The 72,089-nt window shown below is 37.1% G+C and overlaps 2 protein-coding genes and 1 long non-coding RNA gene across 3 annotated transcripts; 1 reads left to right on the forward strand and 2 right to left on the reverse strand.

The window, feature by feature from the left end:
• Positions 1-5,032: 5,032 nt before the first annotated feature.
• On the reverse strand, positions 5,033-8,091 carry LOC126764014 (uncharacterized). The gene is made up of 2 exons (XR_007667774.1): positions 7,640-8,091; positions 5,033-5,522 (listed from the first exon to the last, which is right to left on the reverse strand). It is a non-coding gene; the product is annotated as an uncharacterized LOC126764014 (long non-coding RNA).
• A 1,926-nt stretch (positions 8,092-10,017) lies between these two features.
• On the reverse strand, positions 10,018-11,783 carry LOC126763899 (39S ribosomal protein L37, mitochondrial). The gene is made up of 6 exons (XM_050481664.1): positions 11,601-11,783; positions 11,360-11,545; positions 10,979-11,302; positions 10,647-10,927; positions 10,418-10,584; positions 10,018-10,340 (listed from the first exon to the last, which is right to left on the reverse strand). Exons 2-6 carry the CDS (start codon positions 11,539-11,541, stop codon positions 10,086-10,088), a joined length of 1,209 nt encoding a protein of 402 aa, XP_050337621.1. The 5' UTR covers positions 11,542-11,545; positions 11,601-11,783; the 3' UTR covers positions 10,018-10,085.
• A 1,120-nt stretch (positions 11,784-12,903) lies between these two features.
• On the forward strand, positions 12,904-29,286 carry LOC126764419 (uncharacterized). The gene is made up of 4 exons (XM_050482105.1): positions 12,904-13,001; positions 13,148-13,607; positions 28,798-28,813; positions 29,276-29,286. Exons 1-4 carry the CDS (start codon positions 12,904-12,906, stop codon positions 29,284-29,286), a joined length of 585 nt encoding a protein of 194 aa, XP_050338062.1.
• The last annotated feature ends 42,803 nt before the right edge of the window (positions 29,287-72,089 follow it).

Consider the following 72,089-nt stretch of genomic DNA (forward strand, 5'->3'; position numbering starts at 1 on the left):
CTCTTATAATATAAGCCTTGAATTCTATAATCAAACCTATTATTATTTTATTAAAGACTGCGTTGTAATAAACACTTTAATATTGATATAATTACTGTTAACTTATTTTTGACGCCCAAAGTATATATAAAAACAATTACTAAAAATTTGTAAAAATTGTAAGGGAAATTCAATTTGTAATGTATATATACTAAAAGGTAATATTTAGAAGCTAAACCTAAACAAATTCTGAAAATGTTTAACAATAGAAAGGAAAAATATAACTGTTATGATATAAATGTAAACTTAGAAAAATTTAAATTAATAGATAAAATAAAAATTTAAATTTTTTTATTTATAAGGAAATTGATGATTTTTACGATAGGCAGTGATAATCTTTGATTAACCAAACAAATAAACCGTAGCAGGTGGCGGGATGACCATTGCACCATTTATCTGTGACCAATGAATCATCAAGCGACCGGTTTTCGTTAACCCGCAGATGACCATAATAAAACGAAACAAATTATTTTCAATAAGAGATGGCTAACCAAATAAATAAAGTAAAGGTATGTAGTTGCAACTAGAGCAAGAAAATATACATATGTAGCATTTGCGCAAAATCAATGAGAGAGAGCGAGTAAGCTAATCACACCGAAGTGTAGGGAATGAGGAGAAATAGTTACTTTTTCCCGAGGATAAAACAAAAGTAGCCTGTCGGATAACGAATGCACTAATTACTGATAACCAGCTAACTAACGTTTACCCGTCTTGTAGAATTCGTTCTTTTATTTTTTTTAATTTGAGAATGTGATGGAATGCAGACTGTCCGACTGAAATTTAATTATATTATTCAGGGGTGTTGTGGAATCCAAGACAGAATTGCTTAGCTGTCAGAATTGCAAACCAATTCTGATTTTCAATGGTGTCACAGAATCTGATTGGATTTTCGTCTTTTCGAACATACTCAAAACCAATATTCGAATCAGCTGTTTACTAATGTGACAAAACTTGCAAATGAATACATTTGGAAGCAATCCTATTAAAGATTTTAATGAGTTCTGAATTAAAGAAAGATTTTAAGACATAACATTTATCGAATGAATAAATTCACATTTGGGGTTAAATTACGTTTATTACGTTTTGTAAACCTTCTTTAAAAGCTTCAAAAAATATTTTTTTTTGCTTAAATCTCTTTAAAAATTATCTCAGAATATTTCGGCAAAATTATAGATGGGAATTCGAAATATTGTCGAAGCTGGAAGGGCAATAGTGACCGAGCGTCTAGCAGATATACTTATGAGCGCTTGGGCAGAAAGCGAAAACTTTAACGCGCGATTTTTCGGTTCTTCAGTCGTAGTTGGCACGATAGAAAAAAACTAAACGTCATATGGGATTGGGTCAAAGTTTATTATCTTTGGCATTAAATTATCTTCTATTTAAACTAAAAAAAAACTAAGAAAAGTAAAGTATGAACATATGTTTAAAGTAAAAATATTTTAATCAAAAACCACTTTTAGTAATTTCAAAAAATTTTAGAATTTTACACTTTTTTTTAATTTTCCTTAATTAGCTTGAACATAATACTATCTTCGGACCGACAATGAAAACATGTTTTCGTCCATGTAAAATCTGTCAAACGAAAATACATTAGGGGTATTCTCTTGCTCTTGCAAAACCCTTGCACGGTGCACGAATTGCAGATTTTTCCACCTAATGCAACAGCACAACAACAAACACACGCAGAAAAATATTTGCAAGGGCTGTTAGACCAAAACCCATGTTTATTTTCGTGCAATGACACGTAAAAATATAATTGCGACCCTGTTTTAGTTGTCATTTTACATAAAGGTATATTTCGTCGTTAAATTGTTGAGAAAGGTAAGTTTTAAATAGATTTTATAACTTCTATTTAAATTATAACGATTTGTTACAGTTTTTTGTTAAGAATGCGTGCAGAAGGTGCACTAATTCATAATAGTCATTCTCACTAAATTGACCGAATCAGCCTTGCACATTTCAGTATATGTAGGATTTTTGCATTTTGTGTCATCCTGCAATCTTGCAAGAGCAAGAGAATCGCCCTATTGATATTGAAAAATGGAAAAACAGAAATACAAACAAATAAATTTCTGAGTTGTCAGTGAAAACTCATCCAAAACACACATTGTTGGTCCGACTTAGATTCCACAACCCACAAAGGTGTTTTCAAGAATTTTTTCAATGTCGGTCCGAACATAGTTATTAAAAAATATTAATCTCTTTGAATTTGTTGTTTCCGATGGAAATTGCGACCTGTATCCTTCCCGCCGTAGCATATGCATATGCGAGAAGCTTCTGGCAATTGCTTCCCAAAGGCAAAATGTAAAAGATTTCGTATCAAAAAAACTTGCGGATGATGTTTAAATATATAACTACAAACTCTAGAAATTTCGCCTTAATTAATTATTTCTTTCCCTCCCAAAAAAAAAACCTAAAAAAAAAATAAATAAATTTCCGCATTTTTTTTCAAAAACTTAATAATTGAGACATTTTGTCATTTATACTTACGTTTTCCCCTATAGAAATAGAGATAAATTAATTCGAAATAATAAAATAATTTGATTTCTTATACTATGTTCGGACCGACATTGAAAACATGTTTTCGTGGGAAAAACTGGTTTTCGCATAGACCAATAACAATAACCTTATTTGACAATTTTCAACTCAAACATAAAGCAAAGAAAATCTTAATGAACCGTTTGTTAATTGATATGTCCAAGTTCAAAGTAGGCGACAGTTTAGATGAATTCAACAACTCAATCGAACAAACATTACAAAAAAACACAATAAATATCAGCAACAATAACAAATATATTCCAAAACGTTGGTGGACAAATGAATCATAAAGATTATTTAGATTAAGAAACGCAGCAAGAAAGAAATACAATCAATACAAAACACTGGTTAATTGCGAATGACTGTCAATAGCTGAAAAAAATCTTACAGACCATATATTAGAACAGAAAAAGATTAATTTTCAAAAAACTATAGATGAAATATCAATAACAATAGTAAAGAAATGTGGGCTAAAATTAAAAATTTAAAGAAATATCAATGTGAAAAACAAATTAACAACTCCTGGAATAATCAAGACAAAATAAAATATTTAGAATTCATTGCTAGGAAAACTACACGAAATCCCACAATCAATTATATCAACAACAGAGAAGAATCAATAGAAGAAATGAATATAGACAACTTTTTACAATTTTTACATACTAGAAATATGAAATCAGCCAAAGGACCAGACAACACCTCATACAATATGATATTTGATTTATCCTATGAAGAAAAAGTAAAATTATTTAACCTATTAAAAAACATTTGGTTAAGAGGAAAAATACCAGAACACTGGAGAGAGATTAAAATCATCCCCGATTCCCAAAAAAGGATATGATACAACAAACATTTACAATTATAGACCAATATGTTTACTTTCAGTACTAGCAAAAATTATTGAAGGCATCTTAAAAATACATGTAGAAAACAAAATAAATCACAATAATTTATTACCCGCAAGATCTTATGGTTTCCGAAAACACCACTCTACTGCACAATGTATTAATGATCTGATCAACACAACTGCTTTACTTAGAAAACAAAAATACCAAGTAATGGCTACATGTATCGACGTGGAAAAGCATATGATTCTGTGGATGTGGACATCTTAAAAGATATACTATCTACAACTCAAATTAATGCTAAAGTAACAGAGTGGGCACAATTCCGATTTCTTTGGCGCCGCGATTTGAAGGTACCGTTGGAAAGAGGAAGTCCTCCTGATTAAAAAATATATAGGGTTATAGGTACCGCAAACGCTTAGTTTACGAGATATTCGACCTTAAAGTTCAAAAATTCCCAAAATTCGAGCATTTCAACAAGCTATTTTACCGCATTAAACACACTTTACTCACATTTTTCACTTCAAATTAATTAATTTAAACTATAAACTTTTTAATAAATCCACATTTTACACTTTTAACAGTTTTTTTACCGAAGAAATCTTTATTTTAAAAATTACATTTTACACTCGTAGTGAACATCATGTGTGTGCTAAAATTACGACGAAATGGAGCGCTGCCATGTGATAATAAGGAAATTCGCTGAAATGCCTTTTTTCCCAAAAATTCCTCTATCCATTCATATGGATATGTTCTTTATTTAATTTAATAAACAAATATGTAATATTATATACTAATATTATATAATAATATTATATGATAATATTTAACCATTTTATAATGAAAACTTAAACTTTGTTTGAATATTAGTGCAAGATAACCAAAAAATATAACCACTTTATAAGGAAACTCAATATATTTTTTTTATTTTAACGCAGATTTTAACGCAGAAAGTGACCCCGGGTATTCGCTCGACCAGGGTTATTTTTTTTAAAGCGAAAGTACTTCGCGAAAGTATTTCAGTCACCCCGGGTATTTGCTCGACCAGGGTTATTTTTTTAAAGCGCGGCCGAAGGCCGCCAACGCAGAAAGGAGTACTACGCGAAAGTATTTCAGTCACCCCGGGTATTTGCTCGACCAGGGTTATTTTTTTAAAGCGCGGCCGAAGGCCGCCAACGCAAAAGGAGTACTACGCGAAAGTATTTCAGTCACCCCGATATGATATAAATTTTACAATATTATTATAGATTTTTACTTCTTTATTTTTATTAAACATAAATCGCATATTATACATATACATACATATGTATAGTATATATGTATACATATGTATATATACATGTGTATATGGAACAAGTTTACACAACTCAATATTATAACTTGAAAACTGTTGGAAAGTATTTTTTATTATAATTAATATAGAAAAAAGAATCACGCAAAAGAACAAACAAAGAAAAATCGTTAAGAATCCTACAAATTTGGTGTTTGAGATGTGGCAACGCTCGTTTTCCTCATAATTGTAAACAATCTAGCCTTTGCAACGATGAGTGTTCTAAGTGATTTTTAAATTAATAAATATAGTTAAAATATTACAAAATAAAAGTGAAATGTGAACTTATTTCAATCTTTAAAGTGTATATTTAAATATAACAAGAGGAAAATGTGAAAAAATTTAGAGAAACATAGAGAATTAACATGTTTTCTTAGTGCATATTTTTGAATTTTTAAACGTGAATATTTCAAAAAATATTAGTTATTTTTACATTATTTTTGGATATTCCTCCTCTGGAGAAGCTACCCTATCCGCACATACCCCATTTATATGGAAATTCGTTTTTTTTACCCCGCCGCCAAAGTAATCGGAATCGTGCCACAGAGTGGATTATTTCATTTTTAAAACGAAGATATTTCAAACTAGATCATCAAAAAGTTATCACTAATAATGGTTTAACACAAGGCAGTGGCTTAAGCCCAACACTTTTTAATCTATACCCTGCACAATTACACTCAATAATAGATGAAAATTGTAAACTATTCCAGTTTGCCGATGATTTTTTTCTTGTATGTTATCATAAGAAACGGGACCAAACTCAAAATGTTCTGAAAGAAAAAATAAAAGAATTCATCACTGAATGCAACAAAATCAACTTAAAAATAAACCTTAATAAAACCAAAAGTATATATTTCAACCAACGTAACACACAAATAGATATTCATATAAATAATATTCAACTTGACCAAGTGCGAAACATTAAATACCTATGTAGATATGTGAGCGTCAACAATGCGTGCACAGAGAACGTTTAATATAGAGAAGGTTCACCGCGTTGGCAAACTTACGATATTTCATTTTTTGGAGGGGTACTCTTCTATTAGTGGATTTCACCGCAAAAGTAGGGGTACTTTTTTCTATAAGCGGATTTCACCAATATTTAGCAAAATATTTTTCACATTCCTTGACAAATACAGTCAATACTGGTTATGTGCCACATTCAAAGATATAGAATTTTGTGGTTTGTTAAAAATAAAAATATAATATGGTACATAAGCGACCGCGAATACTTAAACGAGTCGTACTTAAAACAATAATTTCTATATGTTTCAAAAAACAATCCGTGAGATGCAGCAAGATTTAATATAGGCTGTTAAGAGTGATGAGGGAGGGATTTGATTTCCATTTAAGCGGAGTACTACTTAGCCGGGATTGACTGTACACATGAATCAGAGGAATATTGAATATTTTCTTTGAAACATTTCTTGAATTGAAAATCGACAAATAAACTATGTTGTCTATTTTATTTTAATATTTTTTAATACTTATAATTGCGGGGTTGACACTTTTTCCTTCTCATACATTTCAGAAATATATTCAATTTATGATTTTTAGTTTTTGAAATCGTCGCGAAAAGACGCTTGTTGGGAAGGCATGCTCGGGGAGATGTACGTTTGCGTTCATGAATGAAAATTTTGTTGTTGGGTAATTTACTTTAAATTTTGACGTCGGCAATTTGGCTGCCATATTGGTTTCTGATGCTTTTTCAAACGATTGTTGGTTTTGTAAAACAATATTTTTAATTTTTGCGGGTGACGTATCCACATGTGAACGCATGTGAGTATGTACATATGTATGTTGTGTATGCATTGTTTGTGTGGGAATGTCAGACGTACATATTTACATGTGTACTCATATTGTAAGTATGTATGATGATTTTTGAGACTATTGTTTTTTTTCCAGAAGAATGTTTGTATTTTTTGATTTACATGCGTACGTATATATTATTTGTGTGAGAATGCCATACGCACATACTAACATACATATGTTTGTACGTAAGTATAGAGAAGCGCGCGCTTTTTATATTTCTGATAAATGATAATATCTTGATTTGAAATTGATTTGTAGTTGCATACATACATACATACATATCTGCAGGATAGATGCGTCAGAAAGTTTTAAATGATAAGAGGTATGATTTACATACTTACAAATGTACACATATCATTATTGTAATATATTATGTTTTTAGGATATAATTAAATAATAATGTTATCAATTTTGCATGAATTCACAAAAATTCGCAAAATGATATTCATATCAATTGATATGATTGCATGTAATACCCGAGACAGACATGTAGTAACAATACCATATATGGTACAAATACCATATGTGTGTTACCAAATACTAGCAAAATACTATATGAGCAATGTAGTATTTTGCTGGTAACAATACTACGATGTTTCATTGTGGTATTTGTATAAACACAGCTAAAAAACAGGTAACAAACTTTGCTAAAAGCTTTTACACAAAAGCTCTTCGAAATATTCTGTCAAAATGACTTAAAAAAATAATTATTGAATTGCAAAACAAAACATTTTTCACAATTTTTCTTCTAGAAAAGCAGGAAATGCCTCATTTTATGTGAGGACTTTAGAGAAACATTAACCAAATTGCTTTTTTGCGATGGAAATAGATTAACTTTACAGTATTTGAAATAGTTATACTTATTTTCTCCATAACACACATCTACATATTTATTGTTTACATTTTTTTTTGAAATATTTAATGCCTATGAAACAAAGGTAGTATTTCAGTTTACTACATTGCCGTGTGTGTCACCAACGTAGTAAACAGAATACCATGATACCTTTACTATGGTATTGTTCCATGTCCGTCTCGGGTATTAACGTATAAAAATATAAGCAAAAGAGCAACATACGTCTGTAATAGCAATGTATATTTCTGAGCATAATTTTCATTCAATACTCAGCTTTGTTCAAAAAGTGGTGAAATCCACTAATAGGATTCTGTTAGCTCTTGACAGTTCACACGCTTGTCCGTAGTTGAACCTTCTCTGGCGTGCACACAACATATTAAACAAATAGTGGACAAAACAAACAACACATGTCGATTCCTCAACATTCTGAGTGGCTGCAAATTTGGAATAACACCAACTAAAGCTTTGCAACTCTACAAAGCCTTTGCACGCGCTAACATGGAATACGCCGCATCATCTTTTTCCAATATTTCGAAATCCGCCTTACAGAAATTGTGAACTTGCTGCAGTTCTAACCTCAGAAGATGTTTGAGATTAATTAGATCTACTCCGACACATGTAATTTATCATATGGCCGCAGAGCTGCCACCTAAATATAGGCTAGAGATGGCAACAGCCAAAGAAATAATTAAATGTATTGCGTACAACGTACCAACAAAGAAAATATTGCTAGCCAATAATCTTGTTAAGCAATCTAGCTATTTCAAAGTATATGAAAAATACAAAATAATTTTTTTCAACATCGCACCAGCACATAAAAACCCAATCAATACTAATAAAATACGAATAAACGATAACTTCTTTGAAGGCGTAGTAAACAATAAAAAAGAAGCAAACCAATCAATAATAAACAATATATACAGAGGAAAAATTTAACAATTAGAAGCAAATCAATACGAAATATTATTTATAGATGGGTCTATTAAAGACAATAAAACAAGCGAAGCTTTTATCCATGAAAAGTCAAATACTTCTAAATCTTTCTACTGTAACAAAAAGACTGCTTCCATGACAGCAGAACTACTGTATTAGCAATACAAAAAGCTATAGAATTTTCAATTGACCAACAATTTACAAAAATAACCATTTTGACGGACAGCTTAAGCAGTATCATAGTATTAAAAGATTCCGAAAACAACAATTTTATTGCCCAAGAAATAATAGAATCTATAAATATGTCTTCAATCCAAGCAATAGAAATTCATCATATACCCTCACATAGCAATATCCAATTAAATGAAAAAGCAGACAATGCAGCCAAAAATGCCACACAAGATGGAGAACTACTAAGAATACCGTGGTCAATCAAAGATGCAACAAAAGAACTATTTAACAAAATAAAAAACGAATGGGAACAAGAATACAAAAAAAAATTTTATATAAAGGAAAAGATTATGGTAGCATATTTCCAAATTTAATCAATAAGCCATGGTTCCACAACAACAAAAATAGAATAGAACCTATGAAAATTAAACAAATAAACAGAATACTAACAAATCACACATTTTCTAAAGCCACATTGGCTAAAATGAATATTTTTAATAATTCTAACTGCGAAATATGTAATAGCATTGACAGACGGCAGCGTTAAACCAGATTAATTGCATTTTTCGGGATTAATTCAGGATGTTGCTGAATCCAAAAATAACTCTCAAAATTTTAGGGAGTTTGTGAGATTTTCGTTGGCAACATTGTTAAAAATGGCCAATTTTCATCTATTGTGAATGAAATACAAGCAACCCTGACAGCTGTTTATCAAATTCTCAATATAATATCAATAAAACTTCTATGTTATGATGCAGTTTTAAAAATAATGTGTTGATATGCTTTTATAATAAAAAATGGTTTGGTAAAAATTGGTCGGCTAACAACCGTAATGTTTATCTTCTATCAATTTTCATTGAAAATATTATAAAAAGGACAATGAGCTGTTTATGAGAGTTTCAAAGTCGCATAGCTGCCGTCTGTCACCTACAATTTTGGACCTGATTAAGTGCGCAGTTAATCCAGATTAACGCTGCCGTCTGTCAAGGCTATAACACAACAGAAGACACAAATCACATACTCTTCCTTTGTAACAAATTCACAAATATAAGATCCAGATATCCTTTACTTATCAACAACTCCTCCATAGTCGAATGTTATCGAAATGGCAACTCTGCGGCATGCATAACTTTTATTAATTACTTAAATGACATACAATTAAGTTTATAAAATTGATTCACACAATACTATATAATATTGAATTGGCGATGGCGTTATAGCTTTAAAGCTGGCCAAGTTAATCTTCATCCCTTGTAAAATTGTATCTCAAGCGGTGAAGTAACTTTAAAGACTTAAAAAAAGTTCTGACTCCGACAACTATCAGATTCCACAACACCCCTGAGTACAATATTTCCTACTTAAATGGTTGTTACTTAGCACCCAGTTAAACCCGTATTTAGTATTAATTTGCGCGAAAGTCTATTCTATTGTCATTTCTAGTGACCTTACTAACGCCGTTTCTTCAGTTTCTAAGCCCATAAAATACATCAACGCAATTTAAGTTTAATCTGTCTGTTACTAAATTATGTTTTTATTTAATCAAAAGTGTTTAGAATCATTAAGGTTAAGAATTTATATAAAATGCGTACAGATATCGCAAAACATCCTTATTAAATCCTATTAATTTGGGCCTTCCAGAAACGTATTCGCATTTTTCAAAAAGATCAAGATTGGATGAGTGAAACCAATAATTCTTAGCTCCTCCCAAGTCATCGGAACGTAAGTCATTTAGTTGAAATACACCAAAGTGAAACGTGCGGCCATCAGTCTGTATACTTTGCACAACTATGGGCCTAGTCAATTTCTCGACGTCAGAATTCTAATATAAAAAAAGAAATATATATAAGTATATATATATTAGGATTATGTATACGCATATATGTATGTATAAATTACACCATAAAGTTGTTTAGCGCGTGCTGCAGCTACTGCAAATGCTTTAAGCATGTTGCGACTTTGAAATTGAGATAAGTTTACAGGGACGTCATGAAGGTTTGCCACTTTGTCATTATCAAAATATACGAATATTGTATGAGGATGAAAATTTATGTCGCGACTAAAAGCTGAAACGATAAACCCTAAAATTTATTCAAATTAATTAATAATATAACTTAAAAATTCTTACGACTAATTGTTTTATTTGAATATAAATGCTCTTTTGGCATTGATATTGTGCTTTTTAGGGGATATATATTTGGTAATTCTGAATCGAATTTTCCTTTAATGGATGCCAAAGCTCGACTTGATGTAATGAACTTCTCTGCTTTCACCCGAAAGAGTAACGTTTCCTCATTTCTAGGCAAAGTAAAATTAAAATTGACCTGGTCAATTATGCGCCGTTGGAAATTTATGTTGCGGCCCGCAATCTTCTCGCATTCGGTTATCAATTTATTTAACAATATCGTACTGTAAAAATATAACGTTAGCATATTCCTATGTGACATAGTTATTGTCTACATTTTTCTTTCGTTTGGTATACCATACTCTCGGCGGAGATTATATCCAACACGGACATTATCCCTTGTTTTGGGCAACTTTTCTTGATCTGCTGAAAATATATTTGAAGCCATAATTGCTTCTTTTATACTGCGCTCGCACAATCCAGTTATTTGAACTCTTTCTAAAGAATCCTGTATACAACCCGGCAAACTTTGTTCTTCAATAGTATTTGTAAGCACTACAGCTTGCTGAATACCCTTAAGTAATATGTTATTGTCACCAAATAAGTAGCTCGGCTTTGTGTTCCAATTGAGATTAATAACCTCCTCGCCAATATATTTTCTGTCATTAAACACATACTTTATTAGACCAGTAATTTTTTTCTACATAAATTACTACCTTTCTCGCTGGTTATGCCCCTCAGATTTCGTTAAATCAGTAACACTTTGTAACTTAACACCATTCTTTATCACTTCTTCAACAGCTCCTGTGTCACCTGGTATTCTTTTCCCTTGAACTAACCAATGTTTTTTGAAAGTCCATCCTAGATGTTGGGCGCATAATTTGTTGGTTAACCGCATTTTTCTAAATGAAATTTTATAGTGTAACTACTTAAACGGCTCTCATTGGGTAAAATTACCTTCCACTCAATAATTTGTTCTATCACTAAGTGCAACTGCTACAATTAGGACTAAGATATAGATTTTAATAAAAATTCACCAAAAATTGCATCTAGGAACAGTAAAAAGAACAAGCTATGAAAATTCACACAAACATTCGATAACAAGCATAGCATCCGTTCTCACACGAGCACTTTTGTCGTCAAAAATAAAAGTTCTCTATTAGGTAATTCGACATCGCTTTCGTTGGTAATAGCTTTGCGTGCTTGTAATTGGGTTCGGGCGGAATTTAGAAGCATGCTCTGGTTTGGGTTTTATAATATATACATACATATGTATAGTTCTACTGAAGGTAAATTTTAGAATATCATACCCCGAATTCGGTGGTAAAAGGGGTATGCACAGATTGAGGAGGTTCTCTAGAACAAGAAAATTTATATACAACTGTGTTCGAAATAATAGCAGTGGCATAACCCATAATTCAAATGAAACAAAAAAATCGTGTAATTGATTTTTATTATGGGTTATTATTACTGTATTTAATTCGCTCATATTCAAGCTTAAAAGAAATAAGATTTCTTTAAAGAATAAGATAAAGTCCATCTTTAAATAAATAAAAAAAATTTTATAAATGAAAATTTCAGCTGTGATTAATAATAGCAGTATTGAGGATTTTACATCAAAAATTAATTAATTCATTGTATAATATAAAACAAGGTTTAGGCAAATAGTATTTCGTCGTACGACCGATGTTGGATAACACAGCTGCGTATCTCCTTGGTAGTAGACGAACTCCTTGAGTAGCTCGCAATGGAATCCCCTGTCAAGGGTACGCGGATGACATCGTCATAATGGCGAGAGGCAGATTTGAAAACACTCTCTGTGACATTGTCCAAAGGGGCTTAAACCTGGCGAAAGGATGGTGCAACACGGCAGGGCTAAACATTAACCCAGCAAAAACTACCGTAGTCCCATTCACTAGGCGGAGATCTCTTCCGGGCCTGAGGGCCCTAACATTAGGAGGCACAGAGGTGGAAATGTCGAAAGAGGTAAAATTCCTTGGCCTCACTTTAGACTCATCACTACCATGGAGTTGGCATTTGGACTTAACGCTGTCCAAAGCAACTAGAGCACTTATAATATGCAGACGCCTGGCCGGCAGATCATGGGGTTGCAGGCCAGGAATCATTAGATGGCTGTATACAATGATAGTTAGGCCTATTATCACCTATGGAGTAGTGGCTTGGGCCACCAAAGCAGCTCAGTCTTCAGTGATCCGGAGACTATCAAAGCTGCAAGGACTTGCCTGTGTCTTCGGGGGCAATGCGCACATGCCCCACTGTGGCGCTGGAAGTCATATTGGAGCTCACACCGCTGCACCAGGTGATAAAACAAGCAGCAAACCACACCATGCTGCTTATGTAAGCAGAAGGCTGCGGTAGAGGAAAGTTAATGTCCTCCAGACAGATGGACGTACTGGTGGAAAGCACACCGCTAGTCCTCCTCCCAAAGGACGGCACAACGAGAAAATAAACTTCAAAAGAAATTTCAAAGTTACTCTCGGCAGCAAGACGGAGTGGAGCGATTCCACGCTGGAAAGACTGCTGGAAGACAGTACCATTCAGTGGTACACTGATGGCTCAAAAACACCGGAGGGTATTGGGGCAGGTATTGCGGGACCGCGTACTACGCTGTCCATACCAATGGGCTGCTTCCCAAATATCTTCCAGGCTGAAGTTTTTGCCATAGGTCAGTGCGCTGAAGTCAACCTCAGCCGCAACTATTGCAACCAGCGTATAGCTATTCTCAGTGATAGCCAAGCGGCACTAAAGGCGATTTCATCATATGAGATCAAATCGCTTTTAGTTGAGGAATGCATAGAAAGTCTAAACCGCCTGTCCTTGTGCAACCGGGTGCACCTAATTTGGGTGCCAGGGCACAAAGGAATAGAAGGAAACGAGAATGCCGACGAACTGGCCCGCGCTGCGGCAGCGTCCAAGGTGATGGGACCAGAACCATTCATAGCGGTAGGATCCCACACTTTTAAGGAGCTGCTCCGCACGGAGAGAGAACGGCATTGGCAACAATCGTCAGGCATGCGCCACGCCAAACTGCTACTAGGGGGGTACAGTCTCTCCAGGTTCAAGGAACTTATTTACCTCACCCGTGACAAATTCCGTCTCCTCGTCGCAATTTACACAGGGCACTGCAGGCTCAGGAAGCACTTGTCCAACATGGGCATAGCCTCCTGTGCTAACTGCCGGTTCTGCGACCTAGAACAGGAAACACCAGCACACCTAATCCTGGATTGCACAGCAATCTGTGGAAAAAGGCTTAAGGCCCTGGATTCCATCTATATCAGCAGGGATCACATCACCTCAGTAGGGCCGGGCAAACTCCTAGAGCTATTCAGGCTGCTGGGACTCTGGGAAGACATGTGATATCGTAGAGGGCACAATAGACCCTAGGTCGCGGTGCATTACCTCATAAAATTTATATAGTATCTATCTATCTATCTCCTAGGCATGGAATCCACCAAACGCTTGTATTTCTTGAGAGGAATGGCCTTCCACGGCTTCTTTACAGCACTCCATAATTGCTTCGTATTTTACGGATTCTCTTTCCCCACAGGTTCTTTGACCTCTGCTCAAAGATTCTCAATTTGATTAAGGTCCACTGACTGAGCCGGCCAACCCCGAACCTCAACTCCATTAAGAGTGAAACAATTTTTTGCCAACCTGCTGGTAGGTTTGGGATCGTTATCTTGTTGATAAACCCATTTCAACAACATTTTCCATTCAGCGTGTAGTAGCGTAATTTACTCCATTATTTCAACGTACAATTTGGCATCCATGTTTTCTTTAATCCAAAATAACGGACCTATACCATAGTAAGAGAAGCATCCCCATACATTGATTTTGACACCTCCATGTTTTATCGTCCGTGAAACATATTTAGGATCAAGTGAAGCGTTTATTGGCCTTCGTACATACTGCCGGCTTCCTCGGAAACCAAATAAAACAGTTTTTGCTTCATCGGACCACAATGTGTTGCGCCATTTTTCGACTGACGACTGCAGGTGCTCTTAAAGCCACTGCTATTATTCACAAACTACTGCTATTTCGAACACAGACTTATATATATAGTTGCAGTAAACTTATGGTTTTTGAAATATTAACATTAAAGTTCAAAAATACCATAATAATGCAATTTTTCTCCTATTTTTAACGCATTTTTATACTCTCGCAACAATGTTGCTAACGAGAGTATTATAGTTTTGTTCACATAACGGTTGTTTGTAAGTCCTAAAACTAAAAGAGTCAGATATAGGGTTATATATATCAAAGTGATCAGGGCGACGAGTAGAGTCGAAATCCGGATGTCTGTCTGTCCGTCCGTCCGTCTGTTCGTCCGTCCGTGCAAGCTGTAACTTGAGTAAAAATTGAGATATTATGATGAAACTTTGTACACGTATTCCTTGGCTCCATAAGAAGGTTAAGTTCGAAGATGGGCAAAATCGGCCCACTGCCACGCCCACAAAATGGCGGAAACCGAAAACCTATAAAGTGTCATAACTAAGCCATAAATAAAGATATTAAAGTGAAATTTGGCACAAAGGATCGCATTAGGGAGGGGCATATTTGGACGCAATTCTTTTGAAAAAGTGGGCGTGGCCCCGCCCCCTACTAAGTTTTTTGTACATATCTCGGAAACTACTATAGCTATGTCAACCAAAGTCTACAGAATCATTTTCTTTAGGTATTTCCATATACAGTTCAAAAATGGAAGAAATCGGATAATAACCACGCCCACCTCCCATACAAAGGTTGTGTTCAAAATCACTAAAAGTGCGTTAACCGACTAACAAAAAACGTCAGAAACACTAAATTTTACGGAAGAAGTGGCAGAAGGAAGCTGTACCCAGGCTTTTTTTAAAAATTGAGAATGGGCGTGGCGCCGCCCACTTATGGACCAAGAACCATATCTCAGGAGCTGCTAGACCGATTTCAATGAAATTCGGTATATAATATTTTCTTAACACCCTGATGACATGTACGAAATATGGGTGAAATCGGTTCACAACCACGCCTTCTTCCAATATAAAGCTATTTTGAATTCCATGTGATGCCTTCTCTGTATAATACGAGTATAAACACTAGGAACCAATGATGATAGCGGAATAAAACTTTACAAAAATACGGTATTTGAAAAATATGTAAATGACGTATTATGAAATCTCGATTATCACTTTACCATGCGAGAGTATAAAATGTTCGGTGACACCCGAACTTAGCCCTTCCTTACTTGTTTTTCTAATATATTTGTAACTTTCATATCCTCCTTCGCGTTTATCCTTTTTAGTTTATATTAATTAGTGTGTAAATTAACTTTTATTCAATACTAGCAAACCCGGCGATCTCTGTTTCGCCACCAAATTGCTTCGTTTTTTGTAACATTTCGTTTGGTGACTAAAAGATTAAAAAAAATTTTTTTTGTTTTATATTTGAAAAAGAAAAATTATATTTCATTTCACAAAAGTAATGAATTCATTTCGATTACAAAAATTAAGTATTATTTAGTTTTCCAACTTCTTAGCACGCCACGTATGTCTAAGCGTGTGCAAAACATAGCATTTCCAAATTTATGCCACACACTATGCGATTATCCTTGTGTCTTGTTGATTGTCATCTCGAACGCAATTTTCACTCGAAACGGAATACGTTTGAATTGAAATGGCAAATCGCTAGAACTCAAAGGAATTCGTAGAATCAAGCATTCTGCCCCCTTGTATTTGATAGCGCAGATTGCGGAACATAATAACGACAGATTCAACTTTGAGACGCAAATGATGCGGTGGGATACCAAGCCTCTCCAAAGAATTTAGAAATTTCACTGGATAATTCACGGAGTCATTGTATGAGCGCAAGTCTCTCGGAATTTGACTTTGAATCTTCCAGTTTAAGTCAACAGCATCAGTATTTTGGCAGCTAACATTGCTCGTGCACTTAAGGAATCGTAGTTACCCTAATTTGGCCAATGTCCGAGCATTCGTAATGAGTTCATCTTTCGTGAATTAATAAACGACAGATGGAATTGATATCGAACCACCGGAATTGACCCATTTTCAATTTTTAGCGAAGAAGATGTAAAATGTCTTCGGCAATGTCATTTTTGTTCGTATCCCATAATTGAGGTGGATTTGAGGGCTGATTTATCGAAATGTTTATAGCGGAAAGTGTGCGAACTTCATTTTTACTCCAGTGATTAAAATGTTCCAGCAATTGTAATTGCTGTCTTACTTTTCCAAAATGCACACACCGTACCATTCACAGTACCCAATGACTCAAATAAAGTTGAACCGCGTACATTAATCAATAGCAACCGAAGGTAGAAACAATCGTTGATAACACACCTGGATGTCAATCTACTGGTTGTCCTTGCTTTTTGTGCAACTATTTCTTCGACGATGCATTCCAGGTATAATATCAAGGTATTTCCGAATAGAGCAATGTTCTCGCAAACGGATCACTGACGAAAGTTGAGAAAAAACTCGTTAATGCTAATTTTGTTGCTGGCGGTGTTTCCACTGGCTGTACTGCATTCTCTGGGTTGAAATACACTCTTTGGCCATTCTCCAAATTAACTGCGAGACGCACAACAGTCGGAAAACGTTCATGAATTGCAAAAGTAAATATCCTACAAAGCGCTTTATTGCAGTTCACATATCGACTGTATCGTTCAATACCAATAACCGCCATGTTGCTTCCTTTGGTGACGTAATTACAAAGGTATTTTATCGATTACACCAAACTGCAATACTCAACATTGACATGAGTTTTGAATGTTAATTACACAATAATGGCGAATATGATACGATCCATGTGTTGTTAACTTCGATATTCACTCTTCTAAATTGAATGCTGAATGTTCTGCCATTGTCGTCTGGTGAGCGACGCCGATAGAGTGGATATCATTTCCAGTTTGTGTTTCCGAAAGAAAAGCTCGTGAATAGTGCTTCATTCATTTATTGTCAGACATACAAACCGAAAAGATGAACCATATTGGTTTCCACCACTTCGTTTATTACTGGATCTTTCTCTACATCAGGAATTTCCGCAGAAATGATTTCATCAATTTGATCTGGTGTTACCATCATCCAAAAAAGAATGCGGAAAACCTCTCTTTTGCCACTCAACAAAGCACATCTAGCATCCAACAGCACCACATATACGTTGCTTCAAGATAAAGCCAATCAAACATCGTAACTGTTGTTTAAAAAGTCATGCTGTGACATGGTGACGATCGCTTGCTGATTGACCGCGATCCATAATTCCGCACGTTTGTCATCGCATCCTGGAAGTGCTTCTTATCAAACAAAAATTGAAAAAAAATTTGTATGGAAAAATGTTACTTTTTGGAATTTTTCAATTTTCTGACTTTTTCTCATGAAAAGCATAAGGTATTTTTATTCCCAAACCTTCCCCGATCCACAACGAAAAACCTCTGCAAATTTCATCAAGATTGCTGCAACCGTTCTCTTAGCGTTACTAACAAACAAACATTCATTCGTTTGTATGTGAAAAAGAAAAGGGCTGTTTTTAGGGGTTTTCCGGCAATTATTCGAAATTTTCTTGCCGTAAAAACCATCCTTCAACCTCCACGAACATTTAGAAAAAAGAATTGGCCAAATTGGTCCAGGCGTTGTTGAGTTATGCGCTTACCAACACATTTTTTTTTGTTTTTATATTTTTTTTGTTTCAAACAATTCTAACAAATAATCGACTTTTATGTAGTTACCAAAGGATCATCGTTCGAACATTCTGGCAACTACGAATTTCGCTGTATATTCAATTTGGACAATTTATCGTCAATTCTACTTTGTGCTATTCTTCACGTTCGCCACACTGCGCTCCAAATATTAAAATACACACGGTCTTAAATGCGCTATTACACGAGGGAACTTTTGTTGCGGCAACTCTTGGTTTATAGGCGAGGGGGCGACGAGGAGAGGAGAATCGCGCCGAGTTTCCAGTGTTCAGCAACTCGCTTTGTGTTCTTATTCGTAACAGTTCGCTGCGACGTTTTTCGGCATTCGTGTTCTTTCTTTCGTAGTACATAGTTGCATTCGCGTATCTTTTTTTGAAATTAATATTTTGAATATATTTAAAAAATTTAATTTCATCTTTTGGTAAGTAATTTGCAAATATGTATACAAATATACATAATATAATATAAATATTTTAGAAAATGGAGTATGACGAAAAAATCGAATTAATTAAAGATATTGTGAAATGTATGGAGGAAGCCATACAAATTGATTCAGACAATAGTAAAAAGGGTGATATGTCTTTGTTTTAATAAATAAAATGTATTTCTTAATTGACAGAGCTGATTAATATATGTGATAGAGTGGACCAAATACCTAAAAGGAAAAAGAAACGACAATGGGTTAAAGTAAAGTGAAAGAGAATGAGAAAAAAACTCGAACAGAATTGCGCAACACAAGTTGCTCGTGTGAAGGTATTGGGCGAAAGCAAAAGAGAATCGCCCGAGAATTAGCAACAAAAGTTGCCTCATGTAATCGCGGACGAGACGATCAAATAATTGCGTCAAACACTTTAAGTGTGTTGGTGTCATCGGCTCTCGTCGGCTACACGTACACTACACCGACCTGTTGTCGACTCTGTTTGATGAAAATCAAAAATTTTTTCAATTTATATTTTACGGACGATAGTTTGATCGTCTCCACTCATGTTTGATAAGCATGAGCTCATTTGCAATAAAGATTTCAAGCTGAGAGGACATGAAATGAAGCGAATCGGAATTGAATTGACACAGAAAAATGAAGTGAATTGAAATAAGTCCGAAATTTGAAATTGTGTAATCAAATAAAATATAATAAAATCCAATAAATAAATAAAATATAATAAAATCAAATAAATAAAATCAAATAAATAAAATAAAATAAAATAAATAAATAAAATAACAAAAACAAATGCCAATAACAGATAACAGATAACACAGTACAACAGCTAATCTGGGGGGTGAGAAATTCCAAGTCAGGGTGATGGTACTAGGTCAGTTTTTTTTTGCCAAAATGTTACAACTAAGCGAAAAAACATCAAGATAAGGAAAAAATTTAAAAGGTCATAAAAAAACTGACACATACGAACGCCAAACCCTTTCAGGGTTTTACTATACTGACCTAGTACCATCACGCTGACTTGGAATTTCTCACCCCCCAGACAATAATCCCAAAAATGTTCCACAGTGTAATCATCAGACGCTGACATGATGACCGTTCCCTACGACCTCAAAACAGGAATAATGGGATGCCCAACTTATTCCAGTGTGAGAGCGCCTCAAAATAAGCGTTTTTTATAACATTTTCCATTGTGGCCAGATCGAACGAAATAATAACTTTTTGGCATTTAAATTAAAACACCCACCATTTAGTACGAATAAAAATTGCTATATAGTGGTCATTTATTATATGGAGAAACTATTTAAGTCTTTTTAAAGTATATTAGAACAACTGACGTTTGACCTTTGAATACCCAATAAAAGGATTTAAGCTTGTTAGCTCTCAGTCATTAAATGTTTTTAATAATTTTCCATTGAAAATATTACCATGATGCTTCAAATTACAAAACTTTTCATCAAATACCTTTAGATTTCACAGATTTATTTAATTTTCATTGTTTTACATTTATTGTAAGTGGTCTTGAACGATGCAACAAATCCCTCCGTTTACATATTTTTTTGGTAAGATTTCAATCTGGCCATCGCTCGTTTCTAATTGCTAAACGTCAAAACCTCCCCAATCCAGTCAACTGTCAAAGTTTATGTGGTTTTGACGTTTAGCAATTGTTCTCTCACTTCTAGTGAGAGAGGAGTTGGGCATCCCATTATTCCTGCCTCAAAACTAAACTGGTGTTTGACGTGTTAATTTGAACGTTTGCGGGCAAAACACGATTGAACATCACTAACACATATACACTGTTTGACGCAATTATTTGATCGTCTCCAAGGCACTTTATAGATATAGTTAATGACAATACGACAGCAGGCTCTCAGTTGTCGCTCTCGCTAAAAGTGCCCATACACGACACACAAGTGCGTTCGATCGGTGTGAATTCGTTTCGCCCATACACGACACACAAATCCAATTTGCGTTCGTTCTTCACACGGTGAACATGTGCGACAGGCAAGCGGAACATTTCTTCGAATTTATTTCTAATGTTGCACTTTTATCGATTTCTTTGTATTTCGTTAATAAATTATTCCAACTTTAATTTTTCTCAATTTTATTTTTATATTTATCACTTTTCGTTTGCCGAATTGCCAATTAATTTTTTATAAGATCAAAAAATTCTGATACGAAATTTTTATTAAAGGGGGAGCCTGCTTTAGGAACTTCAAACAATCGATTTTTTTTTGCTTAAATCTCTTTAAAAATTTTCTAACAATATTTACCCAAAGTTATAGATTGGAATTCGAAATATTGTCGAAACTAAAAGGGAAATAGTGACCGAGCGTCCAATAGATACATATATGTATGAGCGCTTGGGCAAAAAGCGAAAACTTTGAAGCGCGATTTCTCGGTTTTTCATTTTTACGATTTTTTTTAATTGGCGAGCAGGATAGAAAAAAAACTACTAAACGTCGTATGAAATTGAGGCAAAGTTGATTATCTTTGGCATAAAATTATCTTCTATTCTAAAAGACACTTAGAAAAGTCAAGTTTGAACATATTTTGAAACAACATAAAGTAAAATTTTTTTGGTCAAAAGCCACTTTTTCTCAATTTTCAAAAAAATTTTAAAATTTTCCTTTCTTTCCCTTAACATTTGCCATTGTCCGCGATCTTCACTGTTCGGCGTCACGAGAGAAATAAGATTTTGTGCGCACACAACGCCATACACGACACACATGTGCGCGCACCGATCGTAAAAAATCAAACATTTTCGCGAACATGGATCGGTACGCGCACAATCCCATACACGAGTAAACCGCATGCGCACACATACCGATCGAAAGCACTTGTGTGTCGTGTATGGGCCATTTAACTTAACGACGACAGAAGAGCGGAGAACAGAGGGGAGAGGATGCCACTAATATGCAAAATGTCAAATTCTTCAAAGCTCTAACAAACCCGACGTTATTTTACATAGTGAAGCATAAAATAGCTCGGTTATATTATTTGTAATAACAATTGATAATTTAAAACAAATAAATTTACCTATTTACTTATTTTTTGCATAAAAAATTTCACTTTGTACAAAATATTACAATTTCATTGAAGTGAAAGGTATTAGTACGGCAACAACCAAATTGTGTACATACAAAATGGTCAGCTGTGTTGGTTTGTGTACATGCCGCCCATTGTTATTTCGCTGCTATGTGTTCAGAGCGTAAGCATGGCGCAGAGAACGTCTATCATAGAGAAGGTTACATTTTAGATATCGTAAATTTTCGCAGGGGTACTCTGCAGAGATGAGGGAGTTTCACAGAGCAGAGCAGAATTGAGTATTTTCGATTTTAAATGAGAAATATAATGGCTATTTCAATGTAAAGAAATCTACGCCGACAGGTTTTCTATGCGCAACCTACTCGGCATATAATTTATAGATGATCGGTATATAAGTATTTGGTATCGAAGCATATACTTAGTATATAAGTATGTATGTATGTATATTAAAATTTAACTACCTTTTTTTGTTCCAATATTTAATAATGAATTTTGGTGAATGATTCGAATCAATACCTACTTTATCAATATAATCGACAAGTGTCGGTCAGTTTTGAGCGAACGTACATATCTTTTTCGATATTGAACTTTTACGGTATGGGAGCATCACTTATACATTGTACGATGGAAATAGTGAAATACCATAGACCTCTTTTTAAATTAATTAAAATCTAATGAATAATTACGTGTAAAAGAATGAAACCAAGGTATTTATTATCTACAAACGATTTGCTTTCCATTGGTTAATATTGTTTCGGTCTACAAATAAAAATTAGTGGGGTGGGGTGCTAACTTCCCCTCATATTTTGTTTAATTAATTAAAAAATAATGAAGGGTCTACAAAATTTTTTAATTGTATTACAATGATGTACAAAGGTCCTACTATTGATCTAAATAAAAAAACCAATGAATTTTCAATTATGTGGTGGCAACTACCAGCCACTGCATATTGTTGGTAGAAAAATTTGTTGTGCCGAAAAAATAAGCGAACGATCGCCGATTGTCACTTCCCTTGCCGCTCTAACAGCTTTACCAACAAACTTGTGTAAACGTGTATGTATATGTATGAGCGTGCATACATATCGACGCAGATTTTTAAATTAAGAATAAAAATATAATATGGCACATAAGCGAGTGCGGATAGCACTTAAAACAGTGGTCGGCGTGAGAGGATCTGTCACTGTGTTGGTGAGCACGAAAAAAAAGTAGCCCAGTGAGAAATTGGAATTAAAATTATTAAGTAATTAATAGTACAAAGAAAATTAACAAAATGTCTTTTAGTAATATATTCCCTATTATCTTTAAAAGGCTTGGAACATTAAAGGCATTGCATGGCACCAAAGGCATTTAGAATCATAAAATATTTCTCGCAGGGCATATTTGGTCTTGCGCTATAGTCTTGCGCGATGTTAATTCGTTGCAGGCTCGACAACGACTGAACGATAGAGCGTAAGCGTAGGTGTGAAGTTAGTTTGCACAATTGTGCTAAGAAATGTCGACCACTGACTTAAAACAATAATTTCTATGTATTTCAAAAAATAAACAGTGAGATGCAGCAAGAGATAGGCAGTTAAGAGGGATGATTTTCATTTAAGCGGAGTACTACTTAACCGGGAATCACTGTACACATAAACCAGAGGAATATTGAATATTTACTTTGATACATTTCTTGATTTGAATATCGACAAATAAACTATGTTGTCAATTTTATTCTAATATATTTGAATACTTATATTTGCGGGGTTGTCACTTTTTCCTTCTCATACAAATATCAGAAATTGTTCAATTTATTATTTTTAGCTTCTGCCACCGTCGCAAAAAGACGCTTGTTGGCAAAGGCATGCTCGGGGAGATGTAATGGTGTTTGTTTTTATGAATGATGTGAGCTTGCCTGTTGAAAGTGCGCTTGCGTTCATGAATGGAAATGGTGTTGTTGCGCGTTTTTCTACATATTGACTTGTGACGCTGCTTATGCTATTTGACACAATTGTTGTTTTATAATTTTTGCGGGTGACATATTTACATGTGTACGCATATGTATACAAGTATTTAGGTTTGTGTATGCATTATTTGTGTACCAATGTCATACGCAAATATTTATGTATGTACATATGAGCAGCGCGCACATGTTATTATTGATAAGTGATACAATGTCAGCCTGGAAATCAAACGCAGGATTGCTCTTGCCAACAGGTGCTACTTCGAACTGAGTAGGCAATTGAAAAGTAAAGTCCTCTCTCGACGAAAAAAAGCCCAACTCTATAAGTCACTCATAATTCCAGTCCTGCTATACGGTGCAGAGGCTTGGGCGATGACAGCAACCGATGAGTCGACGTTACGAGTTTTCGAGAGAAGGGTTCTGCGAAATATTTATGGACCGATGGAACGATGAGTTGTACGAGATATGCGACGACATTGACATAGTTCAGCGAATTAAAAGACAGCGGCTACGCTGGCTAGGTCATGTTGTCCGGATAGACGAAAACACTCCAGCTCTGAAAGTATTCGACGCAGTACCCGCCGGGGGAAGCAGAGGAAGAGGAAGACCTCCACTCCGTTGGAAGGACCAGGTGGAGAAGGACATGGCTTCGCTTGGAACATCCAATTGGCGCCACGTAGCGAAAAGAAGAAACGACTGGCGCGCTGTTATTCGGCTATAATCGCGTAAGCGGTGTCTACACCAATTAAGAAGAAGAAGATAATATGATTTGAATTCGCTAAAGCGAACATAAACATATGGTCATGATACATGTGAATATAAGTTTCGAATGATAAAATATACGATTTGAAAAATCTCAAGAGTTTTTGAGACACGAAAAGTTACTTGGGAATGCACAAATTAATTTAAATCCTAATTGCCTGTCACTATAACGATATAATTAGCGAAAAAGATGAAAAGACGCGTGCGTTCGATTTCAAGGTTTTTAGTACAATTTTATATTTCATTTTTTTAAATTTAGATTTAGATTACAAAAGATGTCACTTGGCGCAACACCGGCCGCCTTGATAGGATCAGGTTCCTTCAACGTCCATTGGAAGTAAGGCTAATTTGTGTATGGGGCGCTTAATCGTGCCCGCCTTCGTTGTTATGTCTGCGACTCGCACCTTGGCGTCTTGCCCTTCGACGGTTGCGACAACTCGTCCTGTTACCCACTGCTGCGGTGGTGTGTTGTCTTCGTGTACGAGGACGAGGTCGTCGGGCTGCAGATTCCGTTTCGGGTGTAACCATTTGGTGCGCTCTTGAAGACCCGTCAGGTATGTTTTGGACCACTATCGCCAAAACTGTTGCTTGAGACAGCAAACAAGTTGCCATCTCTCGCTGCAATGAATTGGGTCCATTGCTACCTGTGCTGGTAGGAGTGATCGCAGGGAGCACCCTATTAAGAGATGTGCTGGAGTTAACGCTTCGCCGTCGTTGGGGTCCTGGTTCAGAGGTGTTAGGGGCCGAGAATTGAGGATTGCTTCCACTTCAGCCAACAGTGTTGATAGCTCCTCTGCTGTGAGGAGCACGTTGCCGATTGCGCAAACGATAAGATGTTTGGCGGACTTCACCGCGGCCTCCCACAATCCGCCGAAGTGCGGCGACCGCGATGGTATAAAGGTGAAGCTGAACCCTTCGTCTGCGGCGAATCCCTTCAGTTCCGTTGCCTGGGCCAGAAACGCCCCTTTCAGCTCGCGCAAAACTGCCTGAGTCCAGCAACGCTCTCGCAGGTAGGTACTCTCCACAACTGGTCCTCATCTGAATCACTGCTGTTGCCAACATGACCCGATCCGGCATACTGGCATGAGTGGTTGATGGTTGCGGATGAAGTGCAGCGGGGAAGGAAACCGGATACTGGTGCAATAATGTGTGATGCGATCGATTGCACACACGACATCTATCCGCTCTGCACTTAGAGACAGTGTGTCCCTTACGCAAACAATTCATGCATAAGGGCACCGATTTCACGAACTCGAACCTCTGCTGCACCGGAAGCGCCTTGCAAGTGGGGCAGGCAGTCAAATAGTGGTCCTTAGATTTGCACTGCTGACAAAGAGACTGCCTCGTATTTGCTGCCACTAGCGCCGATTTGGTCCTGTCCATATGCTGTTGTTTCCCATGACTCGCATTGCTTGTTGGTATGGGCTTCGTCCTTGAATTTGATGCTCCTTCCGCTGATAGCTGCTGGAATCTTCGATTTAGGGTGGCTTCACATTCTTTCCACAGTGGCAGCTTGTCATAATCCAGCTATTCCTCGAATTTGGATCTGGTAGCTGAGTCGACCTTTGTCATCACTATGTGTATAATAATAGCGTTTGTTACATATTTCTTATCGCCCAGCGATAGCAATGAGTTATACACCGCTGACACTTCGTCAATCATGGATCGCAATGAAGGAATGGATGGCTTTGGGATGGTTGGCAGCTCAAAAAGTTTAGATATTGTATTGAAGAATATCAAACATTTATTATCATAAACTTTTTTGAGACTTGCCAACGCTTTCGGGAAATTTTCATCCTACATCTGAAACTCTTTAACTGTTCCCAAAGCCTCTCCAGATAGACAATTTACTAAATGGTTAAATTTTTCTATATCTGGGATATTTGGATCATTATGAACCAAGCTCTCGAACAAACTCATAAAATTTTTGAATTCGGAATATTCTCCCTTGAATTTCGGCAAATTCATTTTAGGGAGCCTTGAGCTGTGAGAAGCTACAAAAGATGTTTCGGCAATTGACGTTTTATTTTTGGCTAAAATATTTTTAATTATTGATTTCGTTTCAACAATTATGTCCTCTAACTCCCCTCGGTCCATGTCGTCTTCATCAATCTCTTCAATGTTAGATTGGCATTTCATTAGCTATTCACTATGTGAATTTAATATGTCCAGCCGACATTCCAACTCAATTGGATCTAACGTAATAGTTTTTTCTAAAAGGCCCGTCTTTATTCGCAAAATACTATTTTTCGCCACCGTCCTTTGACGCTTTAACGACTTTAAGTCGATCAACTCCTTACTTGGAGAGAGGTTGGCGATAGTTGGCTTTGGCTTGCTCATTTTTGCTTGTTTAAATTAAATTTCCGAAAAAAGACTATAACGGTTGGCAACAGATATATAAAAAATCGATAACGAAAACGAAAAATAAATGTCGATTCCCAAATATACGAAAGCCAAACCAATAAATGAGCAAAATGAGCAATAGCACAAAGAAGTAATTTAATCGGAAAATGTCCGAACGAAAATCGACAAAAATTGCGAAAACGACCGATAATTGCAAACGCGGATCGAAAAAAATTGCGAAAATCGAGATAATTTAATTTTGCAATTAATAATTTTTTCACCTTTATTTCAAAATAAAGGGCTACCGCAAAATCCCAAAATCTCTTATTCACTTTGAATTCGTACGTATATGTAGAAGTATGTATTAATATATGTATATATGTATGTACATATACATATACACTAGATACAGGGGCGTCGCGAGGATCCAGATCATGGGGGGTGAGTCCCTTTGAAATGCCGACTCATTTCAAGAATTTGCCGATTTAATGTATATGTTTATAAATATATTTAAAATAAGGATATCTTCATTTCTGATAAGGTATTACGGAGAAGTTTGACAACATAATAGCATAATTCATTATTTTATTCTCAAATAAGTATTGTACATATTAGTATAATCATCATTTAATATGTTTCTCTTAATATAAAATACATATATTGTTCAGCGACGTGTTACGCGGGAAAAAAACAAGATTTTCTTAAGAAATTGAATTGCAAAAAATATAAATTTCTGAGTTATATTTTCACTCTGCGATGTTTCAACATTGACCATTTTCCAACAACATCGCGCAGATCGATTTCGTCTACTTTATTCTTTGAAGAAGAAAACAGCATCAAAGAATTCAAACGTTCATCCCCCATCGTTGTATGCAAATCGTTGAAAACAATTTTCAATTTACTAAAGGAACGTTCACATGAAGCTGACGTGACAGGAGCAGTCATTATGTAATGAACAATTTTGTACGCAGAAGGAATGACCTTTCTCAATTTGTACGCTACTATAGAAATGTCATCAAAAGATTTACACTCTTTACATGAATCAAAAAGAATTTGTGTTTCAGCAAAAATACAATCTAGATCTTCACTGAAGAACTTAGGTTCCAATTGCACAACAAATTGTATAGATTCTATTGTAATATTACTTCTGTTAGCTGGAATCCTGAACATCTCTTGAATGGGTTTGAAGGTTGACATAGTTTCTTGCAAATTATCTTGAATACAATTTGTGAAATTTTCGAGGACAATTTTGAATTCTTTTCTATAAAATGTCTGGAAATCAAAATTACAAGCAGTTGCTGGATTATCGTCATATTTCTTCGGAGCACGGCGTGTTCTGTGGTGTTTCGAAAAGTCATTTTCAGGGTTGATCTGACACTTTTCAGCAAATGCAACTGAACTCGCTAGCAATGCGTTAATTTATAATATATTCAACCACTGTTAATAGAACATTGTTGTGTTTTAATAATCCTCGTGGAGATTACGAAAAGGTGTCTTTTTAAGCTTGCTTCCGCAATTATAGAGCTATTTATTGCGTTTTACTGAAGTTAGAATGCCGGCTAGTGAATTCGCAATGGATATGACGTAAAAATTAATGTGCAATAATATATTTTGATGAAAATCTTAAAAATATTCAATAAGTTTTGACAACAAATTTCCGGGTACTTGGCAACTCTTACTGGAATTGCCGAAATGAAATTTCAAATTTTTAGTTATGATATTAAAACGGCCGAAAATGCCGACTCGTTCATAGATGGGGGGGTGCCACGCGATGTAATGGCAGTAGCGATTTGATGTTGTATGATGTAAAGCTGGACACTTAGCGGTATGCCTTACTGGTTTCTGTAGCGGCACGGTTTTCCAGTTTCCTTACACTTATTTATGTTTTGTTTGTCTTTTTTACTTCTTTTATTCTTTTTAGAAATTTGGTAGCACAGGTAAGTAGAAATTTTTTTTTTAGCACACACTCTGTATCACGTATGTATTGTAGTTACGTATATAAATTTGTATGTATTTTTTATTTATTGTAGGTAATTTTATAATTTCTTCTGTTTAGCTTTCAACGATTTGCTGCTGCACATATGTATGTATCACTTCACTCACTGTAGATAGGGATCACTCCACTTTTAAAGTAACACCTTAGTATATGTATGTATGTATGTACGTAAGTATCACTTTTTTTTTGCATATGTATATGCCTTGCTTTTTCGGTTTTTTTCATTTTTATTTTAAGTGTTTAAGGTGTCTTAGGGTTATATTTGTTTTATATATTTTTTCACTAATTTCACTGTGGACACTTAGCGGTATGCCTTACTGGTTTCTGTAGCGGCACGGTTTTCCAGTTTCCTTACACTTATTTATGTTTTGTTTGTCTTTTTTACTTCTTTTATTCTTTTTAGAAATTTGGTAGCATAGGTAAGTAGAAATTTTTTTTTAGCACACACTCTGTATCACGTATGTATTGTAGTTACGTATATAAATTTGTATGTATTTTTTATTTATTGTAGGTAATTTTATAATTTCTTCTGTTTAGCTTTCAACGATTTGCTGCTGCACATATGTATGTATCACTTCACTCACTGTAGATAGGGATCACTCCACTTTTAAAGTAACACCTTAGTATATGTATGTATGTATGTACGTAAGTATCACTTTTTTTTTGCATATGTATATGCCTTGCTTTTTCGGTTTTTTTTCATTTTTATTTTAAGTGTTTAAGGTGTCTTAGGGTTATATTTGTTTTATATATTTTTTCACTAATTTCACTGTCGAGTCGAAAACCGAAAGCCGGAACAGGTAATTGGTTCGAAAGAATTATTAAATCACTATTAATTGTATTTCAGTTTTAAAACAATTTTTTTTTTTTAATTTTGAATTACTCACTTAGTCGTTGCTCAGGCGCCATGAAAAGTTTCAAGCGTTTTTGTAATACGATAAATAGTTAGGGATGCGCAATTTTAAATCACCCCAATTACCTGTCGCGAAAAATACTTATAAATTGTTCCGGTAACGAAAAAGCGTGCGTTCGGTTCAACGGTTCGAATACAATACCAGTTCTTTATTTCTTAATCTAATTGCTAAGCCTAAATCTTAAAACTAACGGCTTAAACTAGTGGTAACATAAATATGTATTAATAAGGGGTAAGTATAATCATCTTTTCGGCCGATAGCCCATGATGCTAGTGCTGCGTATTTTCTTAAGTTTGTATAATAATTGTATTATTATGTAAGCTTTTATAAAATAAAAAAAAAATAAAAAAAAATAAATAATCATCTTTAACTTTTCGTTCAATATTGTAACAGATTATGGTAAGTATTAAGGTAAGTAGTAGATTGGTATTACGAATGCCTTATCAAGGTAAGTATTTTATAATCGATTTTCTTAATTTAATTTTTAGCTTGTGGATGGGACGCTTAATTGTGCCTGCCTTAGTCGCCACGTCTGCGACTCGCACCTTGCCGTCTTGCCCTCCGACGGTGGCGACGACGCGTCCGAGTACCCACTGCTGTGGCGGCACGTTGTCCTCGTGGACGAGTACGAGGTCGTTGTGCTGCAGATTGCGAGTGGGGGCAGCCACTTGTTGCGTTCCTGAAGTCCCGTCAGGTATACTTTGGACCACTGTCGCCAGAACTGTTGCTTGAGACAGCAAACAAGTTGCCATCTCTCGCAACAACGAACTGGGTTCACTGGCACTTGCTCTGGAAGTAATGCTCGCATGGAGCACCCTATCAGCAGATGCGCTGGGGTTAGTGCCTCGCCGCCGTTGGGGTCCTGGCTCAACGGTGTTAGGGGCCGAGAATTGAGGATGGCCTCCACTTCTGCCAGTAGGGTTGACAGTTCCTCTGCGGTCAGTAGCGCGTTGCCGATTACGCGAACGACGTGATGCTTGGCGGACTTCACCGCGGCTTCCCATAACCCGCCGAAGTGCGGCGCCGCGGTGGTATAAAGATGAAGCTGCACCCTTCGTCTGCTGCGAATCTCGTCAGGCTTGGACCCATTGCTAGAAACGCCTCCTTCAATTCGCGCAGCTTGCGGTCGGCGCCGACGAAATTGGTGGCGTTGTCGCTGAATATCTTCGTCGGTATTCCTCGGCGTCCAATGAACCTTTTTAGGGCGAGAATAAATGAATTAGAAAATAGGTCCGAAACTAATTCTAAATGTACTGCTTTTGAAGTGAAGCAAACGAAAACTGCAAAAGCGGAAATTTAGTATCGTAAGGGAGAGGTGCATTTAATAAGCGACCTCCTACTCGGATTAATTTGAACGACAGCGATTTATCCGAGCACTCATGCAAAACCGGGTTGAGTTTTTGCAAGTTTGCGGGTAGGGTGGTACCTTTATGCAATTTTTGAATAACATCCGAAAGTTCTGAATGTTGGACCACTTGTGCAATTTTTAGAAAACTCAAGTTTAGCTCTTCTGAAGTCAGATCTTGTCCATGGAGGATTTTGTTGGTCGTCTGATCAATCGTAATATGTATGCGACCACACGAAGCAATTTTTTATGAGAAGAGAATTTTTCAATAAGGTTCAATATTAAATTTTTCTCTGCAGTCGAAATTAATGTAAATATATTTTTCTTCTTCCCTAATGCCTCGTCTTCCGGTGAGAGCTGGAAGTGGTTGTTAATTGGCCATAATGCAGGGTCTTCTAGGAAGAACTGTAGACCGCCAAACCATATTGAATTATTCAATTCGTCCACGTTACAACCCCGAGACACTTGATCCGCAAGATTTTGTTTCGTTGGCACATGTCGCCAATGTACCTTGTCAGTCAACTCTTGGATTTCGGACACTCTGTTTGCGACGAAGGTTTGTAGAAAAGATGGATGTGTTTTAATTCAATGTAAAACGAATTCAGAGTCAGTCCAAAATGTAATATTTTCGAGATGTCGACTCAACATAGGCGCTACTCTTGACCATAACTTCGAAAGAAGATGTGCTGCCGAGAGCTCAAGACGCGGAAGAGATTTGGTCTTCAGCGGAGCCACACTAGACTTTGCAGTAAGCAGCATGCATTTAATACCACTAGCAGATTGGCTTCGTATATGCAGTATCCGTACGCCCTTATTGAGGCGTCGGAGAAGCCATGTATTTGGCAGATGGCACTCGACTTAACGTTTACGTAACGAGGGATGCTTATCGATGAGAGCTGCATTAGGTTGGCTTTAAAGTTCTGCCAGCTAGTGTCAAGGCGCAATGGAATCGACTCATCCCAATCTAGTTTTTGGATCCAAAGCTCTTGCAATAAGATTTTTGCTTTGGTAACTAGTGGGACTAGTAATCCAAGAGGATCAAAAAGGCGAGCAGAAACTGACAATATGTTTCGTTTAGTGGCTCGCAGATCATTAAAATTGTCATCTAAAACAAATCGAAACAAATCATCTTTCGGCAGCCAATGGATTCCTAACGTTTTAGTGGAACTTTTGTCATTGAAGCTTAATGACTTTTCAGTGCAATCACTGTCGAAAAATTTAGGGTGGTTCTAAAACCACTTCGTTAAGGTGAATCCTGCCGAGTTTAATATTTTAATTACCACACTTCTCAAAAGATCTAGAGACTCAAAATTTTCGGACCCTGTTAATAAATCATTAACACAAAAGTCTCTTTTGATGTCCAATGAACCGAGAGGGTATTTCATCGTATTGGCATCACTGAGCATTTGCGAACACCGTGTTGCGAGAAATGGAGCAGGCGCAGTGCCGTATGTTACGGTGTTAAGACGAAAAATTTGAATTTGCGCAGAAGGATGCTCTCTTCACACAATAAGTTGACAATTTCTGTCTTCTTCATGCATAATTATTTGACGGTACATTTTAGTAATGTTTGCTTTTGGTGCATACTTATGCAAGCGAAATCGAAGAAGAGTTGAATATAATTCTTATTGGATGGTTGGACCTACCATCAACAGTTCATTCAACGCTATTTGAGTTGAAGATCGGCTCGAGGCATCAAATACAACACGTAATTTGGTTGTTGTGCTCTCGGGCCTTAAAACGCATTGATGCGGAATGAAGTAGTGTGGCTCACTCGGGATCTTATTGCTCGTTATTCATTCATAAAGTCCAGATACATTTTACGAAGTTCTGGATCTTTTAATGTCCTTCTCGCCAGGGCCTGAAACCGCCGAACTGCGATTTCATATGAGTGACCGAGTAACTTACGGTCAGATTTAAAGGGAATTCTGACTTGAAACCGTCCTGAAGGCAATACTTGAGTAGTATTAACGAAAAAATTTTCACACTCTTGTTGCTCTGGTGTGAATTTGATGCCATTTGATTCTGAAGGTAATTCTTCTAGAGCCCAAAATTTTTGGACTACTGAATCTATTGACGTAAAGTCTTCTTCAGCTTGGCATAATGTGCTATGTAATCTGGGAGGAGAACTTATATTACTGGCGTATTTGCCAGATACAATCCATCCTAAAAGGGTTTTTTGAAGAGTTGGTTGGTTAACCATTTTTAGTTTGACCAACAGCTAAAAGATCGCAAAATGTTTCAGCACCCAATAGGATATCCACTTTTTTAGATTTGTGGAATTCTGGGTCCGCCAATTCAATATTGTGCGGAATTTTCCAGCCACTAACATTGATGTTATGGTCTGGATGATTTGCCGAAATGCATCGCATTACCCAGAATTCCGCCGAAAATTTAAAATTATTTAACCGCGACTTGTCAAATGCGCTAAGTTTTGACCCCACTTTTGTATTGGAATTGCCAATTCCAATTACGCTTAATGTTTTGTGCTGACGGCGAATCCGCAACTTTTGTGCCAAGTCCTCCGTCATAAAGTTGACCTGGGAACCTGAGTCCAGCAAAGCTCTCGCAGGCAGGTAATCTCCACAGCTGGTCCTCACTAAAATTACTGCTGTTGCCAACATGACCCGATCCGACATACTGGCTGTATGCATGGCATGTGTGGTTGATGGTTGCGAATGAGGTGCAGCGGGGAAGAACACTGGATACTGGTGCAACAGCGAGTGATGAGATCGATTGCATATGCGGCAACGATCCGCTCTGCACTTAGAGACAGTGTGTCCCTTACGCAAGCAATTTATGTATAAGGGTACCGATTTGACGAACTCGAATCTCTGTTGCATCGGAAGAGCCTTGAATGTAGGGCAGGCAGTTAGATGGTTTCCCTCGATTTGCACTGTTGACAATTAGGCTGCCTTGTGTTTGCAGCAACTAGCGCCGATTTGGTCCTATCCACTTGTTTCTGTTTCCCATGACTCGCATTGCTTGTAGATATGGGCTTCGTCCTTGAGTATGATGATCCTTCCGCTGATAGCTGCTGGTATCTCCTATTTAGGGTGGTTTCACAGTCCTTCCACACTGGCAGTTTGTCATAGTCCAGCGCTTCTTCCCATTGGATCGGGTGGCAGAATCAACCTTTGTCATTACAATGTGTATGATTATTGCGTTTGTTATTTGTTTTTCATCGCCCAGCGATAGCAATGAATCATATACCGCTGACACTTCGTCAATCATTGAACGCAGGGATGGCGCAGATGGCTTTGGGATGGTTGGCAGCTCAAAAAGTTTAGATATTGCATTGAAAAATATCAAACATTTATTATCATAAACTTTTTTAAGGCTTGCCAACGCTTTCGGGTAAATTTCATCCGATATCTGAAACGCTTTAACTGTTCCCAGAGCCTCTCCAGATAGACAATTTACCAAATGGTTAAATTTTTCTATATCTGGGATATTTGGATCATTATGAACCAAGCTCTCAAGCAAACTCATAAAATGTTTAAACTCTGAATATTCTCCCTTGAATTTCGGCAAATTCATTTTAGGGAGCCTTGAGCTGTGAGAAGCTACAAAAGATGTTTCGGCAAGTGAATTTTTATTTTTTGCTAAAATTTACTTAATTATGGGCTTCGTTTCAACGATTATGTCCTCTAACTCCCCTCGGGCCATATCGTCTTCATCAATTTCTTCAATCTTTTATTGGCATTTGATCAATTTTTCACTATGTGAATTTAATATTTCTAAACGACATTCCAATTCTATTGGATCTAAAGACATAGTCTTTTCAAGAAGGCCCGTTTTAATGCGCAAAATACTACTTTTCGCAACTGTTCTTTGACGTCTTAACGATTTTAAGTCCGTCAACTCCTTACTTGGAGACAAGTTTGCGAGAGTTGGCTTTGGCTAGCTCATTTTTGCTTGTTTAAATTAAATTTCCGAAGAAATACTATAACGGTTGGCAACAGATATATTAAGAATCGATAACGAAAACGAAAAATAAATGCCGATTCCCAAATATACGAAAGCCAAACCAATAGCAATAAAAGTTGGCAACAAATATATTTGGAATCGGTTACGAAAACGAAAAAAAAATAATATCGATTCCCAAGTATACGAAACCAAACCAATTAATGCCCAAAATGAGCAATAGCACATAAAAGTAATTTAATCGGAAAATATCCGAACGAAAATCGACAAAAATTGGGAAAAAACGACCGATAATTGCAGACGTGGATCGGAAAAATTGCGAAAAACGAGATAATTTAATTTCGCAATTAATAATTTTTTCAAAATCCCTTATTCACCTTGAATTCGTATATGTACGTATGAGTATGTACTAATATATACATATATGTACTATGTATATATAATAAATACAATCCAATACAATATAGTCAATATGATATAAAGTGAAAAGTGAGAGCCAAAAACTGAAAGTGCACTTGTTTTTTTTTGTAGTTTGCTGTTTTTTTTTTGCATTGCTTTCAGTAATTCGCACCTGTTACCTGATGCGTCGGCGCTTACGTCCCTTTGGTACAGGATGCAGCGGCAGCTCATTACCATGACGGCAGGGGCAGCAGCGGCTTGATGGCAACAACGACTTGATGGCAGCGGCTGAGTGATGGCAGCAGTGGTTTGAGAGCAGCAGCGACTTGATGGCAGCGGACTGATGGCAGCAGCGACGTTATGGCAGCAGCGGAGTGATGTTGTAAAAAACTGGACACTTAGCGGATGGTCTTGCGGAGTTTTGTAGCGGCACTGGAAGCGGTAACTTTTAGTGGTACGGCACAAAAAGCGGTAGATATTAGCGGCACTTCACTGTTAAATCTCAATATGGAAATATTTCGAACACTTTGGTGCTGTTATCATGAAACTCACTGTACTTGCAGTTTCTTTACAACGTACATATATATGTATATGTCTTTATATATACATATACATACATACATCCACCAGCCCAAGTCTACACTTTTTATTCCTTTTCTTTATTTTCTCTTGCTTTGGATAATTGCCGGTGTGTCCATATGTATGTACTTTTATAACGCTAGCACACTTCACTTCTTGTATATATGTATGTATATATGGCTGTACATATTTTTAAATATATTTTTCTCCTTTAGCCTTTTTTGGTATATGCACATATTTGCCACTGTGTTTAACACTTTCACTCCACTTTTCTATCTTTTTGTTTAAAAACTTCTTTAATTTTTATGTTTTATTTATTTCTTTATTCTTTTTTTGTTTTTGTATGTACTTAGGTACCACTGCACTACACGGTTTTGTGATGTTTTTTTTTGTTTTAGGTTTGATTTGTTCAATTCGTTTTTTCGCACTTCACTTCCGAAGACCGAACACCGAAAAACATTGACAGGCAATTAGTTACGACAGCGAAAGTTAGTACTAACAGGATTAGTTGGCACTTTGAGAAAAAATTAACTAAATCCACGCACTATGTCCCTGCTCGGGCGCCATGAAAAATCTCAAGAGTTTTTGAGACACGAAAAGTTACTTGGGAATGCGCCAATTAATTTAAATCCTAATTGCCTGTCACTATAACGATATAATTACCGAAAAAAATGAAAAGACACGTGTGTTCGATTTCAAGATTTTTAATAGAATTTTATATTTCGTTTTTTTAAATTTAGATTAAGATCTCAAAAGATGTCGCGTGGCGCAGCACGATTTATATATGTACATTTATCACTATTGTAATATATTTAATTTTTTTAATATATTATGATAGTTTTTTATATACATATGTAATGAGCTATACACATAAGTATGAATATATCAAATACAAAAAATAATTAAGAAATAGGCTTTATTTTCACATTAACTACGAATATTGCTTTGAAAAAGTAATTTTATTTAAATTTATTCAATTGCACATCTATTCATTTACATGCACAAAAAGAATTCATACGAATACACATGTTTGCATATAAACGTATAAAAATATAAGCAAAAGAGCGAACATACGTCTGTTAGAGCAATATATAGTTTTGAGCATAATTTTTATTTCACGCTCAGCTCTGTTCAAACGAAAATGTTAAAATTTCTCCTGCCGAGCTGGCAGTGGTGAAACTCCTTCATCTCGACCGAGTTGGCCAAAAATATTTTTAAATCATCCCACTTAACTGCCTATATCTTGTTGCATCTCACGGTTTGTTTTTTGAAATGCATAGAAATTGTTGTTTTAAGTACTACTTGCTTAAGTGTCCTCACTCGCTTATGTGCCATATTATATTTTTATTTTTAACAAACCACAAAAATCTGTGTCTTTGATTGTGACACATAACCGGGATTGACTGTATTTGTCAAGGAATGTAAAAAATATTTTTACGCGGCTTGCAAAAATCTGCGTCGATATGTATTTACGCTCATACATATACATACATATTTACACAAGTTTGTTGGTAAAGCTGTTAGAGCGGCAAGGGAAGTGACAATTGGCGATCGTTTGCTTATTTTTTCAGCACAACAATTTTTTCTATCAACAGTACAATGTTGTGACGCTTTGTCGAGACTTTGACTCTTTGACAAAACGTGAGCTTCGCCATTGGTTGTCCGTGTCAACGGAAGTTTCGCATGAAGCATTCTTCTTCTTAATTGGCGTAGACACCGCTTACGCGATTATAGCCGAGTTAACAACAGCGCGCCAGTCGTTTCTTCTTTTCGCTACGTGGCGCCAATTGGATATTCCAAGCGAAGCCAGGTCCTTCTCCACTTGGTCCTTCCAGCGGAGTGGATTTCTTCCTCTTCCTCTGCTTCCCCCGGCGGGTACTGCGTCGAATACTTTCAGAGCTGGAGTGTTTTCGTCCATCCGGACAACATGACCTAGCCAGCGTAGCCGCTGTCTTTTAATTCGCTGAACTATGTCGATGTCGTCGTATATCTCGTACAGCTCATCGTTCCATCGAATGCGATATTCGCCGTGGCCGACGCGCAAAGGACCATAAATCTTTCGCAGAACTTTTCTCTCGAAAACTCGCAACGTCGACTCATCCGTTGTTGACATCGTCCAAGACTCTGCACCATATAGTAAAACGGGAATTATGAGTGACTTATAGAGTTTGGTTTTTGTTTGTCGAGAGAGGACTTTACTTTTCAATTGCCTACTCAGTCCGAAGTAGCACCTGTTGGCAAGAGCAATCCTGCGTTGGATTTCCAGGCTGACATTATTGGTGGTGTTAATGCTGGTTCCTAAATAGACGAAATTATCTACAACTTCAAAGTTATGACTGTCAACAGTGACGTGAGAGCCAAGTCGCGAGTGCGACGACTGTTTGTTTGATGACAGGAGATGTTTCGTCTTGCCCTCGTTCACTGCCAGACCCATTTTCTGTGCTTCCATGGCCATTCTGGAGAAAGCAGAACTAACGGCGCGGGTGTTGAGGCCGATGATATAAATATGCTCGGCACCGGTACACTCTTATAAAAGATTGTACCTGCTCGATTAAGTTCTGCAGCATTATTTTCTCCAGCAGCAGGTTGAAGAAGTCGCACGATAGGGAGTCGCCTTGTCTGAAACCTCGTTTGGTATCGAACGGCTCGGAGAGGTCCTTCTCGATCCTGACGGAGCTTTTCGTGTTGCTCAACGTCAGTTTACACAGCCGTATTAGCTTTGCGGGGCTACAAAATTCAGACATCGCGGGATAAAGGCTCCTTTTCGTGATGTCAAAAGCAGCTTTGAAATCGACGAAGAGGTGGTGGGTGTCGATTCTCCTTTCACGGGTCTTTCCCAAGATTTGGCGCATAGTGAATATCTGGTCGGTTGTTGATTTGCCACACTGATAAGGTCCAATCAGTTTGTTGACGGTGGGCTTTCATCTTTCACACAATACGAGACATAACCTTATATGCGATGTTAAAGAGGGTTATCCCACAGTAGTTGGCGCAGATTGTGGGGTCTCCCTTTTTGTGAATTGGGCAGAGCACACTTAAATTCCAATCGTTGGGCATGCTTTCGTCCGACCATATTTTGCAAAGAAGCTGATGCATGCTCCTTATTCGTTCTTCGCCGCCGTGTTTCAATAGCTCGGCCGGTAATCCATCGGCCCCCGCCGCTCTGTCGTTCTTCAGACGGGTAATTGCAATTCGAACTTCTTCATGGTCGGTCTGCTCCATCGTTATCCATTGGGAAATCGGTTTCGCCATCTCCTGGATCTCCTGGCATTGTGCGTCCACTGCCATTGAGCAGGCTGGAGAAGTGTTCCCTCCATAATTCAAGGATGCTCTGGGCATCGGTCACTAGATCGCCTTAGTGGGTTCTACAAGAGTATGCTCCGGTCTTGAAACCTTCAGTTAGCCTCCGCATCTTTTCGTAGAATTTTCGAGGATTACCCCTGTCGGCCAGCTTATCAAGCTCTTCGTACTCACGCATTTCGGCCTCTTTCTTTTCTGTCTGCAAATGCGTCTCGCTTTTCTCTTCAACTGTCGGTATGTATCCCATCCCGCACGTGTTGTGGTCGATTGTAACTTTGCGAGGTAGGCAGTCTGTTTTCTCTCCGCTGTGACCCGGTACTCTTCGTCGTACCAGATATTCTTTTGCATTGTCCGAAAAGCAATGGTTTCGGTTGCAGCTGTACGTAAGGAGTTTGAAATGCCGTCCCACAGTTCCCTTATACCGAGTTGTTGACGAGTGCTTTCAGAGGGCAGGATTGCAAGTCGAGTAGAAAATCGTTCTGCTATCTGTTGTGATTGCAGCTTCTCGACGTCAAACCTTCCTTGTGATTGTTGGCGTGCGTTTATTGCTACACAGAGGCGGGTGCGAATCTTGGCTGCAACAAGTTAGTGGTCCGAGTTGATGTTAGGACCTCGGGGCGCACGCACATCTAAAACACTGGAGACGTGTCGTCCGTCTATCACAACATGATCGATCTGGTTGGCCGTTTTACGATCCGGAGACAGCCAGGTAGCTTGATGTATCTTCTTATGCTGGAATCTAGTACTACAGATAACCATATTTCGTACCCCGGCGAAGTCGATCAGCCTCAACCCATTTGGGGATGTTTCATCGTGGAGGCTGAATTTACCGACCGTAGTGCCAAAGATACCTTCTTTGCCCACCCTGGCGTTAAAGTCGCCAAGCACGATTTTGACATCGCGGCGGGGGCAGCCCTCATAAGTGCGCTCCAAGCACTCATAAAAGGCATCTTTGGTCACATCGTCTTTCTCTTCCGTCGGTGCGTGGGCGCAAATCAGCGATATGTTGAAGAACCTCGCTTTGATGCGGATTGTGGCTAGACGTTCATTCACCGGAGTGAATGATAGTACTCGGCGACGGAGTCTCTCTCCCACCACGAATCCTACACCAAACTTGCGCTCCTTTATATGGCCACTGTAGTAAATGTCACAAGGACCTACTCGTCTCTGTCCTTGTCCCGTCCATCGCATTTCTTGGACGGCGGTGATGTCAGCCTTTATTTTTACGAGGACATCAACCAGCTGGGCAGCGGCACCTTCCCAATTAAGGGACCGGACATTCCAGGTGCATGCCCTCAATTCGTAGTCCTTACATCGTTTGCCATGGTCGTCATCAAAAGGGGGGTCACTCATCCGAGGCTGTTTGCTAATTTTCATTGGTAGAATTTTTACGTGGCGGGTCCCAAACCCATGGGCATCGGTCACTAGATCGCCTTAGTGGGTTCTACAAGAGTATGCTCCGGTCTTGAAACCTTCAGTTAGCCTCCGCATCTTTTCGTAGAATTTTCGAGGATTACCCCTGTCGGCCAGCTTATCAAGCTCTTCGTACTCACGCATTTCGGCCTCTTTCTTTTCTGTCTGCAAATGCGTCTCGCTTTTCTCTTCAACTGTCGGTATGTATCCCATCCCGCACGTGTTGTGGTCGATTGTAACTTTGCGAGGTAGGCAGTCTGTTTTCTCTCCGCTGTGACCCGGTACTCTTCGTCGTACCAGATATTCTTTTGCATTGTCCGAAAAGCAATGGTTTCGGTTGCAGCTGTACGTAAGGAGTTTGAAATGCCGTCCCACAGTTCCCTTATACCGAGTTGTTGACGAGTGCTTTCAGAGGGCAGGATTGCAAGTCGAGTAGAAAATCGTTCTGCTATCTGTTGTGATTGCAGCTTCTCGACGTCAAACCTTCCTTGTGTTTGTTGGCGTGCGTTTATTGCTACACAGAGGCGGGTGCGAATCTTGGCTGCAACAAGATAGTGGTCCGAGTTGATGTTAGGACCTCGGGGTGCACGCACATCTAAAACACTGGAGACGTGTCTTCCGTCTATCCCAACATGATCGATCTGGTTGGTGGTTTTTCGATGCGGAGACAGCCAGGTGGCTTGATGAATGTTCGTATGCTGGAATCTTGTACTACAGATAACCATATTTCGGGCCACGGCGAAGTCAATCAGCCTCAACCCATTTGGGGATGTTTCCTCGTGGAGGCTGAATTTACCGACCGCAGTGCCAAAGATACTTTCTTTGCCCACCCTGGCGTTAAAGTCGCCATGCACGATTTTGACATCGTGGCGGGGGTAGCGCTCATAGGTGTGCTCCAAGCGCTCATAGAAGGCATCCTTGGTCACATCGTCCCTCTCTGCCGTCGAGGCGTGAGCGCAGACCAGCGATATGTTGAAGAACCTCGATTTGATGCGGATTGTGGCTAGACGTTCATTCACCGGAGTGAATGATAGTACTCGGCAACGGAATCTCTCTCCCACCACGAATCCCACACCAAACTTGCGCTCCTTTATATGGCCACTGTACTAATTGTCACAAGGACCTACTTGTCTCAGTCCTTGTCCCGTCCATCGCATTTCTTGGACGGCGGTGATCTCAGCCTTTATTTTCACGAAGACATCAACCAGCTGGGCAGCGGCACCTTCCCAATGAAGGGACCGGACATTCCAGGTGCATGCCTCAATATCGTAGTCCTTATTTCGTTTGCAATGGTCGTCATCAAAAGGGGGGTCACTCATTAGAGGCTTGTTGCGTCTTTTCATTGGGGTGTTTTTTTTTACGTGGCGGGTCCCAAACCCAGCGCACAACCCTATGTAGGGAATGTTTCGCCTTCTCACTTTAGCTCGCCTTCAAACGGATGTTCTTAGGCTACCCAGAGGATCAAAGACCGGAAGTAGTGAGCTGCTTGAGTCATATGTAAAAGAATCGTTTCTGGCCACTCCCAAGTGAATGGCGATCAGAGAACTTTCCTCACTTGCGTGAACTTCTACACATGACCCCATCCTACATTTGAATTGCCCCTATGTATTTCAAAAAACAAACCTTGTGTTGCAGCAAGATATAGGCAGTTAGGAGGGATGATTTTCGTTTAAGCGGAGTACTACTTAACCGGGATCCACTGTACACATAAATCGGAGGAATATTGAATATTTTTTTTGTCACATTTCTTGACTTGAAAATCGACGAAGAAACTATGTTGTCAATTTTATTCTAATTTATTTGAATACATATATTTGCGGGGTTGTCACTTTTCCTTCTCATACAAATATCAGAAATTGCTAAATTAATGATTTTAGCTTTTGCCATCGTCCCGAAAAGACGATTTTGGGCAAAGGCTTGTTCGGGGAGATGTGATGATGTTTGTTTTTATGAATGAAGCAAGTTTGCCTGTTGAAAGTTCGCTTGCGTTCATGAATGAAAATATTGTTGTTAGGTGTTTTTCTACAAATTTGGGCATCGACTATTTGGCTGCCATATTGACTTGTGACGCTGCTGACGCTATTTGAAACCATTGGTGTTTTTGTAGAACAATATTTATCACTTTTGCGGGTGACGTATGCATTATTTGTGCGGGAATGTCAAACGCACATGTCTACATGTGAACGGATATAAGTATGTATGATGCTATTTGAAACGATTGTTGCTTTTGTAAAGCAATGTTTGTAGTTTTTGGGTGACATATTTACATTTGTACGCATATTTGTATGTTGGTTTGTGTATACATTATTTGTTCGGCAATGTCGTCCACATATGCATATGTATGTACATATAGAGCAGTGCGCGCACACTCTTTACTGATAAATGCTAATATCACGATTTGAATTTGAATTCTACTTACATATGTATATATGTAACTATGTGCTAATAAATATCTAGATGCGTAAGAAAATTTAAGTGAAGAAATGTAATTTACATACAATATTAATGTAGTACATATGTTATTTAGGATATTATGATAGTATGTCATATATATACTCTTATTCTGTGCACTTGACCAATTAATAAAATATTGAAAATTAACTCAAATATTTACCAAGTCAGAAATATTTTGGTATTCTGTGACAATCTTGATAAGTAAAAGCTTTAGTTCGTAAAGCTTTTCCCCACAGGTGTGGTGAACAAAATAATGTAAATAGAAAACAGCTGATTTCTATTCAAATTATTCGTTAAAATGGACTGTTCCGCAACGTAAGTTTTCAAATTATAATTATTAAAAAATTTATAATTTAACTTTTATTTGGGAAACCCAAACACGATAGAGCTACGCACGACAGCTGGAGGCATACGTTTTATTTTGCCAAGTACACCCAGAAATGGGTACGGGTAAAAATTGCCCAAAAACGCCTCAACCGATGAAGGAGTTGTGGCAACAGTTGGCAGATGAACTTAATTCGTGCAGAGGACTAATACGAAGTACTGCAAAATGGAAAGAGGTAACATTTTAGTTTATTTTTCGTTTATTTATTATATTGTGTCAATTTGTAGACGTTAGGCGTTTCGAAAAGCCAACTGCGCACTCGTGCAAGGCGGTTGAAAATGAATCAAAGGCTCACAGGTGGAGACCCAAGTTCCAAGCCTATGACGGACTTTGAAGAAATGGCTTTGTCTACATTTGGCTCGGGTGCTGTACATGGGATGCAAAATGTACAAAGCCTTGGTTTAATGCCAATTGAGCCAACGGTTGAATGCGCAATTACATTACCCACGGGTAGTCCTCTGCAATTATGCAGTCAGGTAGAAGCAACCCCAAATCCCGAACATTATCCAGTAAGTCCATTGACACCAACTACATATCTTAGCTTGGAAAACCAGGTAAGTTTTCATTATGATATAATTACAAAATACATACATTTTTTTTGCAATTTCTTATTACGTTTTTTCGTTTAAGGATGTTGCAACTTCGGTGCTATCACGAAGTGCACGAAATAAGCTCATCAGCACTTTAATAGCTGATATACCAAAAAGGAATGCTGCTGAAGAGGAGAGGCGACGGGAGCATCGTGAAACGATGCAGGCCATTCAAGGCGTAACTAATTCAATAACGGAGCTAATAAAATCGTATATTAATAATGTAAAATAATTTCTAAAGTTTAATTAAAATTAAAAAAACTTATGTGTAATACTTTTATTTAATTAATATTTATTGAATTAAATAAGTTTGGTTGTTTTTTGTTTTAGAAGAAGAAAAAAATTAAATACAAATTTCAATTTGTTTTCTTTTAACAAAAAGGATAAATAAATAAACAAATAATGCAAGTAAGTAGTGCATTTCGAAAGTCGAATTGTGAGAATATTTATATATGTACATATATGGATTGGCGTCTGTATATATATAACTAAAGAGTTGATATATATCTTGATCTTGTTCTTTCACCTTCGCGCTGCACAGTGAAGAGTTATAATCATTAATTGGAGAATCAAAGTCTTCTGCAACCGCGTCATCTATTTCGTTCAACCTAATGCCTGCTTTCGTTATTATATTATGCAACATAACGCAAGCACTAACAAACAAAGCGGAAGTTTCATTTGCATAATATAAAACTCGGTGCTTCAAAGATTTAGATTAGATTTTAATACTCCAAATGCTCTCTCTATGCAGTTTCTTGCAGAACCATGTAATTTGTTGTATTTTTGCTCTTTATGGGTATTAGGTGTTCCCACTGGTGTTAAAAGCTACGGTTCTAGAGGATAACCTTGATCGACAAGAAGCCAAGGTTCTCTCCGTTGTTGCTCAGACGTATTAGTATGCTGACAAATGAAATGTTCTCATAGGTCAGAAGTTGCCCAAATTCCAGAGTCATGTGTTGCACATTTACAAATGTAAAACATAAACGGTGATCGCAAACCTAAAAAACGATACATTCAAAAATTGCTTTGGCATGTATGTAGAGTTGAGTCCCCATTTGTAGGGTGGGTTCGTATTTAATATATAAAAGTGTTTATTTTATAAAATTATTTGTTTCACAAACATGTTCTTATCTTAGTTTTACAAAAATGTTCTAGCCTTAGTTTCTCAAACTGTTTGCAACTGGCATCGTGCTCGTCCGCGTGTCGACTAATATTTTGAATGTTGTTCGAGTGTCATTCGAATGTTGTTCGAATTAAATTTTGGTCAGAGGTGTATTTAAAAGGCACGTCCGTTACGTGTGGACCTTTGACCCACATGTTCCACTCCCACAATCGGCCGTCCTGCATCGCCATTCTCCCCGAATGAAGTGTTTCACCCCTTCATATACTCTGCCACATAAACAGTACCGGTTTTTCTAAACTTCATACCTGCCGTCTATGATTATTTTCTCTTTGTATCTTACAGATATTATTTTTAGCCAGTTTTGAAATGTCATTATTGGAAAATTGTTGCGTATTATGTCTTTGATTAGTTTTCTAAAGTCACCACAAAGCCTTTTCTTACCATGTTTTCTTAGAACCAAAACAACTGGAGAAGCATACTCAGAGTTGCTTTGCCTTTTACTCAATCAATTATCTATTCTCTTCTGATCAGCGCATGAAACACGTGTTGGTGTTTGGTAAAAAGGAATATCATCTATTACCTGAATCTTTACGTTCAAATTACCTAAATCAAGATTTGATGCTGTATCTGGATTGGTATCTTTTTCTTCAAGGGCTTCACAAAGTGCAGCAAATTCGGTTAAGGCCAAATTACTTCCAATTGCGTTGTCCTCTTCTTTCTGTACTTTAAATCTTTTATCGTCTACGAAATCGCTTTCGATTTTACTTTGACATACATGTCTTGTCTCTAAACTATCTTCATCACTTAAACTTTTCAGCTCTTTCCTGCCGAATTCAGCGCCCTTTTCGCTAAAACAAATATTTACGTTCTTCAAAATATTATTTCCCAGAATAACTTTGCATGGCAAATCATTCAACTCAGTAACGCGGAAAATTACTTCGAAATTAATCCCATCCACTTCGATATTTACTACAAAACTACCAAGAGTACATACTTTACTGCCTTTAATCCCTCCCTGGAACAAACGATTGTCGCTAAGCTTTGAAATCCCTACACGCTTATACATATCAAATCTCATCAAACACACGTCAGCACGTCAATTAGAGCACTAATTATCAAGTCACCCATCTTTATTGGTTTAAAAATGTGACTCTTACTCCAAACAGCCAAAGCACTATTGTCTTTTGATTCTGTTTTAATATGCCCGTCGCCTCTACGATCGCACTCAAATTGACGATGACCTATCTGTCCACACTTGAAACACTTTATCTGCTTTATATTATCACAACCGTTGGCCAAATGAGATTCACTTCCACAATTAAAACACTTTCTTTCGACCCTTGGTTCTACCGGCGTTGATGCGCCATGCCATGATTTCTCTCTCATCGAGAATCATGTACCCTCTCATATACTCTTAACTGCTCTTTGAGCTCTTGAATTGTTCGCGCCTGATATTAAACCGTTTTATTTACCTTCGAATCCGGGATTCCTTCAATAAAATACAAAATTAGACTCTCTTCATCTAAATTCACTGGCTTGGCAATTTCTATCAAAGTGTATAAATATTCACAAGAACTTTCATTATTTTTCTTACGACAATTCTGCAATGTGCGATGAATATCGAGTGACGTTGGTCTCACACCGAACTCACTTCTTAACGCTGATTTTAAAGAACTGAAACTTCTAATTCCTGTCTATCTACGCACAAACAATTTGGCTGCCCCTGAAGATGTCTTGTAAACAAAAATTGCTGCAAACTATTCCAATTTAAAATTACCGCGTTATCCTCAAACTCTTCTAACCATTTATCAATACTCAGCTCATCTGTACCATTAAACAATGAAATACTTCCTTCCATATCCCTCAGTGTGAACTGCGGATTGGACATTATATTGGCTTGGTGAGAGGTTGGTGCCTCTACCATTGTCACTGAACGTAATTCACTTTCATCTTCATCCTCATCCTCCGACACATGTCCGGAGTGTAATAGCAACCTATCTCTTAATTCACATTTCCTACCTTGAACACTCAGTCCAATTTCTCGCAACTTTCGCTTCAAAGCTACCACTGTCAAACTCAAAATATCCTACACGTCGATCGTCTTTGCCTATTAGGCAGAGAACGTACATTTATAGACAAGGTTCACGGTGTGCCGATTGTCAAAATGTTCCTTTTTTTGGAGGGGTTGAGTTTTCTATTAGTGGATTTGACCACAAAAAATTATTAGCGGATTTCACCAATATCTAACATGAAGGGGTCGAAAATAACAGAATTGAGCATGAAATGAGAAAAATACAAATAAGAGACAACCAATGAAGTTAAAGCTATGCATATATGTATATTTACATACTTATGTATATACATGCGCTTTTTGGTTGAGGATTAGTATGTTAGATTTTTTTGATATACATATGTATGTTTTCATGGAGGAATTGCGCCAAATGTATTTACAATATACATACATATGTATGCGCTTTTGGCATATTAGGCTTTTCATATTTATGTTTGTACTTAGATTTTTACGTATATATGTACATATGTATATAATATAGGTAATATATGTTTTAACGGGGAAATCGCGCCAATAGGAACCACAAAAGCTAATACAAATGTATGTACATATGTATGTGTGTATTTACAATACACCCAACTCTTTTTTTACACGGATTGGAAGTTACGCGGTTGATTTTTTTTTTTGTAAAAAAGTCGACGGCGCAGGGCCTTTCGGAAAGTAGTCCGACAGTTCAAAACTCTATTGCCGGAAGAAAGTCACCATCGAATAATTTGATGAAGCGATAGACTGCAAGCGACATTTGTGAAATATTAAAATACACACGTTCTTACGGACACAGTTATATAGTTGTGCAGCTGCCTCAATTCCCAATACCAATCTGCTCGATACTACCCGAACTTCCATATACTACGTATAATGGTATACATATATAAAATTCGATTCTCATATTGACGTTTTCCACTATAAAGTATTTCCAATGATTTGATTCTTGCAAGTTGCAAGAGTATAAATTGTTCGATTGCACCCGAACTTAGCGCTTCATTACTTGTTATACGCTGAACAGGGTATATTAAGTTTGTCACGATGTTTGTAACACCCAGAAAGAAGCGTCGGAGACCTTATAAAGTATATATATAAATGATCAGTATGTTGAGCTGAATCGATTTAGCCATGTCCGTCTGTCTGTCTGTCCGTCCGTCTGTCTGTATATATTCGAACTAGTCCCTCAGTTTTTAAGATATCGTTTTGAAATTTTGCAAACGTCATTTTCTCTTCAAGAAGCTGCTCATTTGTCGGAACGGCCGATATCGAACCACAACATATAGCTGCCATATAAACTGAACGATCGGAATCAAGTTCTTATATGGAAAACTTTCACATTTGACAATGTATCTTCACCAAATTTGGTACAGATTATTTTCTAAGGCAACAATGTAATCTCCGAAGAAATTGGTTAGATCGGTTTACTATAGCATATAGCTACCATACAAACTGAACGATCGGAAACAAGTTCTTGTATGGAAAACTTACACATTTGACAATGTATCTTCACCAAATTTGGTATAGATTATTTTCTAAGGCAACAATATAATCTCCGAAAAAATTGTTCAGATCGGATTACTATAGCATATAGCTTCCATACAACCTGAACACATATGTAATTACTAAAAGAAATGCCGGTGCCGCCGAAGTTAAAGTTTTTTCTTGTTTTTATATAGATACAGCTGCGCGCAATGTGTTTGTTTTGTTTTACATCAATATTTGACATTTTTTAAAAAATATTTGAGTGTTATAACTAGCATGGAGGTACTGTTCTTTGTGTATGCGGCAATTGTTGAGGAGGAGGAATCGGGGGGTAGGAGGAAAATTTTGAAGGGTTTACGAGACAAAAGCGATCCTTTTACCATGCAAGACACAACATTTATAAACACATTTCGATTCCCAAAATCGCTATGTAAAGTACTTATAGGTGAATTGGTGCCGCATGATGTGCAGAAGTCGAGTATATCTTTTGATCTGCGTTTCCTGGCGTGTTTGTATTTTTACGGGCATGGCTCTTACCAAAAATGCGTTGGTAATAGTTATATGCTCTCTATGACCCAGTCCTCTGTGTCTAGAGCTCTGCACTTTATTTCGAAATTAATTATGGATGTTAAGGGCAGTGAAATTTATTGCCCTTCAAGCGCGCAGGATGTTTCAGATACAAAGAAGGGGTAAGGCAAATAAATATAAATAAATACATTTTCTCTTAAAGATTTTACACGAAATTTGGGATCAACGGCACAATCGGCGCAATCGATTGTACCCACATTGGGATTGTTTCACCCTCAAGTACAGACGCATACATATCTTTATTATCCATTTGTGTTTTTGTTTGTTTATTTTTACTAAAACAACAAAATATGCCTCACAAGAAATCTCTCAAATTTTTCCTCTCAACTCAGTTGAGAGGTTTTTTCAGAATTGGGCTGTAAGCATTTTCGGTACCTATAACCCTGACCCTATTTGTATATTTTTTAATCAGGAGGATTTCCTCTTTCCAACGGTACCTTTAGATCGCCAAAGTTATCGGAATTTTGCCATTTGCCCACATATTACTGCAAATTAAAATACTAATATAATATACGTATATATGTACATATATGTACATATACATATAATCGCATCTATATGAGGTTCATTAAAAAATTGTTAATGTATCCTATTAGGCTATGAAGATGCACCTAGGCATTTGTGGACGGTTCCACGGCCAAGACGAAGATGCTGCATTAGCAGCTGCGTTGCGAGACAGGCGACTCTTTTTGGATTCCCTAAAAGGGAAGATGTTCGCCAAAGTTGGGCAAAGGCTTGCAACATAGTCGCATCGCCTTCCGATTCCCTGTTTATTTGTCGAAACCACTTTGATCCTGAGTTTGTCACTAAATTCAGACTTCTGCCTGGGGCTTTCCCTTGTTTAAGATTAGAGTCATAACTAAATCATAGCACATCTAGCTCTGACTCTGATTGGGTGTGCCCGCCCGTCACTACAACTTATGTTCGTCCTTAAGTAGCTGTAGGAGGTAGTGTAGAGGACGACATAACTTTGATGGAATTTGAAAAATATTCCATCCTAGAGAAAAAGAGATTAGGATTAGGGGCAGAAAGTAACTGCGAAGGCTATGCATTAGACAGAAGCGAGCGATTTGCTCGATCCGCGCGTTATTATCAAAGTAATGCGCTGAAACTAAATAAAAAGGTCAAGGAGTTTGAGGGGGTTATTCAAGACTTAGAAAAAAAATATGAAGAACTAAAAAAACGTGCAATAGTTGCGGATGAGACTTCTAGCCAAGACGCTTTAACATTCGCTAGGATGATCGTCACGAAACGCAATCACTTTTTTAGTGACAATGAAAAGACATTGGCACAAAACATTAGTTATATGTCCACCAAATCATATAATTTCATGCGTGACGATTTAGGTTTCTCTTTACCGAGCAAAAGTTCCCTTTTGAGATGGCGCCCCTTAAAATATGTTGTTCCTGGCTTCGATGCCACTGTCATAACAAATTTAGGCATAATCGCCAAAAATATGTCCGATCTAGAACGTAATTGCGTTCTTTTATTTGATGAAATCATCGTAAAGTCCAACCTAACTTACAATAGAGTTAGAGATATTATTGATGGGTTTGTAGATTATGAGGACGACCATCGCGAAATGAAAATAGGCAATAAGTGTTGTTTCTTTATGGTAAAAGGGTTAAGTTCAGGTTGGAAATATGTATTTTCATACTTTATTTCCAAAGGTGGACTTACTATTCAAAATTTATCCGAAATTTTGAATAAAAATCACACAGCACTAAAGTCCATTGGACTTAATGTTAAGGCTTTGGTCTGTGATCAAGGGGCTGCAAATTCTTCGATTTTTAAAACGATAAGAATTAATGTAGGAAATCCGTTTTACATGCACGATGGTTCAAAAGTGTATTGCTTATATGACTATTGCCATCTAATTAAGTCCGTCCGCAATACGTTGATGAAATATGATATTTCAACTCCTGATGGAATAGTCAGTTTTAGTGTTATTAAAAAACTATTCTCTATTGACCAGAGCAATACACACTTTAAAATATGTCCGAAACTTATGGAGTCACATATTTATCCGAGCGTTTTTGAAAAAATGTCAGTAAAACGTGCCAGTCAAGTTTTCAGCAATTCGGTCGCGGTTGGCATCGAAATGGCTTATAGCCAAAATCTATTCGGCAGTGACGAATATTTATTAAAATGTGTAAAGCCTATGCAGTTATTCGTCAAGAGAATGAATGATCTCTTTGACGAGTTAGACTGCAAGCAATTTAATTCCAAAAATCCGTTAAAATGTCCGCTCATAAGAAATGAATTCGGGAAGGTCCAACGCCTCTATGATCACATTGCATTTTTACAATCCATTAAATTACCTGTCGGGGCTCGGGTTAAATGTATTGTTAGCAGAAGAGCTTTTTAGGGATCAAAAGGAATTAAAATATATATTCCTTGGGAAAATGAATCAAAATGCATTGGAGAATTTCTTTTATAGAGTCCGAGCGAGTCAGGGTATTAATACCCATCCGACTGCCCATGAAATCCAGTACATTGTAGGTCGTCTAATATCTATGAAGATACTTAGGCAAAATTTTGAAAATAAGGGTGCCAATTGTGAGGATGATGACGATGTCAATTTAGATTGGAATTTAGGCCCCGAAGATCGTCATCTAGATATACGGGGAAACGAACAGGAATCTGAGCAGCTCGACCTGGAATCTTTTACTATTCCAGCTATGGCTATGGTATTTACCAAAAAATTCTGTGTAAGATCCATTGCGAAAAATGCACCAAAGCAATGACGAAGACACAAAGGCACAGAGGCCCTCATCAGAGCAAAAAATTACAAGGATGACAGCGATTTAAGGCTGGTCAATCCTAGTGATAGGGTCTTCGAAGTGTGTCGACTGCAAATGATGTGGTACGTCAAGCTCTTCAACGAATATGCTCATCATTCCAATGTTCGTTGTTTAATGTTGTCCGCTATAAAACAAAAAACCGAAAAAGTTTTTCCTCAATGGTTTTTCGCACACAAGCTAAAATTGTTAGAGTATTTAGTGACAGTACTCCTTTTCAAAAATTCAAAGTGGTTTTAAAAGAAGAATTAAATAGAGAACGACATCGGAAGCGCGATGAAAAAATAAAAAAAACTTAAAAGTAAGTTGCAAGTCAGAACCCTTTGGCTAGCGAACATCTTACTTTTGGGTAAGTAATGATTTACAAAATAATAATATATTAACTTTTTTTTAATGTTTTTGACTTTATTCTATTTACAGGTTTTTTCTTTTTTCAGTTTTTTTTTATATTTTCAGTTTTTTTTTATCTTTCCAGAGTTTTTTTTCTTTTTCTAACGTTGCAACTGAGCCTAGCTTTTTTAAATAATAATATTAATCAGGATGAATTAAATTTAATTCATCTTGATTAATCTTACTTTCGACTTAATTTCATTATTAAGTCATGTGAGAAATTTCCATTTTAAATGGAACATTTCGTAATTCAGTTTTAAATTTAATTTTTTTATATTAATAATTTAATTAAAATTTTTAAATTGTTAGTTTTAAGTAAAAATATTTCAATAAAAATACCTTACATATTTAATAAAAAAATAAAAAAATTGTCTTTATTTAGAATAAAATCATTTTGGATTTGTTTCAGTTCATTGTCATGCAAACCAACAATTGTACATACATATATGCATGCATATGTAAATTTGTATAGTAACGTCGGCACGACAAAAAATAAACATACATACATTTATTTCAACAGAAGCATACACACAATCAATGATGCAATGAAAATACGTTTGCGTTCATGAATGAAAATTTTGTTGTTGTGTAATTTACTATAAATTTTGACGTCGAAATTCGGCTGCCATAATGGTTTCTGATGCTTTTTCAAACGATTGTTGTTTTTGTAGAACAATATTTGCAGTTTTTGCGGGTGACATAGTCACAAGTGTACGCATCTAAGTATGTATGTTGTGTATGCATTATTTGTGTGGGAATGTCATACGCACATATTTACATGTCTACACATATAAGTTTGTATGATGATGTTTGAGACGATTGTAGAACAATTTTGGAATTTTTGCGGGTGACATATTTACATGTGTACTCATATACATACATATTTATGTTGGTATGTTTGTGTATTCTAGGGTTCTCATTTACTACTCCGTAGCAGCAAAATTTCTAAAATTATTGCTATGCTATCGCTACCGCTCTCACTTTGTCGGGAGCCACAGCGTAGCTTTAGCATAACAATGTAAAGAATGTGCTCTACTCTGCTCCGAGTTTTGTTAGGTAAAAAACTATAGCTGGAGCGAGAGCAAAAAATTAAGTTCTGCGCTATGCTCTGGCGTAGCGGTAGCAAAATATTGGGAGCGGTAGCACAGCAGAGCTAATGAAAATTTTCATGTGCTACAGCTCCCGCATGTGTTTGTTGTTTTTTTTCTTGTTTGCTATTTTCTGGCATAATATTTGAATTAATTGAATAATTCAAACAAAACAATGCTATGCAAATCATTTTGGCACTTGTTGCGTCAACTCCCTTTATAAATCTAAAATCAAATATTTTAAGAAATATATTAATAAAGTGAATTAGATAATAATTGAATAAATTATAATTTTTTTTATTATGTAAAATATTTACCAATTTTATATTACCAAAAACATCATCAATTCCAAATGTATTACAATACTCAATTACTATGAATTTTCGAAATTAGTTTTAACTATGTACATATACTTTCCCCCTTTTTATATACATTAGGGTGTTTTTTTTTTTTTTTTGAACTATTAATTTTTTCAGTCCCGTCACGAAATTTCCTTGGAAATACCCCAAAAAAAATTCCCTGAAAATTTTAGTTCTATTCTACCATTCCCAATATTTAGTAATTTTATAATTCTTTAGGAAGAATCAGTTTGAAATTGTACGCATATACATACTTCAATGTATATTGCAAAGAATTGAAAAGATTTCTGTATATCTAAAATTATAATAAACCTTTTTATCAACACTCCAATTATTCCGCTTTATCTTTACGTTAGATATCGCGTTTGGTTTGTTATGAATGGATTTGCGTCCTTGACCAATAATTTAGCAAAGTATCCGCAGTGCCTTGACGATGAAAATTCCATTGCCATTTTTTGTTGTGATATTAAATATATCGGACGGGCTCGTCTTAAAAAAAAAACTACCTGGTAAAGAAGCAAAATCAGTATAACCCATATACTAAGCATGTTTGGAAATGAAAATTTTTACTTATTCTTTCTATTTTTGAATTACTAAAATTTTTAAATGATTCTTACATAAATTTTGATTTATTTATGAGCTGTATTGAAATTTAGCATAAAGAGATAAAATATATCCTATGTCCTTACCCTGCTTCTAAACTACCTCCCCACCAATTTTAAGCCAAATCGGTTCAGCCGTTCTTGAGTTACAAACGACTTTCTTTTATATACCAACTTGTACCATACTTGAAAATGCCAGAAAATAGCAAAAAAGAAAAAAAAAACAACAAACACATTCGGGAGCTGTAGCACATGAAAATTTTCATTTGCTCTGCAGTGCTACCGCTACGCCAGAGCATAGCGCAGAATTTAATTTTTTGCTCTCGCTCCAGCTATAGTTTTTTACCTAACAAAACTCGGAGCAGAGTAGAGCACATACTTTACATTGTTATGCTAAAGCTACGCTGTGGCTCCCGACAAAGTGAGAGCGGTAGCAAGAGTAAAATGAAATGCTACGAGAGTAGCGTAGTTTTTCAAACGCTGGTGTATTCATTATACGGCAATGTTATAAGTTCATATACAGTTATGTGAAAAATAACTGACAGTGACCTGCAGTTAATGATGTTAATGTACATCCAGATATGTAAGGAAATTAGCGGTAGTTAACTAATCATATTTATTGCGAACAAATTAAAAATGAGTTTTTTTACAGTTTTAAACATATTTTGCTAGGTTTTGTATTTTATTTGCATTTAGGGGATGTTCGAGCAAGCAAATAACTGCGGCAGTATTGCAACCCTGATGTTTTTTTTGCAGATACTCAGCTGATGCTTAAACAAATATTTTGCAAATATTTTGCGCGGTGTGCAGGTGCATTGAAAAAGTGAAGTTTAAGAAGTCTTAAAACTGAATTTTGAATCAATTTAACAGTGGTGTATAATAATAAACAAAGTTTTAGCGTAAAAAAGTGGCTTATGACCGAAATTTTAAAGAAGAGGGCAATAGTAAAATCGCAAAACTTCTTTAAAATAATTCGATTTTATCATCTAGATATATGTATATTTATCACATTTTCAATGTCTCGTGAAACACAATTAATGATAATAATTAGTTATAAACACAAATAAAGAGCGATTTCGCTTGCCTCATTTTTGCCATCATAAATTTTGTTGATGCCGATTTTGTCACTTTTGCGCGCAAGAAATGTCAAAATTTGAGTTGCTCGAACGTTTGACATTTGCAAAAGTCGCTACATTTTTGCGTCGAACGTGATGCTTTGCAATATTGCCGCAGTGATTGAGACTCGAACATCGCCTTATTTTCAACTAACGATATTAGGATGTGAAAAAAATGACACTTTGCGATTTATTTAAAAAAATACAATATTAAGTAAAAAAAGTAACTAGTTTTCACTCAGAAGTGATGATATTAATTACTTATTAGTTTAATTTTTTGTTATTTAAAATGGACATGTTGTACAATTTTGTTCTTGTTTTGTTTTTATGCATCCCTGCCCTTATTATTTTTCACATAACTGTACATTAACGCGCGCACATATACTTATGTACATACATAGTGTATTGATAAATGATAAAATAACTTTTTGAATTTCTAAAAACCAAATAAAAATATTAAATGTCCAAATTGGTTATAAGTGATAAGTGTTAATATCGGTGTTAGATGATGAAAGGTAGGATTTATATATGTAAATTGATTATTTTAATATTAGTATTTAGTATATTAGCCAAAAGTGGTGAAATCCACTAATAGAAAATTCATGGCTCTTGACAGTTCACACGCTTGTCCGTAGTTGAACCTTCTCTATAAATGTACGTTCTCTGTATTAGGTTGATTACAATTTCTAAAAAATATACATACATATACATCTTAAAATAAAAATTATTCCTTAAACAATACTGTATCAATTAAATATGTGCATAAGTAAATACCAATTCATTTTAAGTCACAACATTTTTATGAAAGTAAATTTTACTTTGAAGTATTGTATTTCTACTGACTCAGATATATGTTCAGATATATGTACATATAATACACATCAGCAAATTAAATTAACAGGCATGTTTTACGCAGCATTTGCAAGTGTAGCTAATTCTTATAGGAATGAACAATTAACATTACTTCAACACACTTATACCAATTTATACAAAAATACCTTTTTGTCAATTACATTTTTTACTTCTGCTACTTTGTTTTAATTTAATTTCTTAAATATTTCATACATACATATGTACATTATTCCTTTTCTTCTCTAACCCTTCTGCCTCATTGTATTTTCTTCCTTGCCGCCCATAATTTAATTTCTACAGCTTTGCAGCTTCGCACTTCTTTCTGCTTCTCTCCCTCTCTCGACGTTTGAATTGCTGTACTTTGTGGAACTTAGCTCAATAGCCGCTACACTTGGAAATTCTCTGATGATCGTCACGCTTTCGTCAAAATTCCGTTGTTCTTGCAAATTTGAATTTTTATGCTAACTGCCACCGCGTCTTCTTGGAATGTTGAACTTCTATGGAAAATTTTTGCACATTTCACATATATACATACATACATAAGCCGTTTGCATGTTGCATATGTATGTATCACTGAATTTAAATGTTTAGTCACTTCGGCACTTTTCAAAGTTCAAAGTTTTATTTAAACACTACTTTTCTGTTTATGCACATTAACTTAGTTTGAATTAAAACTTTTCTGTTTGTAAAATTTTAATTTTATTGGTAGAGTTGAATCCCTATTTGTAGGGTGGGTTCGTATTTAATACATACAAGTTTTTATTTTATAGAAGTATTTGTTTCATAAACATGTTCTTATCTTAGTTTTACAAAAATGTTCTTCTTTTAGTTTCACAAAAATGTTCTAGCTTTAGTTTCTCAAACTGTTTGCAACTGGCATCGTGCTCGTCCGCGTGTCGACTAATATTTTGAATTTTGTTCGAGTGTCATTCGAATGTTGTTCCAATTAAATTTTGGTCAGAGGTGAATTTAAAAGGCACGTGCGCTACGTCTGGACCTTTGACCCACATGTTCCACTCCCACAATCGGCCGCCCTGCACCGTCATTCGCCCCGAATGAAGTGTTCCACCCCTTCATATACTCTGCCACATAAACAGTACCGGTTTTTCTAAACTTCATACCTGCCGTCTATGCTTATGTTCTCTTTGTATCTTACAGATATTCTTTTTAGCCAGTTTTGAAATGTCATCATTGGAAAATTGTTTTGTATTATGTCTTTGATTAGTTTTCTAAAATCACCACAGAGCCTTTTCGTACCATGTTTTCTTTAAACAAAACTTATACTATGTTCGGACCGACATTGAAAATATTTTGAAAACACATTTGTATGTTGTGGAATGTAAGTCGTTCGGACCGACAATGTGTGTTTTCGATGAGTTTTCACTGACAAATGTCAATACGGGGATTCTATTGCTCTTGCAAGATGACACAAAATGTAAAAATCCTATACCGAAATATGCAAGGCCAAGAGAGCTGACGGCACGAAAATAAACATGAATATTGGTCTGACGTATTTTACAGCCAGAGCAAATAAACTTTTGCGTGTGTTTGTTGTGCCATTGCACCACGAAGAAAATTCTGCAATTGGTGCACCGTGCAAGGGTTTTGCAAGAACAAGAGAATCCCCTTAACAGTGAGCAGCTGTATTTGTATATGGAATGTAAACAAATATCATGTGATAATTTAGGACCGGCAAAATATGTCTTCCAAAAAAATCGGTTAAACTAGAGCAGGCACCGATAATAATGAGTGGAATCTAAGTTTTCAAGTAGTTTTCAGCGAAAACTGTGTTTTCGTTTGACAAAATTTACATGGACGAAAACACAAGTTTTCGTGAGAAAACCAGTTTTTCTCACGAAAACATGTTTTCAATGTCGGTCCGAACATAGTAATACTGCTTCAACATTGATACTGTAGAATCCTTTTCTATTTAAATACATTATAAATTAAGAGGACGTTTGATATTATTTGATGGTGGAGCAATGATAGCAATATGCGTGCAGTCAATTTCTCTTATGGTGCTTTTTATTCCAAATTTTCTAAAAAGTCTGGAGTATATTTCAAATAAATTAGCTTAATTTAGCATATTATTATTTGCATTACAATAATACTTGCCCCGTTTTTATTAAAGCTTCTTCCTCTGTTGAACTGGGAAACTTTTTTTCTCCTCCCTTCACCTTCACGATTAGTTTCGCTACAGCTCGCACACTTCTCGTAAGGGACGACTGACTCATTGGCAAGTTGACGTTGTCACCTACACATGTGACGTTTTCTGATTATCATGTGGGACCAGTTCATGAAATAGTTAATCGAAAATTTTGCAGAAAGGTATTCTCGCTCAAAGAAAATGGATTGCTATCGTCGCGTAAACATTTTAAATGCCGCGCGCGATTCCCATTCTCACAATTTTCATCTTCGTTATAACGAGCACTGCTGTCAAGAGCATTTGACATCTTAACAACTTATAATGAAAAGAGCTTTTTATTTCAGACACAAAATACCAAATGCGTGATAAATTTAAAATTTTGACAAATTAGAAATATTTTAAATTTGTCAAGTGCACAGAATATGGGTAATAGCATATATACAAACATATTCACATATGAAATTATATTATAGTATCAAACAAAAGAAATATTTAAAAAATAGCCCTTTTTCGTACATTAACTACAATAAAAATATCGGGTGATTTTTTAAGAGCTTGATAACTTTTTTTTAAAAAAAAACGCATAAAATTTGCAAAATCTCATCGGTTCTTTATTTGAAACGTTAGATTGGTTCATGACATTTACTTTTTGAAGATAATTTCATTTAAATGTTGACCGCGGCTGCGTCTTAGGTGGTCCATTCGGAAAGTCCAATTTTGGGCAACTTTTTCGAGCATTTCGGCCGGAATAGCCCGAATTTCTTCGGAAATGTTGTCTTCCAAAGCTGGAATAGTTGCTGGCTTATTTCTGTAGACTTTAGACTTGACGTAGCCCCACAAAAAATAGTCTAAAGGCGTTAGATCGCATGATCTTGGTGGCCAACTGCCCATGCATCCCGAAAAATGCACTGTTTGGTGTGGTTTGTACGCTGGTGGAATCATTGGACCGTATTTTTTCAAAGATGCTGTTGGACGCAACGTTACGGTGAATGGCGATCGCTATCGTTCGATGCTAACAAACTTTTTGTTGCCAAAAATGGAAGAACTGAACTTGGTTGACATGTGGTTTCAACAAGATGGCGCTACATGCCACACAGCTCGCGATTCTATGGCCATTTTGAGGGAAAACTTCGGAGAACAATTCATCTCAAGAAATGGACCCGTAAGTTGGCCACCAAGATCATGCGATTTAACGCCTTTAGACTATTTTTTGTGGGGCTACGTCAAGTCTAAAGTCTACAGAAATAAGCCAGCAACTATTCCAGCTTTGGAAGACAACATTTCCGAAGAAATTAGGGCTATTCCGGCCGAAATGCTCGAAAAAGTTGCCCAAAATTGGACTTTCCGAATGGACCACCCAAGACGCAGCCGCGGTCAACATTTAAANGNAATTATCTTCAAAAAAGTAAATGTCATGAACCAATCTAACGTTTCAAATAAAGAACCGATGAGATTTTGCAAATTTTATGCGTTTTTTTTTAAAAAAAAGTTATCAAGCTCTTAAAAAATCACCCGATATAAGCAAAAGGCCAACATACGTCTGCAATAGTAATGTATATTCTGATCATAATTTTCATTAAATGCTCAGCTCTGTTCACGCGTCTCTGTTAAAATTTCTCCTTCTGAGCTATCTGTGGTGAAACACGCTCATCGCATTTTGTTAGCTTTTGACAGTTCACACGCTTGTCCGTTGTTGGACCTTCTCTATAAATATACGTTCTCTGGTTTGTGTTTACAGCTTCAGAGGTAAACAGTTTTTATATTGCTAATTAAATGATGTGCAAGTATATTAACAAAAACAAATTTTAATATTTTTAGATGACAGAAAATAAACAACGCACAGTTTGCTATCCATTTTTCCAATATTCTTAACTTTTTCGCACACTTTTATTTCACTTTCTTTTTTAATAAATGAACAAATTTCACTATCAGCTGTCTAAATGCACAAGTCTGCCGTCTGCCACCATAAAATTTCAATGCGCATTAGTGTTGCTTAAGGCGCATTAATTTTGCTCGTATGTCAGGGCTATAAAGCAAGATTGATAAAGTTAGATGTATAAATATATATTTGAAATATGTCGAAGATTTTAATAATAGCCCTGACAGACGACAGCGCTAATTTGCATTAGCGGGCTTAATTTACATTTAAATGCGCACTTGACCCATGTTAAGGCAAGTTTGTAATGCACAAAAATTTCGTGCATTTAGCTGAATTTACCAAATTCGACAGGCAACAGCTCAAAAATGGCCCATTTTTGCTATTTTTTGACAGATGTCGCTTGAGGTCTGCCGCCTCCTTTGCGTTTGCAGCATCAGAGGTAAGCAGTTTTATATTGCTAATTAAATTATGTGCAAATATATTAACAAAAACAAATTTTAATATTTTTAGATGGCAGAAAGTAAACAACGCACAGTTTGCTATGCATTTTTTCAATATTCTTAACTTTTTCAGACACTTTTTTCGCATTACAATCAATTATTGCATTTAATTTCACTCTATTGTCTTTGAACGTAGTTAATAATAAACGTATTTTTTCGTTAAATTTATGTTGTTATTCCAAATATACCAAAATTTCTATTAATAATTCCTCTTATTAATTTTTATTTCACTTATTTTTTTAAATAAATAATCAAATTTCACAATCAGCTGTCTAAATGCGCAAGTCTGCCGTCTGTCGCTTAATGCGTATTAATTTTGCTCGTCTGTCAGGCTATAAGTTTGTGTTTACAGAAGATTTTTTTTTTTTATAGTAGGAGGAAGCATCGAAAGCCGGAGTGCGGGACTTTAATCCGCTAAACCTAACCTACTCCCAACTCAAGACTCTCCCACGGAACCACCAGATAAGGTACTACTTCATGGGAGTGACAAAACATTTTACGCCTCCTCTATAGCACAGACGGACTGACGCCTATTCTGCTGTATCTGTCTTAATATTGTCATGATGGAATTTGCCGCTTCGCGAACAGCTTTCCACTTCTCAGAGGACTGACACATAAGTGCAGTCAAACTTTCCACCATTAAACTACCACCTAGTGCTGTTTTTAACTTTTTCCTTATTTTTTGAAACCGAGGACAATAGAAAAATACGTGTTCAGAGTCTTCTATTGACTCCGTACACATCGAGCAATACGGACTGACGTCATTTTGAAATTTATATAGGTAGCCTCTAAAGCACCCATGTCCACTTAATATTTGGGTGAGGTGGAAATCCAGGTCCCCATGTTGTCTACTTATCCACGTGTGGATGTCAGGTATGAGTCTGTGGGTCCACCGTCCTTTAGTTGAGGTTTGCCACCGTTGCTGCCACATAGTTATGCTCTTCTTTCTCTCTTCTTTCTTTAGGATTTCTGTAATTGGCGCTGATAGTTCATATAATCTCGCGAGCTCGTCACCCTGGATGTCTATGGGCGGCATACCAGCTAGTACTTCAGATGCTTCGCTGGAAATAGTTCGGAAAGCACTTGTTACTCTTATTGCTGTGAGTCTATGCACCGCAATTATAGGCCTGGCATACGCTTTTATGTTTAGTGTCTGTATCCATACTGGAGCTGCGTACAGTATAACTGAGCTCATCGCTTTTGCGATTAGAAGTCGGCGGCTGGAGCGCACACAGCCTCTATTTGCCATCATTCTTGACAGGGCATTATAAATCTTATTTGCTTCATTTGCTATGTTTGCCAAGTGCTGCTTGAATTTCAGTTTGGTGTCCAATATTACCCTTAAATACTTCAACTGTGGTTGTGAAATAATCAAGCACTCGCCTATAGTGAGAGTTACTTTTTCCTCAATTTTCCTGGTGCTTACGAGCAATACCTCCGTTTTGTGCTCAGCCAGTTCCAAACTCATGGACGAAAACCATTGGCGCAGACCATTTATGTATTCGTTACATTTATTTTGCAGGTCATCAAGTTGTTTAGCTTCTGCTACCACTATAAGGTCGTCCGCGTATGCGATTAGCTTAACGTTTTTTGGTTGTGGAATTCTTAGCACCCCATCATATACTAGATTCCATAAGGAAGGGCCTAAAACTGAACCTTGTGGTACTCCACTTGAAATAGGGTAGCTCTTGATGCCTTCGGTGGTGTCGTAAAACAGTCTTCAATTTTCAAAATAACTCATAACGATATTTATGAGGTACAGAGGGGCGCGTATTCGATATAAGGCTTCGAATATATTTTTCCATTTAGAAGAGTTGAATGCATTCTTCACATCCAGGGTGATCAGCGCACAATATTTTTTTGTACCACCTTTTCATCTTTTGCCACTTGCTGCTCTTTTCGCAGTGTCGGCAACTTCTTTCAGTGCATCGACAGTAGACCTCTGTTTTCTGAAGCCGTATTGTCTTTCTGATAGTCCACCGGCCTCCTGGATTGCAATCTCCAAGCGGTTTCTTATTATGCTTTCGTACACTTTGCCCATTGTGTCGAGCATACACAGAGGTCGATACGAAGAAGCTTCATCTGGTGGTTTTTTTGGTTTTGGGATTAAAACCAGGCGCTGGATTTTCCAGGGATCGGGGAACATCCCTTCTTTTATACATGCGTTGTACATTTTTGCGAAAAGAGAGGGCTTTAAGATTATGGCTACCTTTAGAGCTCTGTTTGGTATGCCATCGTTACCAGGCGCTTTGTTGTTTTTGATTCTTTTAGCTATGGCCAATAGTTCTTCTTCCGTTACCAGTGGGGGTGATTCAGCAGCTTCGTTTCGTCGCATAGCGCTAGTAATCGGGACGTGCGTCGAAAATAATGCCTCAACGACTTTCTTCATAAACGGAGCGCATTTGGGTTGCTGCCGCTTATTTTGGAATTTGGACATACAGATTTGTTAAGCAGTCCCCCAGGGGTCTATATTCGCTTCTTTACAGATCTTTTCAAAACAGTTTCTCTTGCTACGGATTATAGCTGACTTTAGAAGCTTCTTATGGTTTTTAGAAGCTTCTTTGAGACGGTTTTCGTTTTCGCCACTTTGATTGCGTTGTAGGCGACGTCGGTCTGAGTGACAGAGCTTTCTCAGCGTGGCAATTTCTTCATTCCATCAGTATACAGGTCTTCGCTTATTGTGACATTTTGACCTTCGCATTGTAGCGTCACATGCTGCTATCAGTTCCTTTTGCAATGCGGTTACTAAGTGTACGCCGCCTTCGCCTGGTGCTATTGCTGCACTCCAGACTGTCTCAAAAACGTCAGTGTCAAAATCTGTTTGCTTCCAGCTTCGTTTATGTGTAGTGTTACTGCGTGGGGGTTTCTGGTCTCGAGAGAATAAAACTTCTGCGATGATTGCCATAAGGTCACTATTTGTGAACATGTCTGATACCTTCCACAAACATCAGTTCTATTACTGAGCCTTTATTTCCTTTTGGGTAAGTAGTTTTTGTGCCACTGTTCATTATTGAGAGGTTGGTTTGGCTCAGGAATTCCAAAACTAGGCGCCCACGATGGTTTGAACTTCTGCTTCCCCAGGCAGTAGACTATGCGTTAAAATCGCCTGCCTAAGGATAATTCCAGGAGGAAGCATAGCAGCTTACGTAATAAATTCCCCCTATTTGCGCCCATGTAAAGCCATTTTTGGCTTCTCTACAGCAAGATGTGAATGTTTGTCCATTACAGGACCATATTGCTGCTTTGCCACTTTTGTCTGTAATCCAAGTGCTTTCCGAACGTTGGGAATATTGCTCACTCAGTAAGGCGACATCAATGTTGCTTTCCATTACGGTTTGTTGCAGCAGGGCTTGTGCTGCAGCGCGGTGGTTAGGTTCAGCTGCAATATTCTCATTTTTCCATTGTCTTAAGCAACTCCACGTATTTGGGGCAAGTCGTCGATCAGGCTGCAACATTTACGCGCCATGTGACCTGGATGGAAGCATCTGTAACAGCGGGAAACAGGGGAGTATTCTCGGAGGCGACAGATCGACTACCCAATCTTTACTTTGCCAATTTTAAGGGCAGTCTTGGCATCTTGGGCACGTAGGGATATAAGGGCTATTTGGGTGCCGCTTCTTGTTTTCCGCATATTTTTAACATTAGCTGGCACTATGTTTTGTATTCCGCACTCTTTTTGTAATGCGCAGCAAATTTCTTCTGGAGTTGTTATCTCATCCAGATCTTTGCACATTATAGTGACGTTGTGTGTTTTTGGTTGTACTACAGCCATCTCGCCAACCACTCCCTCTAGGGCGCTCTGAAAAGTTTCCGCTCTTTTGTCTCCTTGGCTTTTTAGCTCTATGAGCAGGTCTCCTTTGAGAGTTTTCCTGATGTAGGTCACGTTTGAACACAGTTCCTCGAGGCCACTGTCTCCTTTAGTTTTACGGAGGATGTCTGCATACGAGGCTCCGTCCTTTTTTGTTAGAATTATAATGTCTGGTTTCGACCTAATTCTCTTCTCCATGGGCCTCTTCTTTTTTCCCACTTCTACCCATTTCTCGGGTGCTGGTTTATTTGGTGCGGTGTCTTTTATATTTGTTTTGAGGACTTCACTAAAGGTTCCTTGCATTTTTTGGGTCACATTTTTTGGCTTCTTCGTAGGTGGTAGGAAGCCTGATGTCTCCCGTGCTCTTTTTGGGGTATTTTGGGGCGATACTTGGGACGCTTTCCCTACCATCAGTATTTTCGAATGGATTTCGGGATTTTCCGTTTTGCCATTCAAGTATGTTATGCTGCTTACAAGCTCTCGCATGGCTTGGTTTATGTGTCTCTGTCCGGACATCATATTTTCGAGCTCCTTTATTTTTCTGCCCAATTTGCAAAAAATATTAGTAGATTCTCTACTTTGCGCTCTATCGGATTTGTCACTCTTGTTCTTTACTATTTTTTTATTGGTCCAGCAACGGTGGACTCCTCATTTTTGCCATTTGGCGGCGTTCTTGCAATTTTTGCAATCCTCCTAAAAGGATTTCTGGTGTACACCAGAACTAATCTCAGAGGCCATACCTCACTAGAAAATAGTTGGGAACACCTGCCAACTAGTCTGTTCAGTCTCTTCCTCTTATGTCTAATTTAAAATTTCGATGGTTGGCACCGCCACAACCGAAAGGGAATGCAAAAAAAGAAAACAAAAAAGAGAAAGAAGAAAAAGAAAGGGGAAAAATAGCTGATGTCTCCAAACACAACGGCAAAACAAAACTTATAACTACGGTGTGCCTGGATTGCTGTTCTCAGGGGAAACAATTTTATTAAAAAACAAATTTGCCGTGGAAAAATGGGCAGGTATGTACAAATAATTTAATATTATTACAAAAGAATGCCGAAATCTTGTGTGTGTAGCTGTGCGGGAGCTGAATCCTTTTATTAAATCCCATCGGAACGTGAATTAGCGTCTATAGTGGGAGCTTAGGAATCTTATTAGTTCTTAAATTGTTTTGTGCAATGTTTTTGTTTATATAATTTTTATTTAAATTTTTATGTAAATTCTTAATTATACTTATTTTAAGTTGTAAAGATGAAATTAGGCCTATCGGAGAAGCGAACACCTAAATAAAGTCAGTAATGCGCCTTATTGCAAAATTCAGGGGCGGTGTGGAAAATGAAAAACTTAAACATTCAAAAATAAATTATCAAAAATATTTTTAATGTTAATAAAATTCGTTTCATTTCGTTGGAATAAAGAGTACGTGAGAAATACATACGCCAATAAATTAAATAATCTGAAAATAATAATATTACACGTTTATATGCAATTTCACATATAAAGAAATAAGTATTGTACCTTTTCTATCTGTTTTATCGTAAATAGTATATGAATAAGAATTAGAACGATGTATTAAAAATCCAATTGAAGCTGAGTGGATTTCTAAATTAAAATGATTGGTAATAATATTTCAAAAACTTACGAATAAGTAAGTTGCAAAACGTTTTATGTTTCTCGTCTGTCCATTGTAAACAAATACATTCAAAAGAAACTCACCACCGAAAAATCTAAAAACAGGGATGCATTTTATTATTAAAAACTCCCTACATAAAGAATATCTGAATATCAGTAAATGATATTTTCATGGACGAAATACTACTCACTATGGCGTTTAAATCAAATACCAGTTAATATATATCATTAATAAATAATTTCCTTTTATATTAAGCAACAATACTTATAGTTTTTGTTATTTAATAAAATAAATTTGCTAAGTATTTACTACCTCAATATATACAGCACTGCGCTGCTACCACTGAAAATCCAAGATAGCCGCTATTCACCCCTCAGAAAGCTACCACGAAAAGGTTTTCTATGGTATTTACTGTGGTTGCAAGCCGTTCCAGATGAACGTCTTCTTCTTATTCTTCTTAATTGGCGTAGACACCGCTTAAGCGATTATAGCCGAGTCAACAACAGCGTGGCAGTCGTTTCTTCTTTTCGCTACGTGGCGCCAATTGGATATTCCAAGCGTAGCCAGGACTTTCTCCACCTGGTCCTTCCAACGGCGTGGAGGCCTTCCTCTTCCTCTGCTTCCCCCGGCAGGTACTGCGTCGAATACTTTCAGAGCTGGAGTGTTTTCGAACATTCGCAGAACTTTTCTCTCGAAAACTCGTAACGTTGACTCATCAGTTGTTGTCATCGTCCAAGTCTCCGCACCATATAGCAGGACGGGAATTATGAGTGACTTATAGAGTTTGGTTTTTATTCGTCGAGAGAGGACTTTGCTTCTCAATTGCCTACTCAGTCCAAGAGTTGTCCTGCGTTGGATTTCCAGGCTGACACTGTTGGTGGTGTTTACGCTGGTTCCAAAATAGACGAAATTATCTACAACTTCAAAGTTATGACTCGTGAGAGCCAAGTCGCGAGTGCGACGACTGTTTGTTTGATGACAGGAGATGTTTCGTCTTGCCCTCGTTCACTGCCAGACCCATTTTCTGTGCTTCCATGGAACTAACGGCGCGGGTGTTGAGGCCGATGATATAAATATGCTCGGCACCGGTACACTCTTATAAAAGATTGTACCTGCTCGATTAAGTTCTGCAGCATTATTTTCTCCAGCAGCAGGTTGAAGAAGTCGCACGATAGGGAGTCGCCTTGTCTGAAACCTCGTTTGGTATCGAACGGCTCGGAGAGGTCCTTCTCGATCCTGACGGAGCTTTTCGTGTTGCTCAACGTCAGTTTACACAGCTGTATTAGTTTTGCGGGGATACCAAATTCAGACATCGCGGGATAAAGACTCCTTTTCGTGATGTCAAAACCAGCTTTGAAATCGACGAAGAGGTGGTGGGTGTCGATTCTCCTTTCACGGGTCTTTTCCAAGATTTGGCGCATAGTGAATATCTGGTCGGCTGTTGATATGCCACACTGATAAGGTCCAATCAGTTTGTTGACGGTGGACTTTAATCTTTCACACAATACGCTCGATAGAACCTTATATGCGATGTTGAGGAGGCTTATCCCACGGTAGCTGGCGCAGATTGTGGGGTCTCCTTTTTTATGGATTGGGCATAGCACACTTAAATTGCAATCGTTGGGCATGCTTTCGTCCGACCATATTTTACAAAGAAGCTGATGCATGCTCCCTATTAGTTCTTCGCCGGCGTGTTTGAATAGCTCGGCCGGCAATCCATCGCCCCCCGCCGCTTTTTTGTTCTTCAGGCGGGCAATTGCTATTCGAACTTCTTCATGGTCGGGTAATGGAACGTCGGCTTCATCATCGTCGATTGGGGAATCGGGTTCGCCTTCTCCAGGCGTTGTGCGTTCACTGCCATTCAGCAGGCTGGAGAAGTGTTCCCTCCATAAATAGAGTATGCTCTGGGCATCAGTGACTAGATCACCTTTGGAGGTTCTACATGAGTATGCTCCGGTCTTGAAACCTTCTGTAGAATTTTCGAGCATTACCCCTGTCGGCCAGCTTATCAAGCTCTTCGTACTCACGCATTTCGGCCTCTTTCTTTTTCTGTCTGCAAAGGTCTCGCTTCCCTCTTCAACTCTCGGTATCTATCCCATCCCGCACGTGTAGTGGTCGATCGTAACGTTGTGAGGTAGGCAGCCTGTTTTCTCTCCGCTGCTATACGACACTCGTCTTCGTACCAGCTGTTCTTTTGTACTTTCCGAAAACCAGTGGTTTCGGTTGCAGCTGTACGTAAGGAGTTTGGGATGCCGTCCCACAGTTCACTTATACCGAGTTGTTAACGAGTGCTGTCAGAGAGCAGGAGTGCAAGCCGAGTAGAAAATCGTTCGGCTGTCAGTTATGATTGCAGCTTCTCGACGTTGAACCTTCCTTGTGTTTGTTGACGCACGCTGCACAGATGCGGGTGCGAGTCTTGGCTGCAACAAGATACTGGTACGAGTCGATGTTACGCGCATCTAAAACACTGGAGACGTGTCTTCCGTCTACCACAACATTATCGATCTGGTTGGTAGTTTTTCGATCCGGAGACAGCCAGGTAGCTTGATGAATCTTCTTATACTGGAATCTAGTACGTACTACAGATAACCATATTTCGAGCCTCGCCGAAGTCGATCAGCCTCAAAACATTTAGGGATGTTTTGTCGTGGAGTCTGAATTTACCGACCGTAGTGCCAAAGATACCTTTTTGGCCCACCCTGTCGTTAAAGTTGCCAAGCACGATTTTGACATCGTGGCGGGGCAGCTCTCATAAGTGCGCTCCAAGCACTCATAAAAGGCATCTTTGGTCACATCGTCCTTCTCTTCCGTCGGGGCGTGGGCGCAAATCAGCAATATGTTGAAGAACCTCGCTTTGATGCGGATTGTGGCTAGACGTTCTTTCACGAATCCCACACCAAATTTGCGCTCCTTTATATGGCCACTGTGGTAAATGCCACAAGGACCTACTCGTCTCTGTCCTTGTCCCATCCATCGCATTTCTTGGACGGCGGTGATGTCAGCCTTAATTTTCACGAGGACATCAACCAGCTGGGCAGCGGCACTTTCGCAATTAAGGGACCGGACATTCCAGGTGCATGCCCTTAAATCGTAGTCCTTATTTCGTTTGCCATGGTCGTCATCAAAAGGGGGGTCTCTCATCCGAGGCTTGTTGTTTCCTTTCAATGGGGGTATTTTTTCACATGGCGGGTCCCAAACCCAGCGCACAACCCTGTGGATGTTTCGCCTTCTCACTTTAGTTCGCCTTTAAACGGATATTCTTAGGCTACCCAGAGGATACTTGGTCAAAGACCGGAAGTCGTGAGCTGCTTGAGTCATATGTAAAAGAATCGTTTATGGCCACTCCCAAGTGAATGGCGATCAGAGAACTTTCCCCACTTGCGTGAACTTCTACACATGACTCCATCCAATGTGTGGTACATTATTTTGTTTTATAATCAGTAGTTTTCGCAGCGCCCGCGATTTGAGGAAGCTTTTTGGTAATTTTTTCACACTTTTGGTTATATTATTGGAGTTTTAGTTTGGATCACTAACTTTTTTGAAAATTTAATATAGCCTACATTTACCACAGATAGTGTAGCTTCCTAACAGTGAAAGAATTTTTCAAATCGGTCAAGTAAATTGGAACCTATTCAATGCAAACAAACAATCAAATCTTTCCTCTTTATAATATTGTTTCAGTATACATAGATATGTACTACATAAATGTATATCAACACGTTTACTTTACACTCCCTCTTTATTGTAAAATATAAATCAAAGTATCTGCCTATGGCATTATTCCACACCTTACATTGGGTTTTATGAAATTACTAGCGGTGTTACCCGTGATTTACTAGAAAAAATTAGTTCTTTGTTTCCAGCTAAAATAAAGATTATTTACATTTTAAAAAGCAAAATAATTTAAATTTGAGCACCAGAATGATCAATTAACAAAATCAGATGACTGGCAGAATGGGTGAGTTGATTACGCTTATGTAATTGTTTTTTGTCTCGGGTCATAGAGAGCTAGAACTCATCTTACTGCACCACAACCCGATAATGCTAGACTTATTGTTTTTTGCGTAAATAAAAATATTTCTTACAACCCACGTACAGTTGCCCGTGGAATAAGCAAAGTGCCCTAGTGAATGTCTGCTACTTTTGGGGTTTGTCTTTTGACTTTTATTTATTGTGATAGAGGATTCCACTTTCAAAAGAAATTATAGGTGTTAGAACTGGAAGGCTAAGTTTGTGGGTATTATAGGGGTTCTAGACATCAATGCCGTCTCAACTTCGGCTTCTACCGTAAGAATGGTGGCCTGTACGATGATCCGCCTCAGCTCTGTGATACTTTACCTAGTGCCGATGCACAGCCAACTTTGAGTATGAAAATCACTCCAACTTTGAGTTTCAACTTGTGTTCTTAAATTCCTCTGGCAGATCGAGGGATTCCGTGCTACATTAGAAAATGTTCTTATTTCAACCATTCCGAGCAAATTGTTGGTAAAATTTACACAGTTTATACGTGGAAGACAACGAAAAATTCACGTAAAAATTACTTAAGTAAAAACAAAATTACTTGTAACTTCATCTTCTGTATTTGATGCGATATACATATAAACACAAAGTAATAAGTATTTAGAAAACTGTATGCATTTAATTACTTGTACTTCTAATTTCAATGAAAATGATATATTATGTACATAAAGTCAGTTCGATAGTAAATTTTAGTGAAGGTATTGAAAATTTTCCTCTCCTATTTATTGGCTGAGGTAAATTATTTTTTAACTATTAACATTATTTTCTGACCGACGCAAATTCACTCATTGTCATAGTAATCATTTCATAGCATGATTGATAGTTGTTGGAACATCTTCGTACAACTGTTCAAATTTTATTCATTGACTTATTCCTCACTAAAATCTATGAAATCAATACCCATATTTTCTATATCCAATGAACAGTCGTTGTTAGCAAAAAAAACACGTAATGTTAATATTCGGAACAGAAGTACTTGCAATTTAACCGCTTATTTGCTCATACTTAACAAATCTCCAAAAGTAAAATAAATTTTTGATTGGGAGTCTTTTAGAATGAAGGGATAAAAGATATTGTATATTCATATAATATTTAATATTTATGAAACATTTCGTAGGTCATCCAGCCTGAATCCGACTTTCCAATAGCCTAATCAGAAAGAAATTTTTAAAGTATGTTGGTTGGAAGGCTTTTGTTGGAAAATAGAGCAGAAGTTTGCATCATTTTACCGGAAACCGTTTTGTCGAAATTGCACGGCATTTTAAAAGAAAAAATGTGGAATTATCACAGTTGAATATACATGTTGAATTTTCGAAAACATCGAGAAAACTGTGGTTTTCACAGTATTGATATACTCCTTTAAACCAATTTCTTATGGAAGATTCCGCTACCGATGCACGAGGAACTGTTAAACATTGCGAAACACGTTGACTGTGGGTTTTTTCTTGGAAACCCCTTGCAACTACATACTG

Source organism: Bactrocera neohumeralis, unplaced genomic scaffold (assembly GCF_024586455.1).
Source record: "Bactrocera neohumeralis isolate Rockhampton unplaced genomic scaffold, APGP_CSIRO_Bneo_wtdbg2-racon-allhic-juicebox.fasta_v2 cluster09, whole genome shotgun sequence".
NCBI classification, from domain to species: Eukaryota; Metazoa; Arthropoda; class Insecta; order Diptera; family Tephritidae; genus Bactrocera; species Bactrocera neohumeralis.

Bases quoted from the DNA above. Each gene is read 5' to 3' on its own strand.
- LOC126763899 (XM_050481664.1), bottom strand. From the start codon at position 11,541: ATGCGGTTAACCAACAAATTATGCGCCCAACATCTAGGATGGACTTTC. The intron at 11,303-11,359 runs GTAGTAATTTAT...GTTTAATGACAG, and splicing joins GGGCATAACCAGCGAGAAAG to AAAATATATTGGCGAGGAGG. The intron at 10,928-10,978 runs GTAGACAATAAC...ATATTTTTACAG, and splicing joins ATACCAAACGAAAGAAAAAT to TACGATATTGTTAAATAAAT.
- LOC126764419 (XM_050482105.1), top strand. From the start codon at position 12,904: ATGCGCACATGCCCCACTGTGGCGCTGGAAGTCATATTGGAGCTCACA. The intron at 13,002-13,147 runs GTAAGCAGAAGG...TACTCTCGGCAG, and splicing joins AACCACACCATGCTGCTTAT to CAAGACGGAGTGGAGCGATT.